This window comes from Coturnix japonica, chromosome 38 (genome assembly GCF_054131305.1).
Source record: "Coturnix japonica strain WE chromosome 38, WE-NBRP24, whole genome shotgun sequence".
Classification (NCBI taxonomy): Eukaryota; Metazoa; Chordata; class Aves; order Galliformes; family Phasianidae; genus Coturnix; species Coturnix japonica.
Genome location: NC_140700.1, coordinates 1,291,853 through 1,360,373, shown reverse-complemented (window position 1 = coordinate 1,360,373; position 68,521 = coordinate 1,291,853). Strand labels below are relative to the sequence as shown.

General features: G+C 54.0%; 3 protein-coding genes across 3 annotated transcripts; 1 reads left to right on the top strand and 2 right to left on the bottom strand.

Annotated features, from left to right (window-relative positions):
• The first annotated feature begins 1,815 nt into the window (after positions 1-1,815).
• On the top strand, positions 1,816-11,767 carry ARL8A (ARF like GTPase 8A). The gene is made up of 7 exons (XM_015884817.3): positions 1,816-2,092; positions 6,720-6,800; positions 7,586-7,659; positions 8,382-8,475; positions 9,574-9,641; positions 10,244-10,314; positions 10,440-11,767. Exons 1-7 carry the CDS (start codon positions 1,970-1,972, stop codon positions 10,487-10,489), a joined length of 561 nt encoding a protein of 186 aa, XP_015740303.2. The 5' UTR covers positions 1,816-1,969; the 3' UTR covers positions 10,490-11,767.
• A 1,563-nt stretch (positions 11,768-13,330) lies between these two features.
• GPR37L1 (G protein-coupled receptor 37 like 1) lies at positions 13,331-17,457 on the bottom strand. The gene is made up of 2 exons (XM_015884811.3): positions 16,672-17,457; positions 13,331-14,576 (listed from the first exon to the last, which is right to left on the bottom strand). The coding sequence occupies exons 1-2, from the start codon at positions 17,344-17,346 to the stop codon at positions 13,764-13,766; spliced, it is 1,488 nt and encodes a 495-aa protein (XP_015740297.2). The 5' UTR covers positions 17,347-17,457; the 3' UTR covers positions 13,331-13,763.
• A 20,211-nt stretch (positions 17,458-37,668) lies between these two features.
• On the bottom strand, positions 37,669-41,590 carry ELF3 (E74 like ETS transcription factor 3). Its single transcript, XM_015884818.3, has 9 exons — positions 41,502-41,590; positions 40,761-40,929; positions 40,241-40,462; positions 39,982-40,068; positions 39,775-39,894; positions 39,520-39,609; positions 39,030-39,146; positions 38,692-38,887; positions 37,669-38,602 (listed from the first exon to the last, which is right to left on the bottom strand). The coding sequence occupies exons 2-9, from the start codon at positions 40,921-40,923 to the stop codon at positions 38,482-38,484; spliced, it is 1,116 nt and encodes a 371-aa protein (XP_015740304.1). The 5' UTR covers positions 40,924-40,929; positions 41,502-41,590; the 3' UTR covers positions 37,669-38,481.
• Between the last annotated feature and the right edge of the window lie 26,931 nt (positions 41,591-68,521).

The following is a 68,521-nucleotide window of genomic DNA, read 5'->3' as shown; positions in this document are numbered from 1 at the left end:
ACTATCTGGGTATCTCTCAGTCCTCCCTGTATTTATTCCCCGTGCACTCCTCGGGGCCATGCTGAGCTATTGCTGTGTTATTGCGAAATGCCATCCCATGGCTCCTGCAATGTCAGGGGCAAAGTGAAGTGTTCCATCTGGTCTGGCTACATCAGGGTATGTCCTGGGAAACTGTGGCATGCCCAGCATGCAAAGGAAAGGAATCATTCCAAAATCTCACACAGAAAAGGTGTCATGTTCCCCTGTGTCCTGGGCTGATATCAATTCCCTGAGCTTGGGCCAACAAGTTTCCCATCAGCATCTGTGTGGACTCCAAGCAGTCCACGGCCATGGCCCGGGAAGGAGAAATGCTAAGGCACACTGACACTCCAAGGGAGCTCACAGAGGCCCTGCGGTCTCCCTGACAGGTCCAGCAGTGGTGACACCCATAGAGGATGAAATGCACCAAGCATCACCTGCTCAGCACCCCAGGGACGGGTTGACCTGGTGGCTGGGAGCACTGGGGATGCTGAGGGGTATGGGAGTGGTACCTGTCCCTGCTGCTCCTTGGTTACCGAGTTAAAGAGTGGGATGGGGAACACAGAGAATAAGCCATCCATTACCATCCATTACCCCATATTATGGCTGGCCAGTGCAAAAAAAAGGTCATTTTTGCTCACTTTTTCACATCTGCTCTGTTGTGGGGCTGGACTCGCCCAGGTACCCCCTTGGCTGTGTTTGGTCTGAATACTGCATTGCTGGAGTCCCTCTGGCAGGGACTGCAGTACAGCACGTGCTATCAGGAGGCAATCTCTGCAATCTAACAGCTTGAGCGCTGCAGGCGTTTTGGGTGGGAAGCCCCAAACTGGTGTAGGGACATTCCCTGGGCTGAAATCTGTTCCTAAAACATCTTCAGGCAGAAATTGCACATAAGAACTGTGAGACGTTGAATTTTTCACTGCTTCGAGGAAGAGCTACATGGGAGTAACAACACAAAGCAATGAGATCGCTGCTTCTTTAAGGCCCCCCTTTGAAAGCGTGGGAATCCTCAGCAGCATGCAGCATCTCTGGAAACAAAATGGTTTCTGTCTCTGCAAAACAAGGCAGCTTCCCCGCAGCTCACAGCACATGATGGAAAACCACTTCCCACCCTGCACTGTCACAGGCTCCGAGATACCCACAGCAGATCCAATGGCAGCTCAGCTGTTCTCTCCTGTTCATGCCCAGTTCTGGGGCAGCCCTGCAGCACACACAGCTACAGCTTCGTCCTGTGGGTGCCCGGCTCTCCCAGCTCAGTTGGTGTTTGCAATCCCATGGACTCACAGCATGGTTTGAGTGGAAGAGGCCCTTAAAGGCCATGTGGTCCCACTCCCTGCCATGCACAGGGACACCCACAGCCCCAGCAGCGCTCACAGCCCTGCCCTGCCCTCGGGGGGCTGCAGGGATGGGGCAGCACCGCCTCTCTGTGCAGCTCCTCACTCTTCCCTTAGATCCAATTTGGACCTCCCCTCTCTTAGTTTGAAATCACCTCCCCTCGTCCTGTCACACAGACCCCGCTATGTACTGTCTCCTTGCAGCCCCTTCAGATCGCTCCTCCCAGCAGGCTGTGAAATATCCCTCCATAAAGGCGCTTTGAGCGTCGTCCCGTGGGTTCATCGCTGCGGTGACACCGAGCGGAGCCCCGCGGTCACACAGGGTCGGAAGGATCCCCACGCGTGACCGTGTCCAGGCCCAGGCCGCGCCGTGCAGGCCGCGCTTTGTGTCCTCCCGTCCGGCAGGGGGCGCTGTGAGCAGCGTTGAGCGGCGCGGGCCCCACCCGGCGCGGCGCGGTGCGGCAGGAGGCGCGCGGACAATACCGGGGCGGCGGCGCGGCCCGGCGGTGCTCGGGGTTCGGCTCGGCCCGGCCCGGTTCCACCCGCTTCTGCCCGGCTGTGCTCGGGGCTCGTCTCGTCTCCGCACGGTACGGCCCGGCGGGGCTCGTTGCGGCAGCATGTTGGCCCTTTTCAACAAGCTGCTGGACTGGTTCCGGGCGCTGTTCTGGAAGGAGGAGATGGAGCTGACCCTGGTGGGGCTGCAGTACTCGGGCAAGACCACGTTCGTCAACGTCATCGCGGTGAGCACCGGCCGCATCCCCCCCCCCCGGGCCTGCCCCCAACCCCCGGAGCACCGGGACGGCCCCGGCCCGGCCCTGAGCGCCCTCCTGGGTCTGTCCCGGCCCGGCCCCGCGATGCCCGTTTGTGGCGCGTTTCCCGTCCGTGAGCCCAGCACTGCCTTTGCTTTGCCGCGGGCCTACGAGGAGCTCCGCACCCAAACCGCGGCCCTGGCGCCCACTCGGGGGCTGCAGCCGGTGGGCACATCCCCGCCCCGCCCGTCGATCGCGGCCCTGCAGCCCGAACCCGGCTGTGCTCGCAGGGCGGCTCCACGAAGCCCCCTTTCACGCCCCACATTTGGGCCGTATGCGGGTTCTTCCCGCTGTCTCCAACGCGATGCGGTGCAACGGGAGCCGCCCACGGGTGCATCCCAAAGGGACGGGGTTGGGCTGTCGGGAATCTCAGGGTTTCATTGAGGTCTCTCTGGCTGTCCCAGTTCCCGGCTGTGGCCCCGTTGCATGCGCTGTCCTCGCTCCTCGGCTCTGAAGCAAAGCGAGTTATTTCTGCTTGCTCAGAAGCTGCTGTGCTGTCAAAGGTGGTTTTGCAGCTGATTTGAAAGCTTCAGTGCACTGCAGCTGTGCTCTGTGGGTGGGTTTCCTTTGGTAGTGGGCATGGCAGGAATGGAAACCATCCTTCCCAAAAGCAGCCGTCCCACAGAACTGATGGCACAGCGCTGCACCTCTCTGCTCTGAGCCCCAAGATGCAGCTCTGGGTGTTCCCAAGCTCAGCACTGGCAGCTGCCGCATGTGCTCAGCACAGCCTGGTGCTCCCAGCAGCCCTGCATGAACATCAGCTGACAGGGAGCTCTGTGCCTGCAGGGCTGTAAGATTGCAGGCCTTCCAGAGCCCACATTGTCCCTGCTGTTCAGTGGTCTGCTTTGCAGTCTCATGTCGGGGTGGGACACAGCAGTGCCAGGTGTGGGCTGGTCCTGCTGCTGCCTCTCTGTTAGTAGCAACCAGAGGCTGCATTAAGAAAAATCCAGTAGAAAATAATGTCTTTCCTCTTGAAATGGAGCTTTACTCCAAACCTGCTGGGCTGTTTTGTCTCTGTGTGGCTAGAAATAGCTGGGGATGCCCCTCACCCTCTTGCTTTTCCAAAAGCCCTGTCCCCGTGTGTCCCTCCTACCCCAGCCATGTCTGGATGGCTTCTGTGGTTCCCAGTTCTGGATGTAAATAGCTCACACGTGGCAGTTCTGCAGCAGTGCAAGACTCAAAGACTCGTCCCATTGAACCACTATGGCTGGTGTAGGGAACTGGGATGTCTGGTTATTCCAGCAGCTCTTGTGGGAGGTTCCAATGCTTGGGCTGAAGCTGGCTGTGTGTTCTGCTGGTGTTAAGCAGTTGGTGTTGGGGTGTGCAGCACCTTTGGCTTTAGTTATTGAGCAAGTGGGCCTCCTGCCTGCGAAGTTATTTGGACAGTTCGCATTGGTTTTGGCAGACACACACTGCAAACAAACAGTGATCTTTGAGGTAACGTCCTGTAAATCCAGGGACAACTGGAAAGGAAACTCAAGATGCCAAAAAAATCCCAGCCCAACAGGATCCGCGTGAGGAGCGTTTGGACCATCTCGTCTGCCTTTAAAGGTGTTGGAACAGAAGTGTTAGAAGGGAGAGGTAGCTGTGATTCAGGCTTTTGGATGAAAGAAAAAACAACAGAGCTCTTGAAGAGTGATTTCAGCACAGCTGCAGAGATTTTCCAAGGAGGCTGTGGGTCCAGATGACATTCCACAGTCTGAAGTTCTGTGCCGGATGCTGGAGCTGCTCATGGAGGCTTTGCATCTTCCAGTATTTGTAGCTGCTGTTCTTCACCTGGCTGCTAAAATGGTAGTCAGGTGCCTGGAAGATGGGCTGGCTGCCTGCAGAGCTGCAGCCCTGCTGCTACCGTGCCAGGGGAGGGCTTTGCTGCAGGTGGCCACAGTTGGCCAAAGGCAAAGGGAACTCTTCCTATGTTGTCTGACTGATGTTTCTTTCCCAGATGTCCTTGAGTTCCCCCACAGCATAACCTAAGCTCTGAATGCAGCAAAGAGCTGCGTTGTAATTATTATCTTTGAATGAAAGAAGCACAAACTTAAAAGGAAGCCTCAGTGAGAATGTAGACATTAGTGGGTGCAAAGCTAAAAGGCAGCATGGGATTCAAGCAGCTCAACTTGGCAGTCTGTGGTCCAAACCCTCCCAGAGCCTCAGAGATAGATTTGGCTTTCAGGAACTCAGTGGGGCTTTGTTTCTCCACATGGCTCTTGTAGCATCTCCTGCTCTATGCCATGGTCTGCCTTGACCGAGAGGTGTCTGGGTGTCTCAGTGCCTGTCAGCTCTTTAGTTCGCACCCTTTCCTCCCGTGGCATATACTTGGGGCAGGGGGTTTGGCTTGGTTTCCTTGAGTGCTTTGCAGAGATTGAGAGAGGATCTGATACCCCAGGGCCTGCGGACACGGCAGGGCTGGGTGAGGTGCAAGCCCCAAACTTGGGGTCTGATGCCTGCTCGGCCTGGTTGTGGATGCTTGTTCCTTACGAGGAATGGACAACAAAGTGCTGGGATTCAGTCCTGGGCACGCTTGGAGCCCATCCACCCTCTGCTGAGTTCCCCATTTTTCTTGTTCTTATTTTTTTTCTCAATGCAAAAACTAGCACGGGCCTCATTTCCTCTAAAACCAGTGGATGTGTCAACATTGGCCTTAGCTCTGGGCTTCATTAAGCCTGCTTTGTAATTATTACCATTATGCAGATTTTCTGCACTGACCGACTCTACTTCTCAGTAGCTGCAGCTTCCAGCAGGTGGAAGAATTGGTTTCTATTGGCTTAAATATTTCCTCCCTTCTCATATTTACAGCCTCAGAGGAAGGAAGAGTTTCGATTAGATTCAGTTTTACCTCCCAGACCACACGACACACCCCAGAATTTCATGGTAAGGGATGGTACAAGCCTGGAGCTGCTCCTCCTGCTCCTCTGTGCTGTTCAGCACTGCAGCAACCATCAGCAGAGTTCTGTTCCTCTCACTTCTGCAGGTCAAGTGAGCCAGCACTGTGCTTATGGTGGCATCCCAGGGGATAAATCGTGCCCTGGTGAATGGGGTCTGGCATGGTTAGGGCTGTGGTGTGATGCTAAAGAAGCAAAAACAACCCAAAGATTTTCTAAGAAACTTTGTTTTCTGGAAAGAAACTGAGCTTCAGTGTTACCATGCTCTTTATCTTCAGTATTTTTTATGTATATATGGCTTTAGCTGCATTGCAGGGAATAGGATGAGTCTGTCCAGTAGAGCACCATCGCAGCTGATACCTGTGGGGTCAGGGCAGAGTGGGCCATGCTGACATTACTTGGGCTCTTGGAGTAGCTGGTGCCAGCCCTGGGGCAGCCCACAGATGTGTCCCCTGGGCCTTGGAGCTGAGAACTGCATTGTTGGGTAACCCTGCAGCCTGTTTGGTGTTCCTACCATGTGGAAAGCCTGGGATACTGAGCTCCTAAGTGAAGGAGGCAGCTCGGGATGGTGGGCTGTGAGCAGCTGGTGTGGTTTACACAGAGCAGGTCGTGTCTGTGGCAGTGCTGTGCCGTGGGGAATGTCATCAAGTGAGGGACAGTGCCTGACCTGGCAGGTGATGGTGTGGCTGCAGGAGACAGGGCTGGGACTGAGCTGGAGGTTCTGCTCATCCCCACGGGAGCCAGGATCCCAGGAACCCAGTGGGGAGCTGGTGGGGCTGGGAAGAAGCATCACTTGTCTTCACATGGGACCCCAAAGCAGTGTGGCTGTGTAGGATTCTGAAGACATCCTGGTGATGTCACATGCCCCAGTCTGGGCTTATTGGATGGGGGAGTGGGTTTGAGTGCTGGAGCAGTTCTGCAGCCCTCCTTTCCACCCTCCTCCTTCCCTATTGCTGGTCTCCAGGGTGCTTTCTGAGTGCACTTTGGCTCAGAGACCTCATGGCTGCTGTTCTTTGCTGTCAGAATGCAAAAGGGAAATGAAAAACGGAAGCAGAATGTGTTGCAGAACTGTTGGAAGTGGTTAGGAAAATCCTGCTAAATTCTGCGTATCAGAAAATGGCATCAACTGCCTTCTCTTCATGTGGTTTCAGGTCTCGGGCTGCTGGATTTTGTCTTGTCTTTCAATGGGTTTTATGAATGGCCTTTCATTGCTGTCCTGAAGTCACCTTGGAGGGCCTGGGGGCTGGAGCTGATTGGAGAAGAGCATGATTAGCTCACCAGGGAGTCACATCCCTGGGGCTGAGGTGGACTATGAAGGCCCAGCACCATCCCACCCCTCTAGCATGGCGAGGTGTATCTCCCTGCAGCAGAGGGATGGTTTCTGTTCACTGCCCTGACAGCACTAACCCACTTTTGTGGTGGCAGTGGGATGCTGCAGATCTGCAGCAATTTTGTGCTTCAGACCAGCACGTGGCTGAGCTCTGATGCCTGTGTTGTGAGTAAGGCACTTCAGCAGCCAAGGGGCAGCTCGTGGGGACAAGGGGATGGGAGATGCAGCCCCCACAGAGGATTTGGGGTTGTTTCTAGCCAGACTTTCTGCCCCTGCGGTGCTGCTGTGCTTCCTGGGGCAGGCTGGTGGGTTTCTGAGCCTCCTAACGCTGTTTGGCTTGTCCTTGCAGTCAGGCCAGTTCAATGAAGACATGATCCCAACAGTGGGCTTCAATATGAGGAAGATCACCAAAGGGAACGTTACCATAAAGGTAAGGTACAGAAGATATCTTCAGTGCAGGCTCTTGGGGTGAAGGGTGACATTTGGGCTTTCCTGTTAGAGGTTGAAGAATCCCAACAGTGCCAGCTGCTTGTTCCTAAGTTCTGCTATGATCTATCCTTTAGGTTTGCATGGTACCCTCCAGAGGAGATTGTGAGTGGGGATAAAGGAGATATGGACCTTTGCAGAAAGAGCCAGGCCAGGCTGCAAAGCTGGAGCTTGCTGGTCAGGATTTGTAGACATGATCACCTCTCTGAGAGTGGAAGGGTTGGGGGGGGAAGGACACAACTTTCAGATGTGGTCTCTGCCTTGAGAGCAAAGAGGGAAGAGGTTATTGTCCCCCCTGGATCTTCTAGATCCCCAGACTGTACTAGGAGGTGACTGTGGGCTGGTCATCTCCTACTGCAGCTCAGCTGGAAATGCTTCAGTGTTTCTGAGAGCAGGCCTACTGCTTTTAAGTGTCAAATGCATCAGTTCCCCCAGGCTTCTGGCATGGTGGGCATGGGGAAGAGGCCTCAGGCTCTGGCCAGGGCAGCTCTCTATGTGAACAGAGGCTTGTCAGAGCCTCTCTGAGTTGCAGGAGGCACTGACCCAGGACTGATGCTCTCCAGTTGCTTGCCAGGGTTTCTTCTTTCTTTATAGTCTGGAAGCCTCATCCTTGAGTTTGAGATCAGGCACTGGTAGGCACAGAGGAGGGGATGGGGCTGTATTTGGTGCATGCTGTGGGGCAGCCAGTGATGAGGAGGGCTGTGCTAATTCCTCTTCTTCCTGTCACAGCTCTGGGACATTGGTGGCCAGCCACGCTTTCGCAGCATGTGGGAACGGTACTGCCGTGGAGTGAGTGCCATTGTGTGAGTATCCATCAGTGGGTGTGACAAGATACAGCTTGGCCAGCTATGGGGACCATCCCTTCATCCTCTCACCCTACCTGAGGGTACTGAGCAGGGCTAAGCAGCTCCACTATCGGGACTGGCACAGTGCAGGGCATTGCAGTCTCAGTGCTTCCATGGGCTTTGGGTAGAGGGCAGCAAATGGACCTTGAGTGGCTCCAGAATAACAGCCCTGTAGAACCTTCCTTTCCACTCAGCATCCCTCAGCCCATCTGTATGCCTTGGATCTTGCCTTTCCTTGCTCCCTTGGTTTCTCTGCTGCCCAGTCATCAGAGGGGCTGAGCAAAGGTCAGTAGGATCTTGCCCGTTTTCAAGAGGATAATGGGAAGGATAATGACCAGCATTGTATTCCCAGGTCCATGTTTATGCTGCTGAGTGAACCTAGTGCTTAGAGGAGTCTGTGCAACACTTGCTGCTGACTGTCAGCAGTCTGTGAGTGTCCTTGCATGTCCCCTACTTGCAAGTATTGCAGGAAGCTTACTCCCAGAGTCCAAGACGGAGACAAGTCTGGCAAGGCATTCATGGGAAGCAGACTGCATACTCCTAAGAACAAATGTTTATCTGAGAGCTGAGGTTGGAGCTGTTCAAACCCAGTCTGAAAATCAGATTTTTGTGGTCTTCACCAGCTGATCAGTTCTCACTGCTTGCCACATGAGTGTGCTCAGGGAGTCCTTCCCTTTCAGGTACATGGTGGATGCTGCTGACCAGGAGAAGATCGAGGCCTCGAAGAATGAACTTCATAACCTGCTTGACAAGCCGCAGCTCCAGGGTATCCCGGTGAGTTGCTGCCTGGGTAGGATACCCTCACCCACTGCCACACACAGCATCCCCACTGCGCTCCTGCTGAAACTGGGAAAATGATGCTTTCTATCACAGTGCTGGGCTGAGCAGCACTTCCAGCACTAGGAGGGAAGCTTAGAAGAGACCAAGAGAAACCCTTATGTGCGAGATTGTCCGCCTGCATGAATCTGCACCTTTTTTATGAGGGGAGACCTTAAGGTTTCATCACCCAGTAGCACAGCTGCTTGACTGTGACATTTGCAGGAGATGAGCTGTCAGCAGTAGGACACCCGGTTGGGTGATGATGCTGCCCAGAATTGGCATCCTTGGAAAGGAGCTAATCCAGGACCTTGCACCACGTCCCAAGCATTCATGGCCAACTAATTTAAGCTTCTGACATAACACACTGCATTTGCAGCACTTCAGAGAGCTCTTTTTTAAGAACAAGGCTACTCCAAATGTAAATTGGAGGATGCTGTGTAGCCATGCTGCTTCAGAGGCCCTGATTTACAGCAGCCTCAGTGCTGCCTTGTCAGATGACAGTCGTGTGGCTTGCTCGGAGCAATGAGGAAGTCCTGCTTGGGGTTTGTTTCCTTTGCATAGTCCTAAGATGTCTTTGTGGATGTGAAAAGCTGTGAAGTAAGAGATCAGTGGGTACTGCAAACAGCCATTGCTTTTTCTGGGGGGGAGGGGGAGAGGTGCTGGCTGCCTGCAGGGAGCAAGGCTCTGCAGGGTGTTTGTATCCTGATAATGTCAACTTTAGCCCATCCGGCTTCACGTGGGATTTATGCTCAAAGGTAAATGGCTCCTGGAGGAGTGTCCTGCATACCTCAAGGGAAAGTGGTGCATTTCAGAAAGGATAGACTGTGGGTCTACTTCTCAGTGGGACAAGAAAGTATGCAGGAGATGTTGGGTACAAGCCAGTTAACACCATTAATGGAGGTGCTCTGCCTTCTCGTTGCCCGCTGAAAGGATTTATTCTGTTGAAGTAGCCTGGACTTCTTCCCAAACAGATCTTGGTTCTGGGTGCCAGGCACAGTACCCTGCCCACTCTGGTGCCCAGGAGCTTCACATGTCCCCTCTTCCCTTCTACAGGTCCTAGTCCTGGGGAACAAGCGAGATCTCCCTGGTGCCTTGGATGAGAAGGAGCTCATTGAGAAGATGTAAGTGTGGGTGGCCCAGGGCTGGGACAGGGGCTGCCTGCAGCAGCACAACCAGCAGGCAGGCTGCAGGAGCTGGGACAGCAGCTGGGCTCCGTGTGCCACTGGGGGGCGTGGGGGCCCGGCACGCCATGCTCAGTGCTCTGCAGTGGCACAGGCTGTCACCATCCCAGGGAGCTCAGCTCTGGGCATCTCCGCACAGCCACTCAGAGATCTCCCTTGTCTTGTGTGCATCCTGTGCAGTTCCCAAGTCCTTTGTGCCCCATCTCCCAGCTGTGCTGTGTAACTGAATTTCAGGATGTTCTGAGCAAAGCTGTGAGATTTCATGGTCAGGGTCTCCTTGAGGCTGGCCTCCTTCTACCTGTCATGCAGCCCCTGTGCTAGCCTGGCTGTCAGACAGCAGGAGCAATGCACCGGTGTCTTCACTCAGTCTTCCTTGGAGTCCCCAAGATACTGGGGACTTCGCCCTTACAGGGGGTAACCCCCTTCTCAGAGCCTGAGTTCAGAGGGACTCTGAAAGGCTGCCCTGAGGCATCACACATTGCTGCAGAGAATGCAGCCTGTGGAGTCTGAAGCACTCAACCAGAGCTCTTCCTCTCCTGCAGGAACCTCTCTGCCATCCAGGACCGAGAGATTTGTTGCTATTCCATCTCCTGCAAAGAAAAGGACAACATTGGTGAGTGCCAGTGGCTCAGGGTGCCAGTGGGTGGGGAGCAGGGCTTGTTGCAGCACACGTTCCCCCAGTACAGGAGTGGGGGGACAGCTGAAGGGAGAGGCTGTAAACTCCCTTTGCCTTTGCAGACATCACCCTACAGTGGCTTATTCAGCACTCGAAGTCCAGGAGAAGCTGAGATCCCTTGGACTGCAGCTCAGATCGGGAAGATGCCATTGTACAAGCCCATACCCCCTTCCTTCTCCTGCTCTGTCCCTCCAGCTCTCTCTCTCTAGATGGGTATTTTTAGGGGACCCCAGACTCCACTCGCATTGAGGTGGAGCCCATGTTTTTATTGTAAAGAAAATGTCCTACTCTGCCCTCCTTTCCTCTCTCTGTCTCTTCTTCCCATTTTGGCACTGTTCTGTTGTTGTCTGTGTATACAGTATATATATATATGTATATATATTTTAATTTTTTAATTTAAGCACTAGCGCTGTTACTAAACTGGGCCCCATGAGCTGCCTGAGGTCAGCACTGGGAGGAGGATGAGGCACATGGCAGACAGCAGCCCCCAGGATGGAGCTGGATAGAGCTGCAGGCGGGTCCTCTGGAAGTCCTCATCCCTTCCTGGGGTGAGGAGGAGGTGCAGCACCCTGGGGCTGTGGGGATCATGCCTGTGCAGTCCTTCCCCAGGCTTCAGTCCCCACAGGCAGGGTTAGTGGGGGCAATGCCATCTCCCCCTCCACCCCAAGGCTCTTCACCCCACCATAAGGATGAGGATTGGTCATGACCCACTACCATCAGTCTGCCCACATTGCCCTCAGCTGCCTCCACCTCTCCTCGCTGCCCTGAGCACCTCACCCCCTGTACATACCCCTGGGTGCCCCAGGGCCTGCCCAGTCCTGCACAGCAGCCCTGGCTTTGCTGCTTTGCTGGGTGGCACTGCTGGCTCCTTGCCTGCACATGGGGAGGGGAGAGGAGACCTCAAAGAGCCAGGCTGTCTTTGTCCCTTTGTGCTGAGTTATTGAGTCTGTGCTGGTTCAGCCTTGGGGTTGCTTAGTGGGGTGGGATATTCCTGGGTAAGGGGGGCATGCTGGAAGCAGCAGGGAGGTTGGGGCCAGGTCTGCCATAGTGGGAAGGCACTGGCCTGTCCTCAGCTCCAGTGGGGCTGTTAGGAATGGCCGGGGGTTGGGGGGCTTTTGGCCCTTGTGTGGCTCCTGGGGGTGGTGAGGCCGGGGGGCTTCTCTTCTGTTCTCATTTTTGCAGAGTTGCACAAAGAGAGGTTTCCTTTTTCTTTCTTTTTTTGTTCTTATTTAATGAATTGTAAAGTGGTGTCATCCCTCTCTGCCCCATTTTTTTTTTTTTTAAGAGATATTTTGGTGCAAATTTGACCTCTGTTGGGAAATGATTCTTGTAACTGTACAATTTTTTTTTTTTGCCTCCTAATAATAATAAATTAACAATTTTGCGTTGCTGGGTGCAGTTGCGCTCCTTGCTTCCTCCCCACCTCAGGGCTGTTGCCTGTGCCTTGGGGACAGTGCCCAGCTTCCTGTCCCAGTGCTCACCTTGCAGTACCTGACAGCTCTGTGTGGTTTACTGTCCCCATGATGGCACTCAGGACCTGCTGGAACCAATCTGATGGCTCCCAGTGCATTGTTTATTCATGCAGATGGGCTCCAAGCTGCGGCCGTGGCTGTTTCTGGACCCTCCTCTCACCCACCCTGTGTCCTGGGACACCTCATGGGATAGCAGTGCTGGATTGGGAGCAGTTGTGTTGGATCTCTGCCCTCCTGCCCATATTAGTTCTTCCCCGTGGGCTGTGGCTGGTGGTGGCAGGGTGCCCCATACCACGTGCCTTTTAGGGGCTGTCCCATTGCACCTGGAATTACGCTTTGTGTGTTCACCACCCTGCCTGCTTACCTGGGCATATGGGGGCTGAGACTGGGGTGCAACGTGCACCATGCATTGCCCACAGCTCACAGCCCTACGGGTCCCCACCTTCCCTGCCCCCAGCCTGGCTCCCTCCTCCCCGCACACCCGCAGCAACAAGCCAGCCTTTGTTCGCCTTTGGCCGGGGCTCAGGACAGAGCGGCACTGAGCGAGCGCATGAGAGCAGCCGCCTCGCCCTTCCTCCCACCACTGCAGGGGCCCCAGCTCTGGGGGTCCATGCCTTAGCCAGGACCCTGCTTGTCCCCGAGGCAGCCGGGCATCTGTGCCCCAGTGCACACCCTGGGCGGTGAGGTGCCCCCAAACCCCCACAACCCCCAACATCATCAGCACAATGCAGGGAGGGCTGGCGGAGGGAAAGGAAAAACACAGTTTTGTGCTACTGGGAAGAAAACTGGGGCTTTTGTTTCCCTGGCAACAGAGCTGAGAAAGCAAAGCTCGGTGGGTGCTGCTGCACAAAGCCCACAGTGAGCCCCTCGCATTCACCCGCCCGTAGCAACCGTCTCCCTCTCCCCGGCATCCCATGGGCTGGGGTGGCTGCCAGCCACACACACAGGGAGCTTTCACAGCTCAGCTCTGGGGGCAGCATGGGGAGGGGGGGGGGGGCCGGCACGGCCAGCCTGCCCTTACTGCTCCCAGCAGCCTGCCTGGGGTAGGAGTCCTGGTGAGAGGTGGATGTTGGGTTTGGAACATGCACTGGTTTAAGATTGGCACCTCGGGTGGGTTTTGTGCCACTGATAGGCCAAGTGGACAAAGCACCCGGGGCTGTTTGGATGAGATGTGGGATCTTGGTTCTGCACAGTGCTTTGCAGGCTGTGGGGCACCACTTCCCAGTGCCAAGCTTTCCTGGGGCCAACTCAAGCCCCACAAAGCAGTTGGAGGAGCTCAGCTGAGGCTGCCTTGGCACTCAGTGCACCCTGGAGGCATCACCCATCACCCTCAGGTGCTGCCTGACCCCCAAGTGCATTCTCACCCCACTGAGCTGCCCACACCCACCCAGAGCTCTCGAGTCTAAGGGAAGAGCATGGGGCCACACAACACACTGTGCTCTGACTCCCCATTGCTCTGCATGTCTATGTGCACGACGTGCTCTAGTTTACTGGTTTATTGAACTTTACAGGGCACTGCTGGGATCTGGTCTCTGGGACCTTCTCCTACTGGAGGGGGCTGGCAGGAGGGGACGGGACAGGACGAGGGCAGTTTGTGTTTGCTAAGTCCTCTGCAAACCCTCCTTAATAGCAGATGGAACCTTTCCTGCACAACTCCATCAGCAGAGCAGCAACCCTCTGAGCCTGACCAGGCACGGAGGGAGGTGACGTCCTTTGGGCAGAGGCAAGAAGGCCACTGGTGTAGCCATGGGGACTGGACACTCGTTACCCAACACGGGGTTTGAAGCCCACGGTGCAGCACCTGAGCTGTCTCTCCTGCTTGCTCCACGTCCAGGCATGGGGCACTAATGGCAAAAACAATGCTCGGTCTTGGGAGGAGGTGGTGAAATGCTCTCTACGGCTCCTGGCTGGCTCTTAGCAGGGCGTGCCGAGGGCCAGGAGGGGTGGAGGAGACTCTCGGGGCTTGTCAAAGAAGATGGAGGAGGACATCTCTGTCTTGAGCTTGCTGTCGGCGCTGCCCTCGCTGGAGGTGGCATCGGGACCGCAGCCCTCACAGCAGCAGCAGCAGCAGTCCATGAAGGCCTGGCCTAATGGTCTGCAGAGGCACAGGAGCAGGACGGGCGTCACCGAGCACTTGAAGAACAGAAAGAACTGGTTGATGAGGTTGAGCAGGTCCAAGGTCTGCTTGGACATGTCAGGGGACATGTAGGCCACCACGATGTTGCAGACGTTCTCGGGGGTGGTGCAGAGCCCATAGATGATGGTCAGCCCGATGATGGTGCAGTTCAAGTGGCTCTCACACTGGCTGTGTTTGGTCCCACGGCACTCGGCCTTCTTCTCGGTGCCACGGATCCTGCGGGTCACCAGCTGGCAGCTGACGGTGAAGAGGATGGGCAGGCAGAAGTAGCAGCCAAAGTACCACCACATCCGAGCGTTCTGGTAGGTGAGCACCAGCGAGTAGACGGACTCGGGCAGGTTGGATGAAGGCTTCATGGTGCAATACTCGGTCACCACGCCGGACACGGGTGATGTGTCCTGAGCCAGCTGCCAGAGCAGGACCTCCGGCACTGACAGCGTCATGGAGCCCACCCAGATGACAGCCAGCTTGGCAATGATGGACTGGCACTGCTCAATGGGCCGGGCGCTGGCCTGTGGGCTGGTGGCCGCGTGGAACCTGTCGATGCCCAGGGCACAGAGGCTGAAGGTGGTGACTCCTAGGGATGATACCTGGTGAAGGGGAAGCAGAACAGGTGGGACTTCCAGTGGGAGCCTCAGATGCGTTGGTTTCACAGTGGTGCTGGAAGCCCCCAGCTACCCAACAGCCCCAGGCCCTTCCTCCAAGGTTTGACAGAGTTCATATCCCAGGTTTGGAGCCACTTTCCTGTGACTTCTGGAGGGGCACTGGGTAAGCATCCCTTGACCCACATGTCCCTACACAGCTCCCTGTTCTGCACAAAGCTTTGCTGGATGCCAGTCTGTCCAGCCAGAGTTGGAACAGCAGGATTGTCCCTCAGGCTCTTCTTCTATTCTGGATGTTTACGGAGAGGAAAAGCACAGACTACTGCTCCCATCAGAGCCTTCCTATGGCCCTGGCTGCCCAGGCTGGCTTGTCCCTGCCCTGCTCTGCAGATCTGTTGTTTGCTTCCCAGGCAGCCCAATAGAGCTGAAGACACAGTTGTCACAAACCAGCTCAGGGCAATTTCCGCTGCACTGAGGAAAAACATCCCTGTTTGCCAAAGGGAAGAGGCCAAAGGAAGCAAAGGGAGGGCTGCCCAGGCGCTGAGGGTCACAATCAACATTCAACCCTGCAGCCCCTGGCCAGGAGCACGGCAGTCACATGCTGCTGCCCCAAAGCCCTATGGCTGTTCCTGGCCTCACGAAGCCACTACACGTCCTCCTGTGCCGAAGGACATTCCTAGCACTTGGGAAACCTCCTGATGCGTGTGCAGCATGCAGCAACCTGCCAGTGGGTTTTGCAAGAAACAGACCTGGCACCTCTGACCCAGAACAGCTCCAGCATCCCTGCTGAGCCCTTTGCAGTGGCTCTGAGTTGACCTTGTTAGTGCTGCAAGGCACAGCAGCTCGTGCCAAACACCCAGCACCACCGCTCAGTTTCACCACAGCATCTCCCCTGACACGGCATCACAGCCCCCAGCACAGCATTGCCATCCCATGCCCAGCCCCACCACCCAGCAATGTCCCAGCACCTCTGCTCAGCAGCAGCTGCGCCACTATCTCTCCTTTACCCTAAGGCTGCCTCCAGGCTCCTGGTCCTTGGGAACTGTGCTGTGACCACACAGGGACATCCCCAGGGGATGCCATGCACATCCTTAAGCAGCCCCAGGATCTCAGCATCTTTGGGGGATCCTGAGGCACCCCAGTGCTGCTGGCTCACTGATCCTGAAGGTGCCACCTTCATGGGGTGCAGCAACCTGGACTGCCCAGATTCAGGTCACAGCAGCACCTCCCCAAGAAGGGTTCTGCTTTGGGGGCAGTTCTCTTCCCTCTCCATTCTCACCTGGCACTGAACCTGTCTCAGAAGATGGCCATCTGTATTCCTGCCCTTATCTGAGTACTCCTGTTGCCTGGTCATGCTATGGGATGCTTGGGGTAGAGGACAGGAATGGGACAAAGCCTTCATTAAGTAAGTCTGGGATGGTAGACCTCCAGAAATGAGCAACTCCTGCTTTGCTGAGCAAAAGAGACATTACTGGGATGGTGGAAGCCCATCATCTCATTGTGCTGGGCTGCAACCTACAGGTGCTGGCTACAGTCAGGGCACACTTAGGGCTGTGCCTGGCACCAACCAGACCTGTACCCAAAGTAGCATCACTGGGTGCCCTGTGCAGGTGTGTGTATCCAGAGCATGAGCAATCATTCCTTCTGCACTAATACCCAGCCTGGCTGCCCCCAGGAGCATGCAGAGCCCACCTCCAGAAGATCTGGGGTGATTCTGGGGGGGGGAGGGAGGGGGAGAGTGTGATGGGATGTGTCATCAAGAGGTCCTGGAGCTCAGGGACGTGGCTTAGCATGGACTTGGTAGCATTAGGTTCATGGTCAGACTTGCTCTTAAAGGTTTTATTCCAATGTGAATGACTCTACGGCTCTATCCTATTATTCTACACCTCAGGGTCATTTTATTTTTCACCCATAAGGAATGAGCAGAGATCTCAGGTCCCCAACCCCAACCCCAACCCTGCCCCAGACCTGCTTAGCAGTCAACATGAGAAATGTCCCCCCGTGGTGGGGTCCTCTGGGCACATGGTGCCAGGCCCTGGGCAGTGATGGAACCCCCAAAGAAGGGGGCAGAGCAGCCCCTTACCTCCATGAAGGGCACGATGCGGCACGAGATGTCCCCCAGCAGCCGCTTCTTGGTGATCTCATTGAAGATGACCACAGGAAGGCAGAAGAAGAGGATGAGGAAGTCCCAGAAAGCCAGGCTGGCCAGGATGGAGTTCCAGGCGCTCTTCATGTAGTAGTTGTGCCACACGATGCACATCACCGAGAGGTTCCCGATGATGCCCACCGCGAAGACGATGAGAGACAGGAACATGACGGCGTAGGCGCTGTAGGAGTTCTCTGTCACCGGGTACAGCGGGTTCTGGATTTGCAGCCGTTTGTCAGACACTGTGGTCAGGTTGGTGGCAGGTTCAGCCCCCCCATCCGTGGGGATCCCCCGCTGCTGCTCGGAGGGGTCGGTGCTGGATGGCACCATGGCCCTGGTGGGGTGCAGGCTGGCGGCATTGATGGGCCTTGGGAACTCCACCCTCACCCCCGGCACGTACTGCTGCACAGACTTGGAGTCCTCCACCGTGCCCCGGCGCGGCCGTGCCTTCAGTTCTGCGTTATCCTGTGCAGCCACGGGCAGCATCCCACCTCCACCCGCGCCCTGGTTTGGGTGCACGCCGCCTTCTGAGCGCTGCCCGGCTGTGCCTGGCATCGCCGCGGCCCCCGGCAACGCCAGCAGCAGGAGTACGAGCGATGGGGGCGAAGGCATGATGTCCTCCGCACCCTCTGCGGGAAGCGTCTGACAGAGCAGCCCCGGGGCTGCGGGGAACGAGGAGGGGCCGGGGGGAGCTCCGCTCGGTCCGGCTGCGACCGCTGCTGTGGGCGCTGCGGAGCGCTCCGGGCAGGATAAAGGAGCGGCAGAGCCGGGCCCTCTGCTGGTCACCCACCGCTGCCAAGAGCTGAGAGCCACAGCCCTGGATGCGCATCCCCCCTCTGCCCTCCGGCGTCCCCCAGCATCTCCCCACGGGGCCCTGAGCTGCCTGAGCTTGTAGGAGGCAACCAGACCAAGGGAAGCGTTGGGATTTTCCAGGGCCCATCCAACCGTTCTATGAGTCTGTGATTCTGGTCTTACAGCCCAATGATTCCATGGCTCTGTGGCTCTATGATGGTATTATATGATTCTGTGAACCCAGATGGAGACGCTCGTGGCTTGGCACCTCGGTCAGGCTGCAGTGCTCCCCCCCAGCAGGGGTCTGTGGAGGACCGAGGGTCCCTGACCTCCTGCATTCATCTCTCTCCATTCCTATCACCTCTGCTGTCACAGAACAAGGTGTTCTGTAAATTAAACTTTATCCTATGCACTCCTTTGTAAGCAAGCAAAGCCAAACAAACAAGAGCTCGATCCCTTTGGTAGTGGCTAACCTAACACATGAATCCATTCACTCATCACTTTACTTCACCAGGTTTCTAATCCACAAGTTCTCCCCTGTGGTTCGTAGCCCGTAACTCACACCAACCCCAACTCCTGCCCTGTGCCAGCAGTGGGAGCACTCCTCCTTCCTCCACCTCCTGCTCCTCCCTCGTGCAGGTGGCCCTGCAGTCACATGGGGAAGCAGCTGTCGAATCTGCTCCAAAAGCTTCTGGAGAGAGCTGACCTATTTCTGCCTTCCAGCTTTGGAGAGTCGGTCTGTGCCATCTCCATGAGTCAATGGGCTCTGAAGAAGACTCCGTGCAATGGATGGGCTGCAGGAGGCAAAGAGATGCGGGGGATTCTCATCCTTGGATACTTCTGAAAGGGGAAGCAGCATTCCAGCTCCTGCAGGAGCACACTGGGAATGCCTGAGGGCTGTCCTGGGAGCAATGGCTACACAGATTTCTGGCCAGCATACAAAAAGGGGAATGGTTCAGCTGGAGCTCAGCAGTGATTGAGTGACCAGGTGAGGCTGCTGAGTGCTCCAGGTGCTGCTCCAAGGACACCAGCAGCCAGGTGGAACATCAGGGGTGCGATGCCAGGCACAGCCAAGCAGATCTAAAATGAGTCAGACGTTCTCATTAATGCAAAGCCCAAAAAGGTGAGCTCTGACAGAGGAAAACCAGAGCTGGTTTGCACGGTGCCCAGAGTTGGTGATGTAGAGCTGGGGTACGGACCCGAACGCTGCCAGCATTTGGATTACGTCGGATAACCAAAGGATGGGTGGCGGTGACACCTCCTCCCCAGCGACCCCCAGCGCTAAGCCCACCGCCCTGCGGGGTGTGGGGGCAGATGGGGCAGCGCTCCTTGCGTGACAGGGACGGAGGCTTCGCAGTGCCCGCAGCCGCTCGGAGGAGGGAGCCCTTGGCCGCTCCCGCCGGGTGCTGCAGCCTCAGCCCGGCGTTGTTCTGCAGGGAGCGGTGCTATTTTTAGTTTCATTTCATTGCACAACAGCGGGTGCGGCGTGGAACCGCCTGCAGACAGCAGCGGAGTTCACTGGGGCAAGGTGACACTGCGGCACGTCAGTGACCTCCGGCTCTGCTGCCCGGGGAACCGCTGCCCGCAGCCCTCCCTGGACTCAGCAGCTCCCGGCGGCCCCGAACCGCGGGGCCCAAAGGCTCTTTGGGAACCGCACGTTTTCCCTCTCCAGCCCACATTCGCAGACGGACTGAGGCTGTTTCTCGGGAGATGAGCGTGCCGGGCTCTGGGAGCATCTCCTGGGAGCGCAGCATCAGTCGGGGCTTCCAAATGGCACCAGGAGAGGTTTCTGCCCAAATCCTCCCTTCCTGATATCTCATCCAACCCTCAGCGCCTCTGCACACAGATCACACCCTGTCTGACACGTCCCCACCTCAGGCCCATGGGGACGGTAACACAATGAGCCCAGAGCAAAAAGTGAGAAGAGTTTCTGAGCACCACAGTAAAGGTCCTCCCCATCTTCTGGGGCTCCTGAAAGCTGCTGCTTTGTAATGAGAGGTCTTTGTTGCAGCCAAAGGGAGAGATGAAGCTGCTCAGCAATGCTTCACCTCCTACCCACTATGTTCCAATAGGGGCTGCCTGGATGGGTCCCTGGCGATGCTGTGGTTTATATGGCATCATTACGGTCTGATTTTTATGTAGATGAGACTTATGAGTCCCTGCCCAATGCCAGGAGAAGAGCAGGCTGTTGTTGGCAGCACTCAGCCCTGCCTCCATCTCCCTGGGAGCAGAGCAGGGGTTCAGACACACCTGTTTGCCCAGCGCCCTGCCGGCGATCCACCCACTTCTTCAGAAAGCAGGGAGAGGGCAGGGAAAGGACACAGCAAACAGGTAGAGCTGTGGCACCATTCCCAGCCGCAGCGGCCTTAAAGCATGGCCCAACTGCTCAGCTCTGTGTGGCAGTGGGGAAACTGGAAGGGTGGGGGACATCCCTGAGCAGCTGCAGGATGTTGGTTGCAGGGCCTCCCCGTTTCCATCAGCTCTTCTGTTTGCAGCTCGGTGTTCAGGGAAGGCTCTGAAAGCCCAAGTGAGTTCAGCTTAGGGCAAAGGCAATATTTGCCAGCACAGTAAAAGGAGCGATGTCCTGGAAGCAGCTCAGGGCTGTTTGGAGGGGCGCCGAGCTCAGCCCCTTTGTCTGAACCCATTTGGCACTTGGCTCACAAATTCCCTTTGAACGCTGGAGATCTTGTGAATGCAATTGGGAACAAAACCAATGAGCTCCTCAAAGGAAACAGGCCGCTTTCAAACCCTCTACCTTCTTTCTCTGGCAAATACAGCACCTGGCGTGACACTGCAAGGGGGATTTGGAGCAGCACAGAGCTGCAATGTGGGAGACAATTGCAGCAACCCCTTGGGGACGTCCCTGGGGAGGGCACTGTGCCACAGGGGTTTTGTCACCCTATTTACTGATGAAAGGGGGCTTCACTGCCTGAGTTGTTCCCAGCCACTTCTGCAGCCCAAATCCAGTGGGGAGCAGAGCACTCAGCAGGGCTGCAGGGGGACTTTGGTGATGGGGCACAGTAGGTGGCAGTGATGATTGGAGCTGGTGAACCTCTCCAACCTGCGTGATTGTGTGAAATTGTTCTATGGTTCAGTGATTCTTTGATCTCTGCTTACTGGGAACACCACAGCTTGCTGTCTAAGTGCTGTGGGCCTGGCAGGGGTCCGGCAGCACACACCCTATGGGGCACAGAGGAGGATGAGGAGCTGCACCCGAAGCTCTGGTGCACCCAGAGGATATGGCTCAATGGGTGATGTGACCTTGCAGCAGCTGCCACAGGTTCCCATGCTGCAGATGTGCCACCCAAAGACCCCCATCAAGACCAAGGAGATCAAGACCCAGCCTTGATCTCCTGAGCTGATCGCCCCACTTCCCTTCTAACCTTCAGTGGCCGCTGACACCCTGACCTGGTGCTGCCCCTTCTATACACATGTTGGCCATCCTCACTGACAGCCACCACCATGCACTGCAGGGATGGTGTCACCAATGTCATCACTACACGGCCCTCCCTGCCCCGGGGTCCTTTCCCTGGGGGTTCCTGTCCTTTCTGGGGCACACTATGCAGTCCACGATGGGTGTAGATCCCACTCCAGCTGCCCCCAGCCCTGCTGAGCCCCCAGTGGTGAGGTTTGTCCCCATCCAGCTGGTGGGGAGCAGAGCCCTGTGGTGTCACTTTGCAGCTGCTGCGGTTGCCCCACCCTGGGTGGGGACAAAGGTCACCCTGCAGAAAGTTCGGCTGCTTGCTGATGGAAAAATGGGGGAAATTCCCTGCTTGGCATGAATGCAAATGAGGGCTGGGGCTGGAGACCCTGTGCCCAAGAAGCCCTCTGTCCTCACAGGGTCACAGTAAGACCCCAAGTGCTGCGGGTGTCCCTTTGGAGCTGCTCACATTCTCACTGCTATTGCCAAAACTGGGGGAGGCTGCACCCAGGAGAAGAGCCACCACCTGTGCTGTGCCATGCAGGAGTGGCAGCTATGACCAAGCACTGTGCCAGCAGGGTGGACATCACTCTGCTACAGTCACAAAGTGCTATGGGAGGAGCTGCTCAGCACTGACCCACACAGCCACCATCCACACGGAGTGGGGTTTCTCCATGCTGCAATAAGGCAGCATCACGCAAGGTGTTCTCCCTGAGATCCAGGTCAATGCCTCCAGCCCCACACTGAAGCCGGCAGCTCTGAGTCACTGTGTGGCACAGCCCCATCCCCGGTATCTGCCAGGTGTGGCAGCTCAGCAGGTGACGTGAGCCCACGGGCAGTGATGTGGCTGTAATTGCAGCGTGGAGCTGATAGTGTGGCCGTGTTCCCTCCCTGCACTCGTGACTCGAGGTGGGGGATAACGTTGTGACATCATTCTGCTGCTCACACCTCGCTCAGGGTCTAACAGCCCGGCTGAGAGCTGTTCCACATCTGCCAGGACTCGGGTCATTGCCTCCTGGAGGAGCCAGACTCTCTCTCTCTCCCTGCCGGGTCCTGTAGAAATGAAAGCACTTCGGTGGGAGCAAACCTGGGACTGCTAGCAGGCAGCAAAGGCACTCCTGTCCACTCTGTGTTCCTGCAGCTCCTTGCAGTTCATTTTGGAGGGTCTCCAAGCACAACCAGCTGGAAAAGCACCCAAACGTGCAGCACCCAGCAGCGCATCCTTCCATAGACCTTCCATAGGATGGCTGGGTTGGATGGGCATCCCTCTTTGGAGGAGCACCGCAGGGTGCAGCACCTTCTGACAGCACAGCGGCCTCAACTCAGCTCCATCCCCGTGGATGGAGGAGCTGCGCCACCGCCACAGAGTCCTCCCTCAGTGCCAGGCAGGTATAGGTGGTGCCTGCAGAGCTGTGCATCACCGCGCAGGAATGCAGCCCGGATGGAAGGACAAGGACCTGTTGAGCGCCCCACTGATGCTGCCCCCCCCGACCCCCCCTCCCCCGCCCAGGGCCGGGCAGACTCGGCGGAGCGCATCTCTGTGCCGCCAGGTATGCGCTGCAGGCAGACAGCGCTGCCTCCGGGGAGACGTTTCATCGCTCTCCTGGTTGTCATAGCATCCTTGTGGATGCTCCGTCCCTCAGCCTTACGGGTGCGGGAATTGAAATCAAAATTCGATTCAGGACCGGGGAGGAGGAGATGCTCTGAGCTGGGGGCAGGTTGTGCACCCAAGTGCGTCCCAGTGCCAGCAGCAGCCGCCCCATCGTCACCCACCGTCCCGTCACACCGTCACTGTCACACTGTCACACTGTCACCTGCAGTGTCATCACCCGTCCCTGCCCATCCGAAACTTCAGACGGGGAAAGTCACACGAGTGGGAAAACAGCAGCAGAGGATCTGCCCTGCATCACCTGCAAGGCTGACCTTGGATGTGCCTCATGGCTCCCTCCGCTCCCTCCACTCCCCCCTTCCTTCCCCCCCGGCGATGTGGGTGCAAATCCTACATCCTACAACAGCCAAAACCCGCCCAGCCCCGCTGCAGGGCAGCCCCGGCAACGCACCGCCACGGGACGGGGCTGAGGTGCCCGTGGGGCTGCAGCTCAGTGAACCTGCAGCGGTAGGAGCAGTCGTGCCCACGGCAGCACACGCCCCACGGGCAGATATTCCTGGCATGGGGTGGGTGCAGACGTTTCTCTTTCATCCAAGCCCTGCCCTGCCCCAAACCGCGGTGCTGGGGTGAGGGTGCGGGCACCGCCGTGGCAGTGCAGGCAGCCGAGCCCTGCAGCCTGAGAGTGTGCCAATGGCAGCGCCCAGCCTTGGCACAACACCTTGCACTCTACACCGTCTCCAACAGCAGCATTGCACAGCCACCCACTGCAGCTCTGCCAGGCTGGGAATGCCAATCTGTGCCTGCAGTGTGAGCTGCTGCCAGCCCGAGCCGCGCCTGGTAACCACACGGGGAGGCAGTAAATATCCTGGGGACAATGCAGTGACACAGGTCCCTTCTCAGCCATTGGTGATAGGAGCTGACACGAGATGGAGAGCTGCCAGCAGGGAGCCCGGAGGGATGTGGGCACAGTTTGCTCAACCAGGAGCTGTGATTTAAGGTTACCTGCTGGAAAATGGGCATCTGGGCAGAGCCCTCACAGTCACACACAAGCAGCAATCTTGCAAACGGTGGCATTGCTCTGCAGTGCCCTGCTGTGCCCGCTGCAGCAAGGATCAGTGTGGCCATGCCAACATTGCCTGATGGCACTCAGACCTCTTTCCTGGGGTCCTCACATGCTCCTGCCCATGGGTGGCCTTGGTCTCTGCAGGAGCGCTAATGGACAATTCTCACTCATCCCTGGCAGTGCTGCAATCACAAACCTGCATTCAGCCACTGTGGGACAGGGGGCACCACCAGGCACTGCCCATTCCAGCTCACTGCAGGGTGAAATGTTGGAGCTTTCTGCCTCTGACCAGCATTTCCCATCTCAGACTCCGTAAGATGTAGAAACAAACAAAAATAGGGCTCGGATCTGTTGCCATTGGCTTTCCTCCAGGGAACATTTTCTAAACTATGCCTTTTAATCCAAAATACTCCATCAGAAGGGACTTGCCCATGGTTTTCTGCTCCCTGGGACACTTAGTGCTGCAGGAGGTGGGGGGTGGCTGGGACACAGCTCAGCAAAGGGCATCAGGAAAGCAGGGGAATTTCTGCCACCCTCCCTGCAATGATACACACCACCATGTGCCACCACCTCCATTGGGGCTGTGTTATGATGATTTTGGCTGCTCTGGGAGCACGCTGCCTGACCTCAGCATGGGCATCACTTACAGGAGTAGAGCAGTGTGGGGTGGGGAGCCTGGAGAGCAGGTTTGGGGCTGAGGCCGCCCTTCCTGCACAGCACAGGCTGCCTGCATCCTGGTAAACACATTGCGAAAGGCTGGGGTTGGTGCAGTCAGGTCACAGCTGAGTCACTGACCGCGTGCTCCACGCTGCTCCATCCACCATCCCTGCTTGGCCAGGTGCCTCCTGCTCTGTGCAGTGGCACTTATGTGGTCCCTCGGCTCAGAGAGCAGACACAGCAAGGACATCCTCTGCATCCACAATGCTCAGAGCCACAGAGGGGAGAGCAGGGTCAGCTCTTGGCGCTTGGCTCATTCCCATAAGCCCCAAAGCCATGTTCTCATCCACCAAACTGATTTGCTTGTGGGGGGATGCCTCGCATGCTGCACAGTGTGTGGCCATGCTGTGCACACACTGCCATGTGTCACCCCGGCTGCTTTCACCCATCACTTTCCCCAGTGCAAGGCTGCCCTAGGACAGCACAGCTGTGATAAAGATGGGCCATGCAGCCTGGGATGGAACAAGGCACCTGCCAGCTTAGGAACCTGCTGCAGGCTGCGTGCTCTCTGCTGGAAGATACCTGGGAGCAAGCTTCCTGCAGCAGCCACAAGATCTCAATCTGCTCTCAGCACCAGGCTGTGGTTTCCTTCAGCTCCTCTCTCTTCAGGATCTGGCAACACAGGAACTGCAACAACCTGGAGAGAAGGAAACAGAGAAGGTTCCAGACTGTGTTCCAGGTGTGCTGAGCATCCTGCCCAGCCTGCTCTGCCGATGTTCCATACCATACCCCCATAACCCAGAACCAGATACAGGGCAAAACTCTGATGCCAGTTGCATCTCCAGCTCAAGCCAACTCAGCCTGCCCTCAGGGAGCAGTGCCAGCTTCACCACCTGGGCCCTCACCGTGAGTCACTTGCAAAATAACAGCCAGCCAGAGGCTGCCAGTGACATGGAGCTGTGCCCAAGCTGGAGCAGCCACCACCTGGCAGAGCCTTGTGGGTTGCAGGGCCAGCAGGAGCCCACTGCCAGCACAAGCCTTGGTCAGCACTGACTCCTGGGATCTACCTCTGAAGGAAACAGACAAAAATCTCCTAGTTCCCCAAGCTGCAGAGACTCCAATTCTACCAAACAGCCTACAGCACAACATGCACCTGTACCTAAAGCTCACCCTTAGTGCCCTCCCAAGGCAACTGCATATCCTCATGCCATGCCTCAGCTTTGCAATGCCCTTTTTCTTTCTCTGTATCATTTGTGCTTCAAAACAGCACTATTTGTGCAATGAGTGCATCCTCCAGCACCTACACCAGCTGCAGTGATGATGGTATTGCTTGGGCTGTCCTCTGTCCGTGCACACAAAGCCCCAGCTGAGCCTTGGGGCTATGGAGGCACCCCAACGGTGTGTGAAGCATGATCTGGTAAGATGGAAGAGGGAGGAGAACTCATGGGCTCCTTACATGCAAAACCCATGCAGAAGGATCTGCAGCTCCTGTACACTGATCCATCCCTGCATCCATCCCTGCAGAGAGCACTCAGCACCAGGAGAGGCTGCTAGCATCTGTGAGAAGCATTGCATCCAATGCACTCAGAGTAGTGCAAAGTATAGGAGTGAGCAGCAGATGGGCAGTGGGATTTGCACGGTGTGAGTTACCCTCTGAGTTGCTGATTGAGCAGAGCAGCTCTAAGGGAGCAAGGATGCAATGCATTGGTGGCAAAGCACAGGTTTTGGCACTGCATGCTCTTGGCTCCTTGTCCATATCAGTGCCAGGAGGTTTCAGTGCGAGGCTGGGGACAGGCAGGCACTGCTGCAAGAGATCAAGAAAGGGTTAGCCCTGCTGGTGATGCCTGCCTGCAGGTATGTGAGTTATGTGCCAGCGCAAGCACACCAGCTCGGCAGGGGAGAGACGCGCCTTGGTGCTGCCCGAGTTGCCTGGAGACTGCTCTGCAGGAGGATGGAAGGAGAAGGGAGCAGCATGCAGGGCTGGCATGGAGCTGGGTGCACCTCGGACCTCCCTGCTGGCTTGGGGGGGGGGTTGTGCTGGCAGCTGGTCCCAGTGTGTGCTCTGCTCCAGGGGCATTTCCCTGGCAAATGAGGCCGTGCCCTGCTCCACCACCCCACAGTTGGATTTGCTTTGCAAAACAAGAAGGTGACTTCCAACACAAAGAGAGGGCAGCAAACGTGCCAGAAATGTCCCATTGGGATGCTGCAGGCTCTGTCTGTTTTATCTGCAGGGCCATCACCATGGCCATGGTCTCCACAGCAGCTGCTGCCATGGGAGCTGTGTTCTGCATACCCTGCCCCACTGCCAGCCTGGGCTCCATGGCTATGAGGCAGTTGATGAGTGACACCATTGGGGTGTGACATTGTTGGGGTGGAGCTGTTAGAGACAGTGACCATTGCTCCTGTTGTTTAATGCCTCCAGCACATGAGATATATGGCTCTGGCACAGTGTGTGGGAATGATGGGCTGGTATCTGCGGGGAAAGCAAGAAGGGATGGAGGTGGACTCTCAGCTGGGGGAGGCTGTGGGGCTGGAAGAGGCACCAAGAGGGAACAAAGCTGAGCAGTGAGGCTTGGGGTGATGTAGGTGGGACTGCTGGGTGAGCTCCACAGAAGGGAGGTGCTGGCACTGCTACACACAGAAGCTGTGGGGATCCCATCTCTGCACATGCCCAAGGCTATGGATGAGGGTCATCCTCCTGGAAAATGTTGGATCTGTTGGATCCTTTGCTCTGTTCACCCTCTGGTTTGGCTTAAACCAGTTCACAACTGACACTGCCCCACAGAAGGGAAATTTATTTGCCTGCCCCTAAAAGCCTCCTATTTCCCACTAGGTACATGGTGAGGATGCTGAGCTTGCTGTGATGGTGAGGCTCAGTCTCACCCCTCCCTGTCCCCCAGCTCCCTCCATCCATCACTGCGCAGGGACGGAGCCCGACCCCGCTGTGGGCTCCCCGTGTGCCGCCCTTTTATGGTGCACAGCAGCATAAAGAACTCATTGTTCTCGCATGGAAATGATCATCCGCCCAGCCTGGAAACACAGAGCAGCTCTGTCAGCACCGCTCTAGGGTTTCAAAGGCCGAGATCAAAGGGCCCCCCGGGCTCTGACTGCCAGCCCTTCAGACACCTGTCATAAAGGCACCTCCTGATCGTTCCCATTTCGCCCGTGGGAGTCGCCGGGGCCGTGGGGCTGAGCGCTGGGATGAGCGCGGAGAAAGGGCTGTTGTTGGGGACGGGCATCCTGCAGGGATGTCCCCACGGCGCTGCAGCGGGGCTCACTCCGCATCCCAGCGCTGTGCCCTCTGCAGAAAGCTCACATCACTCCCGGCATCTGCTTCCCCCACACACAACTTATCTCCCGGACTTCAGACCCGGCCGTCCCTATCTGCAGACACACCTCGTGCGGGCGGCTATCAGCCCAGCAGCGCCGTATTCCTCCGTCTGCGCGGAGTTGGCAGAGGCGGCCCCGCAAATGCCAGCGCTGTTGTGCAACCCGACCGCCACGGCACCTGGCACGGCTGGGAGCGTGGGGAGGGCTGGGGGGTAGTGGGGGGGAGAAGAGATGTGGGGGGTATTTGGGGCTCCCTCTCAAAAGGGTTTCCAAAGCACATGAAGCGCAGACTTGCAGCCTGAAGCGTATTTGGGGTGAGTGCAGTGTGTTCTCAGCAGGTTGGGCTCGGTGCTGTCAGGAGGAGAATTGGGATGCCAGGCCATGGGGAAAGTAGTTCAGCTGCTCAGCAAGTTGTGCTGTTAATTAAAGTATAACAAGATGGTTTATAGAGGCCCTGAGGTTCCTATGGTTGGGGGACTGCCAGGTCCTGAGTGAGAGTGGGGCAGCCCTGACTGTGGGCTGCATGTCCCAGAAGGCGCCATGTCTCCTGCTGGACCATGGCCTGTCTGTCCCCAGGCAGCACTGGAGTGATGCTACAGCCCATCATTTCCCTTGTCTTCACCAGGGCAGCTAAAGGGACCTGTGTGTTCTAGGAGTCACAGGGTCTCACTCCCTGTCTCTCCAACTGCAGATGTGACACCAGCACAGGATTCAAGATCTCCATGTCCCAACCCCTTGAAGTCCATGTTCAGATCTCAGCTCACTCATCCTGGGCCTGCTGGAGCTCTGGGATCCCCCAAAACTCCTTTCATCACCCACTGTGGGGCTGCACCGGCCTCTGTTTGCCCTTATTTCTGCCCCTCCCGGCCCAGCCGTGTTTGCCTTCTCATGGCAGCCAGCACAGAGCAAACAGAGCGTGGGGACAGATGAGCAGCTGGCAGGGAGCTCCCCATGCTGCCCCTGGCGCAGGCTTTGCAATAAAAACCTAGATCCAGTTTGAGCCGGGAGGCTGCAGGGTGGGGAAGGATGGCACAGCGGGGCTGCTGTGGGGAGCAGGGAGGCTCAGCAGCTTCACCTGTAGATGCCATCGTCCCCATATCACTGTGATGACAGCAAGGCAGAATTTCTGCATGGTGGGTGCCGGGAGGGTAGGTGTATCCTGGAGCTGTAGCAATCTTTAAGCTGATTTCTCCAAGTCTGTAAGGATTCGTGTAAAGATAATGGCAGATCAAAGCCTGCTGGTGACAAAGCCAATGCACTCCAGTCTCAGTGCGGGGTACATTGGAGGCAATAAAGTTGGACTGGTTGGTGCTGGCGGGCTGTTTTCACTCAGCAGGAATGGGATGGTTGATGTGCTCACCAGTGTCAGTTGTGAACTGGTTTAAGCCAAACTGGAGGGTTAACAGAGTGAAAGATCCAACAGATCCAACCTTTTCCAGGAGGATGACCCACATCCAAAGCCTTGGGCATGTGCAGAGATGGGATCCCCACAGCTTCTGTGTGTAGCAGTGCCAGCACCTCACCGCCCTCTGGGTAAAGAATCTCCCCCTAACATCTGACCTCAATCTCTCCTCTTGTAGGTTAAGAAGGTGGGTGGCATGCTGCCAATCAGGCCAAGCAATCTTATGTTCTGACTGGGGCAGACCCTTTACCATTACACAGCAAGAAAATACACAGTAGTAATACTGCAGATGCTCTTTTATAAAATAACCTTAAAACTACGGAATTTGTGTCCTTAAAGCTATAGAATTTAACACCAGATCCAATTACAATAATTTGGGCTTTAAAGGTTGAGTCAAGGGCATGCTGGGCCCCGGAGTGCACACCTTACTATCAAACAGGTTGTTAGCATTCACCTCCATAAATAAATAAACACCAGGAGCCCAGCACTCCTGCTGCCAGAACTACAAAGGGACCACTCAGCAGCCAGGATCCTCCCATGCTGCTGCTGGCCTTGGCCATGGGTTGCTCCTTGGGGCATGAGATCCTGTGGGGCAGAGCCCTCCATTCCTGGGTATGAAGGCACAGCAGGTCTTGGGGTCAGTGGGAAACCTTCACTGCTGCAGCCAAGCCCTCTCCATGGGAAATTCAATAGCAGAGTGAGGAGGTGGCCAACCCAAGGTCACACCATGAGTCAGTGGCACTGGGCTGGGGTCAAAACTGCAAACACATTGGCACGTGTTGTGGCTTCAGCTGCGGGGCTTGGCAAGGGAAGGAGATGGGGGTTTTGCCAGTGCTGTCAGGCCCATTGCCACTATTCATGTGCTCCTAAAGGCAGGGCAGAAGGGATAGGATAGGATAGGATAGGATAGGATAGGATAGGATAGGATAGGATAGGATAGGATAGGATAGGATAGGATAGGATAGGATGGGATGGGATGGGATGGGATGGGATGGGATGGGATGGGATGGGATGGGATGGGATGGGATAGAATAGGATAGAATAGAATAGAATAGAATAGAATAGAATAGAATAGAATAGAATAGAATAGAATAGAATAGAATAGAATAGAATAGAATGGCATAGTGTAGCGTAGCATTAGTGTAGTGTAGAGTAGGATGGGTTGGAATAGGATAAGGTAGGATAGGATAGGATGGGGTAGGATGGGATGGAGTAGAATAGTTTGTGTGAAAGGGATGAACAAAGATCAAGTCCAACTAACTGAGCACTTGTAAGAACTAAAGCATATTACTTTGTAATAGGCTCCCAGCTCCCCATCCCGCCATGCTGGGGCCTCTCTCCTGGGGTGACCTGGATGCAGGCAGCATGGCACTGCCAGAACCCACACCTGCATTTGTACAGTTCATGACCCCGTGGCTGTTTGCAAAATGAATGTCTGGGTGGTGCCGCTCCCCGGGCTGACATGACGTCCTCACTCAGCTCTGTGCTCTGGGTCCCTGCCCACAGGTACACACACACACACACACATGCAGACACACTGCTCCAATTGCACAGCAGTGGGGTGGTGCAGGGGGTCCCTCCATCCTGCAGGACATGAAGCAGTGCAGTCAGGCTGTGCATGCTGGGGGGGGAAGTGCTGGCAGGGTGTATTTGCAGCAATACCCAACACTCCATGCTCTGCTCTGGTTACGTGTGGGTGCTCTGAGAGCTGTTTGCGTGGGACAGCTCTTTCTGAGGTGCTGCTGGGGAAGGTGCCAGGTTCAGCCCTGGGCTCACACAGGCAGAGAGAGATCTTTCACTGATGGACGAAGGTCACAGAAGACTTTTTTTATATAGCCATATTTCAGCTGGAAAATAGAAAGTTTCCAACCGTTAGGGCAGGATGCTGCAAGTTTCTCAGGCTGGAGCTAGGAGCAGATGAAGCACTAAGGCAATGATTGACCTGTCTGCAAGAAGGGGACCTGGGGGTCTCTGCAGCCCTTGGAGCAGGAGACCCTGCTGGCCCCAGCAGCTGGGCTGGGGATGTGGCCAAGGGCAGAATCATCAGAGCAAGCCCTTGGCTCATGTCAGACCCCAGAGCATCCTCACCCCCCAGAGCACTTCCCACTCCCACCCTGCTGATGCTCTGGGTGAAGGTGGGAGGCCAAATCTTCACTGCAGAGCCCACTTGGCACCAACTTTCCCACCCTGACCCCTCCAAGGCAATCCTGTGGGTCAGCTTCAAGTCTTTCTCCCACACCTGAATCACCAGCTCAAGGGACATAGATCATAGAACCATCAAACCTTTAAGGCTGGAAAAGACCCCTGAGATCCCCACCCCAACCCCACCCCACAGTGCCCACTGATACACCATCCCTCAGTGCCACACCCCCATGGTTCTGAGCACAGTGAGCCCCCCATCCCTGGGCAGCCTGTGCCAATGTATATCCAACCTGAATGTGGAGGATGCTGTTAAATGGGAATGCCCCCTCCTATTTCCCTTCTATTTTTCCTTTTCGGCTTGCTGGAACCCACCAGCAGGTTCCCAGACCAGGAGGCTGATGGTGAGGGTTTCACCCCGGGCATTTCCCACACCGTGGGGGTGTTTTTGTGCTGCAGGGCCCCAAAGAGGGGATGTCTGTCGTTCCCCTCCAGATCTGTCCCCAGATCTGACCTCAGTGTGACCCCTCCTGACCCCAACCTGCTTTTTCCACCTGTGATGACAATTCCACCCCTGCTCAGCCTCCCAGACACACCTTGTGGGTGGGGGCAGCATCCCTCTCCCCCTAACCTGCACCCCATGGCTTTAATGCCATGGGGTCCCAGGCTTCTGAGCCTCCCCCCCCCCCCTTGGGCTGCCCATGGGGGTTCACATCCTACCTGAGCACCCCCTGCCCTGCTTTGTGCCCCAATCCCTCCAGCTCAGCAGCACTTGCCATGGGCCATGCAGACCTTGAATAACCTGTTCCCACTCCTCCTGCCTTGTGACAAAGCAGCTGCCATGCAACAGGGAGGGGAACCACAGCAAAATGAGCTCAGCGTCACCCCGGGGACAGCCAGGACAGTTCTGGGGACACAGAGTAGCAGCCCCTTCCCTGTCCCCTTCCCCACTGAGCTGTCTGTGCTGGGTGCCTCTTTCCTTGGGTTACAGTGGGTGTTTGAGGACAGATGATTGAGCTGGAGCTTCTGCTCTTGGATTCCTGCTGTTATTGAAGGGCAAGCAGTTGCCCCCCACTCCTACTGGCCAGCCCTGCAGCTGGATGTCAGCAAGGTGCTGCATGGTCAGCAACATGTCTTGTTTTGCTGTTCCCTTGACTGTCCCCACTGCCCAAGTGCAGCCATTTGCTTTGAAGCCCAGCCTGCCTGTGAGCCCTATGGGAAAGCTGCTCACTGCCTGCATCCAAGTGAGCTCCATCACCCTGCTGTCTGAGCCCCCATGTCCTGCAGAACCCACACACGCACATGCTGGTGGTCAGGCTGTGCAGTGTGTGCATGCTTGCAGCCTGCTCATGTTTGCAGCTCGCTCTGTGCATGCACCCATGTGTGTGCAACACACTGCATGTACCTCTGTGTAACTAAGACTGCAGACATCTCCTGAGCATCTGTGTTGATCATTCAGCAGCACAACACACTGTGCATGCAGCTCTGTATAGGCACCTATAGCTGCATGCACAGCTGTGTGCATGGATCGGGGTAACACCTGCACCCTGGGCAGTGATGTGCAGCCCCCGGGGGCAGTGGGTGCTCAGCTCCCCATTCCCAGGGCGGTGAGCAGTGCCTGGCAGCACAGGGCAGGGCACAGCACAGCGGGTGCCAGCAGCCTGCCCCCACCCTGCTCTACCTGTCAGGCAGGTGGGGCTGGCTGCCTGCCACTGCCTGCCACCGTCACTGCTGGGAAGGGAGGATATGAGAGAGGGACAGGTCTCAGTGCCTGAAGGTAAAGGCATAGGGCACAGAGCGACCCTTGGGCTCTCCGCTCCCTGGGGTTGAGGCAGCTTCAGGGAATTGAGGATTGTTTGGGAAGGGCTTCCAGCCTTGGGGACTATGCAGAGCTGTGGGGCTGTGCACAAGGAATGTGCTCCAGGAGCACATCTCCTCCTCTGGTCAATAAGGGAACCCAAAGCTGAGTCACATCCTAGGACCCCCACATTGGGAATGACTCTCCCTCCCAGCCCTGGGCCTGGAGCAGGGTCCAGGAATGCTGGGACACACAACAGTTCTGGCAGCTGGTGAAGATCCAACAGCCACTCACCATGCTGTGCCCACAAAGCACGCTCTGAAACCTGGCTCCTTTTAGAAAGGCCTGGAGCAATGAGATCCTCTTGTTGGACCCACCCTTTGCCTGAAAACAGGCTCAGGTCTGGACTTGCTCACAGTCCTGAAGGCAAAAACTAGAGGAGCATCCACACTGTGGATGGCCTAGGGGTTCCATGGGAGCTGCCACCAGACTGACATAGGGATGAGTGATAAGGCACTGGGATGTGCTGCCTGGGGAGGGGAGTAGGGGTCCACTGTCCCTGTAGGAGTTCAGAACCATGAAGATGCTGCACTGAGGGATGTGGTCATGGGGCACAGTGGGGTTGGGGATCTCAGAGGTCTCTTCCATCCTTAATGGTTGGAACCTTCATTCTATGGATCTGCATGTGAGAAAAGCCTTTCCAATGGGATCTGCTCAAAGTGGAGGGCTATCACCAAAGGTTTTGTGATGGGATGCCCAGGACAGATCCCCCCCTATAGCTCATCTCCCCTGGGGATCTTCATCCCCGCAGACCACCCCAGCTCTGGAGACCAATGGAGCTCTGCCACCTCCGCCCCATCAGACCTTTACCCTGAGGCTCTGGAGGAGAGCACAGCTGACGCATGAGCATGTCTAGGGCTCAGTGGGGTGTGCCTGCTGCTCAGGGCACCGCCAGCCCCTGTACATATACAGCTGGAAATTTCTGATGTTCGTGGCCAGCCATGGGATGCATCACTCAGACCGGCGGCCCTGGGGCACACCTACATGCTCTGGGGCTGTACTTTTCCAGCAGCTTTGGAAGTGGAAAGTCCTATCCCACACGGGATGGCAGGACAGAAATTGCATGGCACACCTCCCATCTGTGCTCCCCAACCCTTTCAGCCACAGCAGGATGACACTACCTTCCATCATGGTTGTCCATCCATTCCCGTGGGTCCCTTCCAACTTGGGATTTCTACGGTTCTGATTGTCCCCATCCCCCTCCCTGCCCCATGGCAACCTTGGCAGGACTCAGGGCTTTAAGGCCCACACATTATCAAAGTGTGGCAGACATCTGGGGTTGCTTTAGGCACCAAAGCCAACCTGCCCCTCACATGGGGCCCTCAGGTCCTGCTCCCTTATTCCTGGACTTTCCAGTGACTTCGTTTGCAAGCTGGTGCAGTGCCAGGCTCCACAGAGTGTTTGGTGGATAACAAAGGGTAGAGCTGGCCAGGAAACAAGAATGCAATGAATATTTCTTTTTGTTTCACAGTGAGACAGACCTTGGGTTTTTGATGGAAGTGGTGGAGCGAAGGAAAGGGAGACAAGAAGACCAACCAGTGCCATATTTTGGGGATGCCAGAGCCCATCCATCCTCACCTGGGCAACATGAAATGTGCCATTTTCTGCAGGAGGGGAAATCTCTGGGCAGGGAATGTGAGATGGGAAGGATTCAGTCCCACATCTGATCCTGAGTATCGTGGACACATGGTCAGCTGGAACCCCACATGTATAGGGCAGAGCCTCAGCCCTGGGTGCGCAGCAAACAGTGTGGGGCTGAAGAACCAACCCCATGGGTGGATGAGATGGGAGGGAAAGGTGAGGGAGGACTGGTGGGGACTCACGGTGTGCCCCAGTGGTCCCAGTGCCCTGCAGTGCCCCCCACGCACTTGGCTGCTGGCAGCCTGCTGCCTCTGGTTCCAGGCAGCCACTGCTTCCCCGTTCCTACAGCAGGAACAGCCACCCTCTTGTTTAACAACCAAACAGCCCAGAGTTGAACAGAGGAGTTACCATCAGCTCTGCAGGGTGAGCCAGACACCCCCAGGGCAGCTGCTGCTGGCAGCAATTAGAAAATGAACCCCTGAGCTGCCAGGTAGGGGGAGTGTGGTCTGGGACCCCAGGGGCAGCCCCACAGGTGCCCACTCAGCCCTAAAACTGGCAGAGATCTCCCACAAACCCCCAGCACTACGTCCTACCTGCTGCTATAGAGCTCACATCCCCCAGCTGTCAGCTCTTTCCTCCCCATTACTCTCCTTTTGTATAACTATTCCACACCCGTATGTGTCCCCTTTCTATCCCCTGAAGCTGATAACCTCAAGGCCCTTTAAAGGACTGTGCTGCAGTCAGCACCAGACCACTTTCCTGCCTTGTGCAGCAGGGAAGGGCTTTCCCAAACAACACTCCTGCACCCAAACTTGTACCCAACTGCAGGGAGTTCTGTCCCCCAAGCACATCAAACCCCAGTGCTATCTGGTGCTCACTGCTTTCTGCTCAGCTCAGGGTATAATAAAATCATGAAGGCTGGAAAAGACCAGTAAGATAATCCAGTCCAACCATCAACCCATCCCTACCATGTTCACACATGCAGATGGATGCCCCATCAGGGAGACCTTTCCCTGGGTTTATTTGTGCCAGCTGAGCTGGTAGCCTGACCCACTGCTGGAAAGGCACCCAAAGCAATGGAGCAGCCCAAATGGTGCAGCACTGACCATGTTCTTGGCAAAACATGGGAGCTCTGCAGCCTGGTTCTTTCCATGTCAAACCACACTCAGCTACAGCTTGTCCTAGAACCCAGCAGGTTTTAGCCTGGGTTGCATGAAGTAAGCCTGGGGCTGGTCAGGGACCAGGGTGAAATGCAGCAGGGAGAGTGCTTCTTATCAGTGCTGCAATAAATGTCTCACAGGTTGGTTCCCAAGGCTTTTCATCCTCAGATGTTCCCAGCAGGACCAAACCTCGTTAGCTTTACACACCTTTTCCTTTCTGCAGGCTTGTTCCCAGAATCCAAAGGGCTGATGCCCACCTGGACAAAGTGCCCCAGGGAGAAGGGCCCCACAGAATGAGATCTGGCCAGGATCAGCCACCCTCATGTTCCCAGCTGGAATCAGGATTCCCCCCATCCCAGCGGGTGTTCTCAGAGGACAGAACCCCATTTTAATGCATAACTCTGAAGGCTGATGAAGGCATTTCTGCAGGAGCTGAGCGCCGTGTTTCCACCTGGGACCACCTCGTGTGAACAGTTCTGGTGCACAAGGTGGAAAATGCTCTTTCTGTTCACCACCGCTTGCCACAGCCGTGGGATCCAGGCACCTCCTGCGAGATTAGGGGAAAAAAAAAAAAAAACACAAAAAAAACCCCACACAAATAAATCATCTCCTTTTCATGCCAGAGGCTCTGCTGGGTTGGCACAGCACGGGTGTGGAGGTCACGGTGGAGGTTTCCATGAGTGTGTGTTTGTGTGCACATGTGGGAGTGACCTCACCCCCCCCACCCCCACCCCCTTTCCACCCCCGGACACACAAAAAGGGGGTGCAGGACTGTGTACCCCATCCCATAAGCATTAAGCTCTGCTCCACTCCTCACTGCCCGCAATAGCACAGGGCCATGGGGAGGACGGACCCGAGTGGGGTGGCACTGGGGACACGATGAGGTGAGGCAGACGGGGTTCCTGCTGCTGCCGGGGCTGGTTAAACATTGTCCCGAGCTCGTTAGGTAACACAAACCGCAGAGGGAAAGAAATGAAACTGTTTGAGCAAACAGGGCGCGTTTGGCAAGGCAGCGGACTGCGTGACAAGGCGCTGCGCTCTGCCTGCCAACCTGCTGGGGTTATCTATGGAGGGAGAACAAACACCTCACCCACAGCCCTGTGCTCCCCACCAGGGATGGCAGCTGCAGCTCAGCTCCTATCTCCTCCCTTTCCCAGTGCCACCGCCATGGTCCCGTGCTGAATGCGGTGTTAGTGTGGGCATCCCGAGCATCTCGCTGCCTCCCGGCACTGCCTGAGGTGAGGATGGGCCCCAGGCAGCCAGGAGAACCCGTTCCCTGAGTAGGTTGTGCAAGGAGCTCTGCAGAGCGCTAATGGCTGCAGCTCAGCTCACATCCACACTGGGATCTCTCCTCACCACCACCAAGGTCCCATCTCAGTGTGTGCAGCCCAGAGGGATATAAGGGTGGCCTTTCCTTCTTGTCTGTTGTTTTGTCATCTCCAAGGTTTTGTCTGACTGCAAATTCCCTCCTGTGATCTTCTACTGAGTAGGCTCAGCAGCTCAGCACAGGTGTGGGGTGCCTGGGGCTACAGCCATTGGGAGCCTGGGAGGGACAACAGCCACTTGCAGCGGGGCCTGTGGTTCTCCCATCCCTAAATCCATCCTTGCTGTAAGGCACAGCCCCACCTGCAAGCTGTGGCTTCACAATGGGGCAGCTCCAGCTCCTGCAGCCAGCACAGCACAGGGCAGCCGGCACAGATGCTGTGTTCGACACCTTACACACGTCGCCTTGCTTATGGTCACAACTTTGCAAGTGTCCTAAGGGTAATCCCTAACTGTGCCATGCCTCTGGCAGCAAGGGAGGCAACAACAGTCAGCCCCCTGCTAAAATGGATTTCTGAGCCTTTGCCAGTCTCCCCAGGGGCATCTCAGAGTCCAGTCCCAACTTTGCCTTCAACAAAAGCAGCCACAATAAGACAGGGTTACAAAACCCCAACTAGACAACAGTTTATTCTTCTGACATTCCCAGCTCAAAAGGAGGGATCTGTGGGTGCCTGGTGGGTTGGCATCCACCTCCCAGGGCCAACACAGTGCCAGCCTGTGCCCCCTGACATCACTTCAGTCCAGCTGAGCATCGCCTCCTGTGAGCAATGCAGGACATGCATGTGCCCCGCAGTGCACACCATCACGCGAGAACTCCTTACACATGAAAAAATATATCTGTATATTCGTTTTCTCTTACATAAATTAGAAGCTACTCTTTGGGAAAAAGTCTGTTCCTGGGGAGACAGGCTGGAAACGCAGCCAAGCCCTGGTGAACTGAGTCCTCAGTTGCTCTTTGGGCTCTCCGGGATGGGGTGAAGCTCTGCACTGTTCTCATCTTCTCATGGCAGACAGAGGGGCTTCACCCATCACACGTGGAGCAGGTGGCTGGGACAAGTCACAGGTGGGTGCCAGCAGGAACCTGCTGTGCCATCACATCGGTGCCCAATGCCACTCATGCTTCTCTTCCCCATTGCTCTTGTCCAGGCTTTCAAACAGACAAAGTCCCACAGTCACTGCCTCTCCAGTTGGAAGTAACAAATCCAGCAAGAGAAATAATGGTTCACAATAACCTACTGGAGCCAAAATATTAGCTTTAAACGCCTTGGTGCTGGCGGACACCAGCACACACGAGTGGGCCCATGCAAGGCTCAGAGTGCCATGTGCTGCCTGGAGCATCTGCAGGCAAAAAAAACAGTCCATCTGCACGCAAAAAAACTCCTGCCGAGGAGCCAGGGGCTGATCCGGGTCTCCTACAGCTCCTTGTTCCTGTTGAGCACCTCCTCCTCCTTCCATCCACTGGAGTTCTTTCCAAACTTGTAGACCAAGCGGCGCCCATCAACCCTCTCCAAGATCTCCCGTTTGTAGTAGTACCTACAGGGGACAGAGGGGACTCAGGATGCAGCCCTCACATTGATGTGTGGGCAGTCCTCCTCCCTGCAGGGGACATGGGGGGCACTCACCTCATCGCTCGGCTCAGCTTCTCATAGGTCATGCTGCTGTTCTTCTTCTTCTGCCCCCAGAGCTGAGCCACCGCCTCGGAGCGCAGGAACTTGAAGACCCCCTCACGTCGGTCCTCCCACTTCATCAGCCCCTCGTTCAGCTCGGGGTGGATCAGGATGTCACGGATGAACTCCCACAGATGAGTTCCTCGTGGGGCTGAGATCAGAGTGAGCCTTTAGGGGAGGGTGTCCTCCTGCCATGGGCACGGCCAGCAGGCACCGTGCTGCCCCTCACGTCTCACCAAGGAGACAGCAGGGTGAGGGCTAAGGTAAGGGTTAGGGCTTGGGTTAGCACGTACAGTGCTTACTCTTCCGACCCTCCAGGCACTCTCTGCTGTCCTTGCTAAGTTTTCGGGGCCGTCCCCGTTTCCGCTTGCCATGTTTGCCATCCCCTTTCTTGCTGCCTGCAAAGCCATCTGTGTGCAGCAAGGGGACATGTTAATCACCTGAGGATTGCAACCCCCTCACCCTGGGCTCAGAGACACCTTCCAGAGGGAGAGCTGGCTGGAGGCAGCAGGACCAGGGGCTGCACTCTCTTTTTAAGCCCGCTCTATTAAGCAGTGTCTTCCCATTCCATCCAGCATCGTCCTTCCTTCCCACCAAAATCCCCATTGCCCCAGCTCTGTTCCACCATCACCATGCACCACCACACTTTCAGCGGGGAGAAATGGGCCCAGGACACAAAGAAAACCCATCCCAGAGGGACAGGCAGATGCCCCTAAATCACTGCCTGGCTCTGAGTCTCCAGAAGATGGGAAGCAGCCATGCTCAGCTCCCCTATCAACTCACCCTCAGGAAAGAGCTTTGCTTCCATGGGATCGAGGTCAAGGTCACTTCCACCGGAGTCCTGGGAGTTGGGGCTGTGGGACATCACAGGTCCTGGGGGGGCAGAGGGACAGAGCTCAGATTGTGGCTCTGCAGCTTCCCTCTGGCTCTGCCCCCTCCTCCCGGCATCAGCCAGGAATGAAGCCACACTTGGTGCTCTCTCAGCTCTGTGTGAGTTCTCAGCCAGGTAAAATTCCACGACACTATGAAAGCACTGACCTGAGAGGTCAGAGCTGCCTGGGGACATGGCGCCGGGCAAGCAGGTGAAGTCTGTGGCGAGGAAAGGGTTTGTGGGCTTCAGGTCCTCCAGGGAGTCCTTAGCACAGGGATTGCCAAGCTCTGGAGAGGGCAGAGAAGTGAAGAAGTGGGTGAGCCCTTCCTGCACCACTTGTGGCACTGGGGAAAAGCCTGTGGCCCTCCTCATACCCAGGTGGCTGCTGTCCAGGAAGTTCTCTTGGGAATTCGCATCCTCTTTCTCCAGCAGCTCAATGATCCAGCTCAGCTCATCAGAGGCTGCAGGGTTTTGGGGAACCAGGATTAGTGATGCTTGTTCAGCATGGTGGGGAACAGAGCCCAACCCAGTCTGGGCCTTTCTCTGTGCCCCCACTCTGCACTGGCATGGGGGTCCTGGCCTCACCATGTGAGCTGCCAAACCTGGGGACTGAGAGGACATGGGGACACTCACTGATCTCATGCAGGCGGTCATACAGCTCATCCCCCAGCGGCCCAAAGATGAGGCGCATCTGGTCCCTGGTGCAGTGGCAGAGCGCATGCCCATCCATGTTGCAGCAGGAGAAGTCAATGGAGCTGGCATCGTACTTGTTCTTTTCCACATGGTAGCTGATCCACTCCAGCACCTGCACCTTGGTCCAGAAGTATGGGAGCTCACTGAACCACTCTGGCTTGTCTGTAAGGGATAGAGAATGGGACTTAGTGCAGGGCTGGGCACCTGGGCCGGTCCCACAGGCATTGTGCAGGGCACAGTGTGTTATATGGGGCTGGAATCACACCTTGCAGCAGCTGAGGTACCGTCCAGACAAAGTACCCCTGGGGAAACTGAGGCACGACACAAGCCTTGACCTGCCTCAGTGGGACCGTGTCCTTGCAATGCTCTTCCAGTACTGCTTTGTTTGTGCTCTGCATGCTGGGCACCCCATCTGCATACCACCACCATTGCACCCCTCCACCACTGTGCCCCATCCCACCTGTGCCCTCTGCCAGGGGTTGGCTGGAGGAGAGGCTCAGCCCCATGCCGCTGTCCTCCCCAGGGCATCCCAGCACGTCCGGGGGCAGCTGCACCTCCTCGGGTTGGTACATGGCGCTGATGTAGTTGGAGAAGATGTTGCTGATCTCACAAGATGCCGCCATCAAGCTCTGCGACAAGAGGTGACAGTGAGCCCTGGCACCAGGGACCCAAACATGCAGCACCCGCTGTAACCCCACAATCTCTGTGCCTCCATCAAGCACTGCTGCTGCTGAGCCCCCCACCCAGTGCTGCACTGACTGCCACCAGGGCTGAGCTGGAGCAGGATGAGGACATGGCATCCTCCTCATCAAAGCCCCTTCCCCAGCTCCTATGCCCGCTCACACCATTGGGACGGCAAGCAGGTGGCCCCACTTGTTGGTCACACAATCCCTCCATGGGGACGGGTGTTGTAGGAACATCAAACGCTCCCCAGCCCCACAGATGCCCCACAAGCAGGGCCATCCTCCAAGTTGGTACAAGAAGCAAATCCCATCAGCTGTCAAGCTGCAAGACCGTGGTGGAAGAGCTGCATCCTTCTGGTCGCCTGAAGCCCACCACCTCGCTGCTCCCCAAAAGGCAACAATGGGAAAGACAGTGTACAGCCAGAAAGCACCAAGCACGTCCCCAGCGCACACAGAGGGAGTAAAGCATCTGCCGGGGCCGGGGGACATCCCCACCAGGGAGGAAAAATCTTGGGTACCTTCTGCGATGGCAATCCCTGGGCAGCAGCTAATCCAGAGAGCAGCGAGCGAGCCCTGCCCGCTGCCACGCACGGCTGCGCCGATGGGCAGATCCTGCCCTGCCTTCTCCTCTTTTATAGCACGCGTGGCGTAATGCGATCTGGAGGCCGGAGGGGAATTCCAGCCCTGAAACGTTCATGCTCCCCGATCCAGGTGATTTGCATAATGTGAACCACCAGCCCCAGCCCAGCGCTGCCTTGCCGGGAAATCTGGGTTGGCCTGTTTAATCATTGTCAGAGCCTCGGATGGCAGTGCCCGGAGTTTCACCCACACAGGCTCTGCTCTCGGCCGCTGTTTGCAGTTGTTTGCTCACAGCAGTGGGTTCACCTCCATCCCGCTGCCTAGAAACGTGCCCAGGAGGGACAGACCAATCCCACCTGGGGGCAACGCACCCCCCATCACAGTGCAGCATCTCCTTCACTGACGGAGGGTAGCAGCTGCCTGTAGGGCGTTCAGATGTGGCCATGCCCTGTGCTGGTCACTCACTGGTGACCACGCGTGGCAGATCTGGAAGTGGGTTGTTTGCATGGGAATAGAGCCCAGGGCTGGTGGCCAAGCATCGCTGCTCTTCATGTTGTCATGGGTCACTTTTTGCCCTGGAGGGTGGCTGGGATGGGCAGTGGAGCTGTGCCAGCCCACTTGTTGTTTCACAAGTACGTGTGCACTGGCACACATACAGGGCAGGACCGAGGGATGCATGTGGGGAATTACCTCATGTAAGTCTCAGGCAGGCATATTTGGGACCCAGGCTGGATGTGCTCCTGCTGGGTTTAGCCCTGTGCTAGCAGTGGGGATCTGTGCCCTGGGATGTGCCCAAGCCTCCAGCCTGGCACCCACCTGCCTGGTGCTGCCCCTGGCACGTGTGGTGCTGGGATGAGGGGGGACCCCAGCGGGTTCTCCCTGCTGCTCCCTTCAAACCAGTATGCGAGGTCTGATGGTGACAGAATGGGGTAAACATGAGAGCCCTGCTCCAGCCCAGCAAGGGCAGGTGGCTGTGTGCCCATCCCTCGTGTCACGTCACCCTGCCCTGCTGTGCCATGTCGTGGCTGCGGGCAGCAGGGCCAGCATGCGACCCAAAAGGCACTGAGCCACACGAGCTGAGCACCTGCCCCAGCTTCATTCCTGCAGGCACAGTCACGAGTGCTGGGCGCTGCCAGTCCCTTTTGTTTCCCAGGCACAGCATTCTGCTGCCTGGCAGCTGCCCCAGCATCATGGCCAGGTGGCACCGTTGGAATGCTGAGCTGCAGTACTGCTGGGCACAGAGCAACCTGTCCTAAGCCGACCTGCACCAATTCCCAGCTGCAAACGTTCTGAACTCCACTTTGGCTCTTTCCTCTATTCCTCCTGGCCTCGAGCTTTCCTGGTCACGGCTCGGAGGGGGGGGGGGTGGGGGGTGGGGGGAAGAAAGGAGTTGGGAGGGAGGGAGGAACCTCACAACATCCCGCAAACGGCCCCGGTGCCAACACCGCCCACCGCCCGCCGTCCCCGCACCGCAGCCCGCGCTGCCACCTGGCGGCTGTCCCCGCAGCGCTGCCGGGGGTTCCAGCAGCCGGGCCGCCCCCAGGATGGGACAAATGCGGGGGCAATTAAATTGGATGGAGGAGCCGGAAGGGACCGAGCGGGTCCTGAGCACTTCAGGGCTGCCCTGAAGTTAAGCACCACATTCGGGGCATTGTCCAAACGCCACTCGGTCAGTGACGGGCTCGGGGCATCCACCACCCCCCAGAAGGCCCCGTGACAGCGTTGGACCACCCCCACGGCAAAGACGCGTTTCCCAGCCCTCCCCCGCTTCCTTCATCAGTTACGGGCAGCTCTGTGCCATTCCCCTGCTTAGGAAGCCACAACGAGCAACGGGACGGATTCTCAGCCCCATCTCCTGCAGCTCGGACGAGCCGGGGATCCTCAGCCTCTCCTACAGGATGTACCTCATAGCCCTTACCAGCTTTGTCGTCTCCTTGGGATGCTTTCAAGGACCATTTTGTAGGGTGGAGTGCCCCAAAATGCACTTTGCTCCCTGAGCTGGCTCGTTGAGCCCAGGCAGATGCTCAGGTACATCCCAGAGCCAGGGGACATCCCTGCAGTCCCTGAGGACCCTGTTCCCATGTGCTCACTTCCTCACAGCTCCCACGGCACAGAAGGACAGGATGCACATCAGGACGGGCGGCTCCCAGCTCTGTTCTTCCCCATAACAGTCAGCACTGCTTTGTCTCTTCCTTTCAGTAACGCTTTATTTGTGAAGACAAAGAGGTGAGGAACAAACACATCCATCGGGAAACAATCCAAACCAACGTACATCATGGGAGCAAAATAAGTTACACTATTTACAGGAACACATCGAGGTATCAAATATTTGTACACACCTTGACAAACCCAGAGCGCAGTGCTGGGCTGCACCACCCAGCAGAGAAAAAAAGCCTTCACCAACAGGAGTTGGGCTCTGTACAACAGCTCTGAGCAAGAAAAGGCACCTGCTGCTGTGCAGGATGGGCTGATGGAGCAGGCAGTGCAGCACTGCAGAGCAGGGAGCAGAGTGCAGGGTGGTGGTGGGATGCAGAGCAGTGAGCAGCTAAAGGGGCAGAGCTGCTCCACTGGGAATGGGGACAAAGGCCCGGGGTGGCAGGAAGGTGAAGGGCAACGCTTTGCTGGAAAGGCCTGGGGGGGGAGTGGGACTGTGCTGGGATCCCTCACAGTTGGGGTGGGAGCAGCACGGGGAGAGAGGGGCAGCTGGTGGGAGCCCTGGGGAGGGTGATGCTGCCTGCAGGATGGAGCAAAGCAGGAGTGAGCATGCTGCAAGGCAAGGGGACAAGTGACAGGTGCTCTGTGGGATCGTACCTGGAGCCCATCCAGTGTGGGATGGGAGGGCACCCCTGGGAGCAGACTGCCCAGGCAGGGAGCCCAAAGCAGCTGTGCTTTTGGAGGCGCTGGGGAGGAACAACGCATCCTTGTGCTTCTCGCAGCTGGCCAGGCTGGGGACAGCCCTACAGCCTTGTCTTTTGTGCCGGGAGAGCTGCAGCTCCCTGGGGGGGCTCACAGTGGTTGGTTTGGGGGCCCAAACATTTGGGCTTCTGGGTCAGCTCCAGCCCTTGTGTGCAAAGCTCAGCTTCAGGCAGTGCGGTGCCCTTAGCAGAGCATGAAGCTGGCTCCTGTGTGCTGGGAGGAGGAGATCCAGGAGCAAGAGGCAGAAGCCAGGAAGAAGAAGTCCCCCAGCTCTCAGCAAAGGAAGGAGCTCCCTCCCTGGACAGCAGTTATTATCTCCATGCTTGGCACAACCAAAGGCACCGAGGGAGAAGCAAAATTAGGGGCAGAGAGGCTCAGAGACCACAAGAAAGCAGTGCAAGTCCTGAGCCCTAAAGGAGCACCCAGCACAGTGCAAAAGGACGGAGCCCATCTGCAGCCCAGCCCTGAACCTTCACCCTCTGTGGCCAAAGCCCTCAGCCCCAGCCCGGGGCCTGCAGGCACTGTGCTCTGGGGCATGGAACAGATGGCAAAACAGGCAAGTGCAGCCCCAGGGCCTCCTGCTGCCTGCCCACAGGCAGAGGCAGGGCAGCAAGGGAAGGATCTGAAGAAGCAGAGGCCAAGAAACCACGCTCACTGGACTGCAGCTGAGCTGGGACTTTGTGCTTTAGCATTCGGGGCACCTGCCCCCCAACCTGACAGCATGGCTCAGAGCTGCCCCCCCACAGCCCCCTGTGATGGGGAGCAGGGCAGAGCTCTGTGCCAGCTTCCTGGGGCTGTCCTCGTCATGTTCAGTGCCTGGGACAGGATCTAGATTGAACTGCATTTTGGGGACAACAACTCTTAACAGCATTACGAGATTCAGTTTATCTCAGATTGCCTCGACCTCAGGCAGAAGCTGTTACAGCACCAGAAACCCTTGAGCTCCCCAGCCCACCCCCAAAATGAAATCAATGACAACAGCACCCAGCTTGAACAGTGAGGTAGCTACACCAAATCAACACACACCCTCCATCCCCCCAGATCAACACCCCCCCACTCTTCCACATGGGAGATACCGACCCACACAGGTACTGAGACACCAGTACCTATGGTACACCCAGCTACAGCCACACGAACACAGACATACACATCCCAATGGAAAAGAACAGGCTGAGAGGGCAGCGCTGCCCCCACCTCCCAGTGCTGTGCGTCACAGGGCAATCATGGGGCCTGTGATCCATCCTGCCCAGCCCCACAGCACAGGGCTCAGCTGTGACCCAGGAGCAGCCACCATCCTGTCCATGGCAGGGTGACCCTGCGCATGCAATCGTGCCCTCCACCAGGCCATGGAAACTGCATTTTCTTCTTCCCCTCCCCCCCATTCCCAGAATGATAAAAGACAGACTCCATCAAGTAAATAGAGATGCTCCTGTTTCAAGGTGTGCAGAAATTCCCACCCTGCAGTGGTTTGAACGAGGGCTTGTGACACAAAACAAACGAGGTTGCAGAAAGCAGAAGGAAATTGGTCTGTGCTTTCCCATCCGCCCTTACAACTTTCCCAACCACCTTTACATGTCAACAGAGCATTCTACAAACACTCTTCAACTGTCCATGCAGGCACATATCCAATCAGAGCCGTGAGTCCCTTCTTCTCCTTCCAGAGGTGTCCTTGGTTCTCATGCTGTTGATCTGGCTCCACAGCTGCTGCTCTGAACAGCTTTTCCTGTATTCCCACGTTCCCCTACGAGCCCAGAGTGGGGCAGGGCACGATGGAGCAGGGGATGCTCCAAGGGACCACAGGAGAGGTAGAAGAAAGCTCCAGTGTGAGACCAGGGCCTCGTCGGCCCCCTGAGCAGAGAAATGTGAGCAGGGCAGCTGGAGAGGCTGCGTCCTCATTGACACTCCTGGACTGAGCCTTCAGCCTTCTGGAGCCCAGGAGGGCTCCAGCCATGCACCATCGTTCTCTGTAGGATTGTCCTTCAGGCGTGCAGCCGTGGGGGGAGTTGCGCAGGATCAGGGTCCAACCTGTCCGCACTCCGCTCCTGGCACAACCATCTCCATCCTCACCCATCTGCAGCCCTTCCCCACCCCACTGCAGAGCAAAGTGGGTACCCAGGGAAGAGCAGAGGGTCAGCAGAATTTGCAGTTGGGATTCAGAGATCTCTGCAGGGAAGCTCAGGGTGAGCCAGGTCAGATGTGCAGCGCTGGCTGCTGCAGAAACAAAAGAGAGTGATGGCATGAGCCAAGAGCTTTGCATGCCTCAGAATGGCACCGCCAGCAAAAGCAGCGCCCACCCCCAGCCCATGGTGGGCTGCTGACTCCCCCCCCACCATCCGTGCAAGTGTGAGGGCAGAACACAGCTGCCAGAGATGTGGGCAAGATTTGGTGTGAGAAGATGCAGAAAAAGCCACATGCAGAACAGGGAAAACCAGAAATGTGAGCAAGGGGGAGAAAAGAAGTCTCAGAGGGGTGCTTTGCCCAGCAGCCACAGGAGAGTACCTTGACATAGTGATCTTTGGAGCCCGTCACCACCAGGTCATGGTTGCTTGCTGTCTGGCTTACTGTGAGACACATCACGGGCCCAGTGTGGCCACTCAGCTTCCCAACGGGCTACAGCCTACAACCAGTGACAAGGGTCAGTCAGCCCCTTCCCAACAGCACAGCTCCTCCAGGGCCCTCCCCCAGCACAAAGCCCACTGCCCTCAAGCACTCCTGACATAGAAAGGTCCCCAAACACGGGCATCACCATCAGGGGTACCCTGCTTCACAGTGATGCTGAGGGATGAAGGCAGCTCTGGGGCACACCGACAGCCATCTGCAGAGCCCAGGCTGCAGTGAGGGCTCAGGGTCAGTGGCACAGCCTGGGGAAGCTGCTGCTCATCTCCTATTTCTTCCCTCTTCTCACAGATGGAAGCCACGCCTCAAGTAGTCCCATTGCTGCTCATCAACCCTCAGGTCCAAAACAGGGACTTGAAAAGGCATATGAAAGGCTTTTGTAAGCCCTCATTTGAGGCAGCTTCCACAGCTACAAAGGTTTTCCCTTTCCTAAGGGGAGTCTTTTCAGATGGACACCGTCCACACAGAATCAGTCAGTTGTCCTGCCTGCCTCTGTGCTGCCCCTCACCTGCTCAGCTCCCAGATGCGGACGGAGTTCCCAGTGGCAGCATAGAGGGTGGTACCAGTGGGGTTGAGAGCAATCTGGTTGATCTGGTGCTCCCCCTGCACACTGGTCACAGGGCGGGTGGTTGTCCCAGCACATGCATCCCCAGAGATCACCTGGCCAGAAGACCTAGAGGAGGGAAGATGGGAGGAGAAAGGATGATCAGAGACCAGCTCAGAGCCTGCTGAGCCCAAAGAAGCTGTTGGCTCTCAGCTGGTCCCACACTGGGAATGGTCCTGCAGCTGTCTGGCCACCATGGGACCAGCAAAACCTCCACCTTCCAGAGCAGTGTTTTCCTTTGAGCTTTTGCTGCAGAGGGTCCCCACAGATTCCACTCCAAGATCTCCCTAAGCCTCCCTGTTTCCTACAGCTGTAGGCACTGATCCTAAAAGAGCTGGGCTCTGTTTCCAGCCTGTGGGACCCCAGGAGTTCCTCACACCATCTTCTGCAAAGCCAGAGCTGCCCACAGTCCCCCGCAGACACTCTTCCCACTACATACGTCAGGGTGCAGATGCAGCACACTAAGTCCCGGATGTTCCACACTTTGATGTACGACGTGGACACGGTGAACACCAACTCCGTGTGGCTGCAGTACTTGATGGAAACGACATTATTTGGGTGACCATTGAGGGAAAGGCACAGCACTGTAAGGTCCTACAGGCATGGGAAAGCACGAGCTGCCTCACCCCCAAGCATCTTCCACTTCCTGGTAGGGCAATGGGCCCCTCCATCTGAACTCAGGCATATCTGAGCAATCATCTTCATGGAAAACCTTGGCATCTCCCACTATTAGCCCCTGCCTAACGGCTCTGCCCAGGTGACACAGACTGTGAGACGTGATGCTCACGGTCTCTGCTCTGAGCCAGGAAACTCAGCTCATTGGACCTCAGCTCAGTTGAGGACAAACTGCGCTTTCTCCATCCTGAAGCTCTGCCAGGAACGTTTCATTAGACCTATTTCATGGCAGTTCCTTCAAGCTGCCAGCCAGCCTGTGGTTGGCAAAGTTTGGAAATGGAGCTGTACTCCTTTTAAAACCAAAAGGATGACAGGGGGCAGCACTGGCATTTGCACCCAGCACCCTGTCCCCGATGCTGGCTCAGAGGATCCATCCTCACCAAACCTTCTTCCAAGGGACGCCCTGCAGGCACCTCATCCCTCCGGCCACAGCATCTGCCAATCACTTCCACATCAGAGTGTTCAGAACACTGAGGTCCAGCAGCCCCACTGCTGCAGTCCTGAGCTATGTGGACACCAGCAGCTCTTTCCTGCTGGCATTCCAAGCGCCGCCTGGGGCTCTGAGCTATGCTAAATCTTTTCCTATGAGTAGGCAAAACAAGGCAGGAGGCTGGAGAAGGGCAGGCCCAGGGCTGCATGAGGTCTGCATTAGTCAGGAGGGTGAAGGTAAGCTCATTAATTCGGGTTTAGAAGTCACACGCGTGCGATCTCCTTCTCAATTAGCAGCTTTGCTCACACATTCAGCAGCTCTCCTCTGACCCCTAGTGTTGCTACTGGTCTCGAAGTGACACCGAGACCAAAGGGAAATCCCGGCTCCCCAGGGTGAGATGCGATCAGAGCAAACAGCTCAAGGTGACAAAGCACACACGCGTCTGGCGCCGTGTATCCAGTGGTTGCTGAGAGCAGAGCACCCATCAGCACCAGAGGTGCTCCTAAAGGGCAATGAGAAGGTTGTCCTTGCACTGGGACAAACTCAGGAGCACATTCACCCCGAGGCTGAGCTCTGCACAGCAGTGACTTGGCTTCTGGGGCAGAGAGCTCTGCTCACACAGGACCCAGCACTGCAGAGATACAGCCAAGAGTGGGGAACGCCGGCACGTATTTCCCTGGAAGATGCTTGCAAGAAAAACACACTGACAGTGCCCAGTGTTGCTCACCCCAGCATTACAGTCCTGCTGGAGAGCCAGGGATGGGACAGGACATGCTGACAAGAGATGGCACAGAGTGTGTGATGAGGACCTCGATCTGCTTATTACGTGGATAATGCGGAGAGGTCTGGCTGACGGAGCTTCTCACTGTGTGACTTGGTCAGCATTAGAGAAAGCCAGAAAGGAGCTCTGTGAGCTTTTGCAGGGGACGAAGAGGCGCAGAAGCTGCTACCCGCCCTTGGTGCTCTTAGAAAGTTAACTGAATCGGCCAAGGAGGAGCGGGAGTTATGGCTAACCTGTTTCCTGCAGGGGTGAACCCCAGAGGTTTGAGACCAAATGAGGTTTGGCAGATGAATGTCACAGACTTCCCAGAGTTTGGGTGTTTCCGTCACTTGCATTTCACAACTGACACATGCAGTGGTTTTCTCTGGGCTGTGGCACAATCTGGACAGACCGCCATGCATTACATAAAAGCGTTGTGCATGGCCATCGCTGTCATGGGTGCACCTCATGAGTTAAAGACTGACAATGACCCAGGATATAAAAGTGCATGTTTTGGACGCTGGTGCACAGCTTGGGGCATTAAGCATATCTTCAGCATTCCCGGCAGCAGCACCGGCCAGGCTATTATGGAGTGTGCACATCAGACCTTGAAGGGGCGTCTTTGTGCACTTAAAGAGAGGGGAGGGCTGGAGGGGCCTGAGCTGTGCCCACACGCTCTCCTCCTGCGTGAGAGAATCGGATGGGAGACCATCAGCTGACCGAATGGACACCAATAGGTCAGGTCCTGATCAGACCTGATGCAGGGCCATGGCTCCCAGACCCTACTCCTCGTCATGGGCAGGGGATACACCTGTGTCGGGACCCCAAGTGGGCCCTGCTGGCTGCCGGCACGTTGGGTTAAGCCGGCACCAAATGACGAGCCATCCTGTGCACCGTGAGGATCCGAACATCTCAGCACCAGTTTTGGTCAATGTCTCCTTGGTTAATGTCTCCAGTGCAGCCAGTGATTTGACGTCAGCACTGGGCAGCGGCTGCTGATAATGGCACATGAGACAGCGTTGCTCCCAATGTGCCTGAAGGTCCGAACTGGGAATCCAGCCTTCATGCCGGACTGATAGTTCGTGAGCGGGGGAGACCTTGTTCCTGGATAATCCCCCAGTGGTGGACATTCAGAACGATTCTGCACAGCCAATATGTTTTTGTCTTCTTATTTGGTTATGGAGTGTGACATTATAATGCACACTGGACAGAACTGGAATGCCACGAAGATTCTGTACAATAGTGTTACACTGAACTTGGAAAAGTTGTAACTCCATTGTGTACTGTGCTGTTATCTTGAACTTGAGTGCACTGTTCTCTACAAGTTGACTAACTGTTGCCATACAGCATTTCACAATTGTTAGGCAGATTGCTGTTGTGTGCTTTCAGGATTGTAGGCACTACAGCTGCATCACTTTGGTATGTTATTATGACAGCTTAATTGTTTTTCGCATATGTTTAATGTTTGATTCATTTGCGGAACAGCCTTAAATGTGCGAATCACCTTTGGAGTAACAGGGAGTACGCGGGGGAACCTTTACAGGGGCTGCAGATGATAAAGAGGGGGGAGATGTTGGGTATTGGGCAGGTGGTGCCTGCGTGCACCAGGGCTGGAGTCAGGGAGGTCACAAGTATCTGATGGGGCGGTTCTAGAACCCTTCCAATTGTGAGAACAGAAGTGCTGAGCTGTGTGCGTGTTCCACGGTGCAGAGTCCAGTGGCAGTTGGTGCCCGGTGTCTGTGCTGAGCAGCATTGAGGTCTTTAGGATCGTAGGAATCTGCCAGAGAGGAATCTGTTGTGAAGGTACTAAAGGTAAAAAGGCAGCATTTCTATCAGTATTATAGGAGGGAAGGAAACTTTGTCCTTAACTGCTGTTTTTGTTCCCTTTGTCATGCAGTCAGTCCAGCAACTAACTTGAGAACCCGACTTCTCTTTAGTTTAGATTTGGGAAAATTTCCTGAAAAAGAAAAATATTTTTTGGAAAATTCACTAGTGTTTGTATGAGTAAAAGGTTCCAGCCTTTCCTTACTGACTGTAGGAAATGCTTAGCACAGAAAAGTGCAGCACTTTAATGAAAGAGTTCCAAATCACTTGAATTTGATCTTCTGTCTGTCCTGGTTGTAGGTTTTACTGCATTTGATACCTTAAAAAAGAAAAAACCAACAAAACAAACCTAAAATACCAAAATATTTGATTTTTACATCAGAAAAGAAAAAAAACCGACCCAAACCCTTGTTGTGGCTGAGCAGAACGTGCTGCAGCTCCATGCAGTGCTGAGTTACAGTGTACAGGCAAATGTATGTGGATTTGTGTATCGATACGCACTGGCATGCTTTTGCTGTACAAGTAACAAAGACAGGGGAAGGTTTTAGTGTTTTCTTCATAGGTGAAGAAACCTTGAAGACCAGAAATTCCAACTTACAGAATTTGACATTGGCAAAGTGAGGAGGAAAATTCTTCCTACCCCGTTATTCTCAATTGACGGATTCAGTGTTGGTTCAGCCTACAGGAGAAGTGAACTGCAAGGCTTGGAAGATCGCTGTCTTTGCTGAGGTTGTCCAGGTGGGTGAGCTTGAAGACCTGCAGCGGTCAGACAAATGTGTTGGGGTTACTCACTGCTGTCACTCGTGGTGTTGAAGGAGGGGCTCCATTGGAGGGCTTGCAGCCGTGCAGCCCAGGGACTCCGTGCTGAGTCAGGGTGATGTTACTAGAGTTTGACCAGTGTTGAGGAGGGCAATGTTTTGAAACAACTGCTCTAGAAAGACTGATTGAATGAAGAGAACAAAGCTGGGAAGATGATAGATAGGAGCACAGCTCAACTTTATGTGCTTCTGATATTTCAGTTTTTTCTTGCATGCTCAGCTTCTTTTTGCTCCTGTGGCCTTTGCCTTGCAGGTTGTTTTCCTGAATTTAAGCTTTTACTGGGTGAATGTTGTGTAGGGGGGGATTTCTTTGTTCACCCAGTAGCCAGTTGGATGGGCAACTGGAGACTCAGCATTTATCTGTGTGGGTTTTCAGCCTTGCCTGCCATCTTTGTGCAGTGGTTGTAAGGTTAGGATCAAAGTTTTAAATTGATCCTTTTCTTCCTGTAGCTACTCTGCTGAGTCCACCAGAGTCTGCAGGTGACGATCCGAGGGCAGCTCAGATAACAGTGCAGCAGAGCAAGCTTTCCGTGCAGTCCGATCCCTTTCCACAGTCATTGGAAGTGATGGAAGTGGAAAGCTCAGAGAATGTCCCAAGCCCGACACATCCTCCCGTTGTCATCAATTCTGCACATGATGACAAAGGTGATGGTGAGTGTGGTTGATTTCCTGGTTCTCTACTAGTTACTCTATTCACTTAGGCTGCTTCTATGGGTTTACCAGGTAAGTATAGCTGTTTAAATAAAGAACCCATCTGTAGTCACTTCAGTTTGTACTTAAGAATATTAACTGTGGGCTGAAGTGTCATTGTATGAGCTACATAAATGTGGGAATTCTGATTGAATTCCTACCGTAACTGAAGAGACTGATTTTTTCTTCCCTTGTACAGACCAGCTTTCTAAGGAGGGAGAAGGAATAAAAACACCTGTCCAGCAACCAGCTAAAGAAAACCATCATGGATTGCGGATCATTTCCATCAGGAAATCTAATGCTGATAGAAAACAAGGTATTCCAGGATTAATCAGAAGCACTTGCCAATTAACTCCAAAGCAATTTATTGTACAAACACAACAGAACATAGGGTTACTGAATGGATTCGGCTATTTCCATGATCTTGTTCCTACCTCGTAACTTCATGTGCCTTTCAGATTAGGAAGGTAAACTCCTTTGTTTAGAGCATTAGAGCACGACGAGGCCACAGCATGGAGTTTAAGTGCCTGTATGTGCATCTTTTCAACCAGTGGTGAAAGCCACATTTGCTGATAGAGGAATCTAATGTCATGTGGATGGGATAAAGTAAGGGATAAAGCCTACTTTTAATATCCAGAAAGATGAAAGGAGGGCAGCAGACAGACATCAGGTCCATGGTGCTCTTAGCTGTGGGGAGAGCTGACAGGGTTTGTTCTGCATGCTTCTGAGCAGGAGGCAGTTTGCAGAGCTGTGGTCCTCAGCGTGTGCCTCTGTCCTTCAGTCTCATTCACTGCTCTGTGTTCCCAGATGACAGTCTGAATTTTGGAATAAAAACACTTGAAGAAATCAGACTGAAGAAACAAAAGGATAAAAGCAAACAACAAAATGGTGAGTTCATATGCCCTACTTTGTTATCCTTCTGATAATACTCAGATAGCTGGCACTGTGTTGGGGAATAGAGCCGTGCAGTGGTTGTTGCACATTGGACAGTAGTGAGTAACAAATGCGCTTTGGTCTTTGTGACGGTTCTGTCAGGTTTGTTTTTGTTGTTGGCAGTGGCTTTTCTTTTTCTTGTTGTAAACACTGTCTGTTTGTTCACTTGGATCAGAAGGGCCTTCAGGAGCTCCTGCTCATCTGCTCCAATCTCAAACTGTTCCTGTGCCGAAGAAGGAGAATGTGCGGACACTGGTCAGAACTGTGACGCTGTCTGCAAAGCAGGGTAATGATGAGTACCTTTGTTTCCATTTGGTGGCTCCTAAGTGGAATGGATAAATTACAACTGGGACTTACCCTGAGTGCATTACAGTTGCAATATTATTTTCTGTCAGGGCTGTCAAAGTGGTGTCTTTGTTTTGGGTGGGAAATGGGCTCACAGGTCAGTAATTCTGTTGGTTTCTGTCAAATAAGCACTTTGTTTTTCTTTGTTTTAGGGGAGGTGCCTGTGATTCGACTGAATATTGCTGATAAACCTGGAAAACAGGAATCCTCTGTAGGTAAGGGCTGCTTGTGAGCTGCTGTTTGGCTGCCTCCACGTAAATGGGAGGGCACTGCTGAAGCAGGAGGGAGGAAAGTGTGTCGTGGGTCTGTGATGACTCCAAGTGGCACACAAGTGTAGCAGCTGAAAGGTGAATTTGAGAACATACACTTGGAGAAACCAAAGTTTGTGGTTGACTTGTAAAAATCTTTCTCCAAAGGAATTATCTTAGGAATGTTGTTGTTTTCTCTCTGTAGCTGATGTCAGTGGCCTTCCGCTGAAACGCAGCCTCACAGAAAGGCTGGGGAAGAAGATCAAGATTGACAGAGCACCAAGGAGAGGTAAATGGTCATTGGTGTTTGCTGCACAGATTCTCTAGGCTTTCTGCTTGTTCTTTCTCAGGAGCGTTGTTGTTGGGAACATATATATTCTGTAATATTATGACAAATCTGGAAACTTATGCTCTCGTTGGACTCTCATTTAATCATTACGCTTCTCCTTTCTTGATGATGGCAGAGAACGGTGCCAAGCCAGCAGGGGAGATCCATGTCAAGACTCTGGAAGAGATCCGTCTTGAAAGAGCGAATCAGCGAGGAGAAACCCCAGCTGCCCCCCAGGCAGAAGGGTGCTGTAAGGTGGAGGATCCCAGCTCCGGGGTGAGGCCTTCCCCTGCAGTTCACATTAAAACCTACTCGGAAGCCCTGGCTGAAAGGAAACACAAAGGACTGGAGGGAGAGAAGCAAAAAGTAGAAGAGCTTCTTACTGAGAAGAGAGCTGAGGGTAAATGCAAGAACAAGAGAATTTTCCCTCCACCTGGGCCGGGTAACGTGAAACTGGAAGAGCCACGGCGTAAAATCAAGAGATTGGAAGAAATTCATATTAAAACCTTGGAAGAAATCAAGCAGGAGAAAGCCCTGCGGATGCAGCAGGTCGCAAAGCCAGCAGGTAAGGAGGTGCTTCACTGTCTGCTCTGCCGAAGTGCTTCCCCTGTCAAGCAAATGGAGTTTGCTTAGAATTGCCTGGGCTGTTTCTTACAACATGCAAAGGCAGGAAGTGCCAGGATGTCCATCCATGTGTTTTTCCATTGAATCCGTGGTGTCTGCCTGCTTCATTCTGGAAAATTCATTCACTGTGAGGTTTTGTAGTTCAGTTTCTCTTGTACATTTTTTTTTCTGCCATATTTTTGGTGTGGCATGTTCTGTGTGTTGATGCCAAGGTTGCCTTCATCTTTGGCGTGTGTTGCTTAGTTCGATATGTAAATGTATTTGAAAAGCATGGATTGACTCCTCAACATGGGGGCCAACCTCTGTCAGAAAGGTCAGGGGGGTGAGTTATTCATTGGGGAGGTGAAAGGCTTTGTGATGAGACAGCATGTGAAGGAGGGAACAGCTTGGATACTGTATGGACTGCGTGATGCCGCCTCTGTCTGTGCTTTGTTATTGAATGTGAGGAAATAAGCACATGGAGGAAACACTGGCACTCAGGTTTCTTTCTATGCTTGCCGTTGACCAAGTGATTTTCTTTTTCTTTGTTTCAAAGCACCTGGAAGAGAAGAGAAAAAGACTGTGGGATGGAGCAGGGCTGCTCCCAAAGCTGTCTCTGCACCCTCAGAGGTGAGTCCCTTCTGTAGATGGACACATTGACACAATTTCTTCACATGTTCTCATGTCTCACTGCTCACCATGTGCCACCATCATGAGTGCATTCCTACCTTCCTGCCTTTGGTGAAGAGCTGCAGCCATGTTTCACAATCCTGATACTTTCAATGGCTTTCCCAGTCAGCTTTGCACTCCTCAAACTCAGAATTGATCTGATTGTATCTGGCAGTGAGGCAGTAACCCTGCTGGCACCAGGTACAACTTGTGAGGTTAACGTGGGGGGCACTGGATACAAAAAGGCCACAACGGCTTCGTGTTCAGGGAAATCAGACTGTGGGTGGATGTTGTGTAGGGGAACAGGAATGACTTTCTGTTGCTCAGATAGAATGTGGTAGGTAACAACTCCAGTACTGCGCTGATTTAAACGAGCTTGCTTTGTTAATTGCACACATTTGAAACAGTGTTTTCACAGCAAAGCGTGGATCTTGTTATATGCAGGCATTTATGAAAGGGTCAGTGACCCAAGTGACAGGAATGTACTGTTCCAGGTGCAGCCGTTTTTGCAATATCTCCAATCTGATTTCCTTCATACACTCCCCCTGGTGTTTGTTCTGATTTTGCACTTACTTTATTTCTTTTTAGCCCTGGGATCAGAGTACACCAGATTCTAGAGCTCAAGCAAAGAGCCTTGAGGGGGCAATAAAGGAGAAGCTGCAGCTAAGACAACCAAAGAAGCTGAAGAAGGAAGTGGCTGCTGTGCCGGCTGCTGCTGAAGAAACAGTCAAAGGTAAAAGTGCAGAGCTTAGCAGTCCTGAATCCACCCTTCATGGTCAGCTTATCAGCTTGCAAAGGCCTAAGTGAAATCTCAGCACGGTGGGCAACAGCATTGCCAGGGAAACCATCAGCCCAACCTCAGGAGCAGAGAACTATGAATGAGTGTTGAGTGTGAGGTGGTCCTCGGAAGTAAAGGGACCTGAGTGCTCATGGTGGGTGCGTGCCTTTGCTTAGTGCTAGAAAGGGAAATGCTTATTTTCTTAGTTCACTTGTGTTCCTTCCAGCCAGACTTCAGCTTGAGAACGAGGGACAGACAGTGGCACTGAGCTGCAGACTTACCTGTGTGATAAACCCCTGGATGTATTTTGTGGGTCTGTTGTGGCTTGCACAGCATCTGGTTGCACACTCTTGTCTGTAGCTCCTGCTTTTTCCTTTCTCTAGAGGGACCATGTATTGCTTTCTCCTGCTGTATGGCTGTTTCCCTTGTCTGGGTTATAATATGGTGTAGCTGTGCAGTTTCTTTGTTCCTTTGGTCGGACTGTTGGTATGCAGCACTTACTGTGGAAGATATTGCTGAGATTTGTGGAAAGAGCACTGTAATTTTGCTGGCCAGATGTATTTAACTGTGGAGAAGAGCTGTGGGAATGACAGGAAAACCTGGACTCCTCTCAAGGCACAATTGTACCAGCTCTCTCTTCTTCCTGTAGCCAAGGGCGACGTGTGTGAGAAGCCTTGGGATGGCAAAGCCAGCAGCCCCATAAAGAGAGCAAGGAAGAGGAAGGCTGCTGAGATCTCTCCCTCTGCTGTGGCAGCTGTGAATCGTCAGAGAAGCACTGAAGAAGAGGAGCCTCCAGCTAAAAAAGCTAAAATAGCAGCTTTGGTAAGGAGGGGAGGAAGCATGAGTGCTGCCCTGGTCAGGCTTACTGTTAAGGTCCTTCAGGAGCCCCTTGGCCCCCATGTTGGGTTAAGGCTCAGCAGTGCTGAAGGAGAAGCGCTGCAGAGGAAGGATCTCCTGAGCAATCATTGACTTTGTCTTCCTTCTTTCCAGACTGCTGCTCCAGCCCTGCCGGAGGTCAGCCTGCTCACCAAGGCTGTAGAAGAAGATGACCTCGAAAAGTTCATTTCGGAATTCTTAGAGGAAATGGAAGGACAATATGACTTGGAGCTGGAGAAGGACGTGGATGAACTCCATCTTGAACTTTCTGAGATGATTGATAGTATATCTGAGTAGTCTTATAGTATATATATATATAAAAAAATAAATATTTTAAAAGGCTTCACAATGAGTCTTAAAGCACAGCTGAACTGGTAAAAGATTGGCAGACTGCATTCCATTGTCCTGAGTTTTCCTGCTGGTCAGAGTTGAGGTCCTGTGCATCCATTCCCTGATCCTGGTTGGCTCCTTTCAGCAGCAAAAGGACAAAGCAGTTCTGTGACAGCCCAGAAGGACGTCCATCTGTGTGCTGCAGTGCCTGGCAATTGGTCTCCTGATCCAGTGACGCTCTGAAGGCTTCAACCTCAAGCTCCTTCCTTCCTCCTCCCTTGGCCATGCTCAGCGTTGGGTGCAGCTGGAAGCTTCTTTGGGGCTCACATTTCTTGGGTAGTCCCTATGTCTAGCTTGGAGTTCTGCCAGCTCTTGAGTTTTGTTGGTGTATGCTTTTGTTTTTGACTTGAATCCTTTAAGGCAACTTAATGACAGTGTGGGGGTTGGAGGGAGCAGAATTATTCTGGTGTTTTGGACCAAATGTGTCACTAAGGATGGGGGTGCTCCCTGCCTTCCAGTTATCAGCAGTGATGCAGCAGCAGTGTGAGAAGCGGGAGCTGCACGCTGTAGCTGCGTTATTCCCCCCTTTCCCTTTTTCTGGACTTAATAAGCCTCCCTGTTTTTAAGTGGATAATGCAAAGAGCTCTGGCTGACGGAGCCCTTGGTGCTCTTAGAAAGTTAACTGAATCGGCCAAGGAGGAGCGGGAGATAGGCTAACCTGTTTCCTGCAGGGGTGAACCCCAGAGGTTTGAGACCAAATGAGGTTTGGCTGCTGGATGTCACAGACTTCCCAGAGTTTGGGTGTTTCCGTCACTTGCATGTCACAACTGACACATGCAGTGGTTTTCTCTGGGCTGTGGCACAATCTGGACAGACCGCCATGCATTACATAAAAGCGTTGTGCATGGCCATCGCTGTCATGGGTGCACCTCATGAGTTAAAGACTGACAATGACCCAGCATATAGAAATGCATGTTTTGGACGCTGGTGCACAGCTTGGGGCATTAAGCATATCTTCAGCATTCCCGGCAGCGGCACCTGCCAGGCTATTATGGAGTGTGCACATCAGACCTTGAAGGGGCGTCTTTGTGCACTTAAAGAAAGGAGAGGGCTGGAGGGGCCTGAGCTGTGCCCACACGCTCTCCTCCTGCGTGAGAGAATCGGATGGGAGACCATCAGCTGACCGAATGGACATCAATAGGTCAGGTCCTGATCAGACCTGACGCAGGGCCATGGCTCCCAGACCCTATGCCACTCCTCGTCATGGGCAGGAGACACGTCTGTGTCGGGACCCCAAGTGGGCCCTGCTGGCTGCCGGCACGTTGGGTTAAGCCGGCACCAAACGACGAGCCATCCTGTGCACCGTGAGGATCCGAACATCTCAGCACCGGTTCTGGTCAACAACTCCTTGGTTAATGTCTCCAGTGCAGCCAGTGATTTGACGTCAGCACTGGGCAGCGGCTGCTGGTAACGGCACATGAGACTGCGTTGCTCCCAATGTGCCTGAAGGTCCGAACTGGGAATCCAGCCTTCATGCCGGACTGATAGTTCGTGAGCGGGGGAGTCCTTGTTCCTGGATAATCCCCATTCAGAATGATTCTGTACAGCCAATATGTTTTTGTCTTTTTATTTGGTTATGGAGTGTGACATTATAATGCACACTGGACAGAACTGGAATGCCACGAAGATTCTGTACAATAGTGTTACACTGAACTTGGAAAAGTTGTAACTCCATTGTGTACTGTGCTGTTATCTTGAACTTGAGTGCACTGTTCTCTACAAGTTGACTAAGTGTTGCCATACAGCATTTCACAATTGTTAGGCAGATTGCTGTTGTGTGCTTTCAAGTTTGTAGTCACTGCAGCTGCATCTCTTTGGTATGTTATTATGACAGCTTAATTGTTTTTCGCATATGTTTCATGTTTGATTCATTTGCGGAATAGCCTTAAATGTGCGAATCACCTTTGGAGTAACAGGGAGTACGCGGGGGAACCTTTACAGGGGCTGCAGATGATAAAGAGGGGGGAGATGTTGGGTATTGGGCAGGTGGTGCCTGCGTGCACCAGGGCTGGAGTCAGGGAGGTCACAAGTATCTGATGGGGCGGTTCTAGATTCTAGAACCCTTCCAATTGTGAGAACAGAAGTGCTGAGCTGTGTGCGTGTTCCACGGTGCAGAGTCCAGTGGCAGTTGGTGCCCGGTGTCTGTGCTGAGCAGCATTGAGGTCTTTAGGATCGTAGGAATCTGCCAGAGAGGAATCTGTTGTGAAGGTACTAAAGGTAAAAAGGGAGCATTTCTATCAGTATTATAGGAGGGAAGGAAACTTTGTCCTTAACTGCTGTTTTTGTTCCCTTTGTCATGCAGTCAGTCCAGCAACTAACTTGAGAACCCGACTTCTCCTCTCTTTAGTTTAGATTTGGGAAAATTCCCTGAAAAAAAAAATTATTTTTTGGAAAATTCACTAGTGTTTGTGTGAGTAAAAGGTTCCAGCCTTTCCTTACTGACTGTAGGAAATGCTTAGCACAGAAAAGTGCAGCACTTTAATGATAGAGTTCCGAATCACTTGAATTTGATCTTCTGTCTGTCCTGGTTGTAGGTTTTACTGCATTTGATACCTTAAAAAAAAAAAACAACCAACAAAACAAACCTAAAATACCAAAATATTTGAGTTTCACATCAGAAAAGAAAAAAAACCGACCCAAACCCTTGTTGTGGCTGAGCAGAACGTGCTGCAGCTCCATGCAGTGCTGAGTTACAGTATTCAGGCACATGCGTGTGGATTTGTGTATCGATACGCACTGGCATGCTTTTGCTGTACAGGTAACAAAGACAGGGGAAGGTTTTAGTGTTTTCTTCATAGGTGAAGAAACCTTGAAGACCAGAAATTCCAACTTACAGAATTTGACATTGGCAAAGTGAGGAGGAAAATTCTTCCTACCCCGTTATTCTCAATTGACGGATTCAGTGTTGGTTCAGCCTACAGGAGAAGTGAACTGCAAGGCTTGGAAGATCGCTGTCTTTGCTGAGGTTGTCCAGGTGGGTGAGCTTGAAGACCTGCAGCGGTCAGACAAATGTGTTGGGGTTACTCACTGCTGTCACTCGTGGTGTTGAAGGAGGGGCTCCATTGGAGGGCTTGCAGCCGTGCAGCCCAGGGACTCCGTGCTGAGTCAGGGTGATGTTACTAGAGTTTGACCAGTGTTGAGGAGGGCAATGTTTTGAAACAACTGCTCCTGAGAGACTGATTGAATGAAGAGAAGAAAGCTGGGAAGATGATAGATAGGAGCACAGCTCAACTTTATGTGCTTCTGATATTTCAGTTTTTTCTTGCATGCACAGCTTCTTTTTACTCCTGTGGCCTTTGCCTTGCAGGTTGTTTTCCTGAATTTAAGCTTTTACTGGGTGAATGTTGTGTAGGGGGGGATTTCTTTGTTCGCCCAGTAGCCAGTTGGATGGGCAACTGGAGACTCAGCATTTATCTGTGTGGGTTTTCAGCCTTGCCTGCCATCTTTGTGCAGTGGTTGTAAGGTTAGGATCAAAGTTTTAAATTGATCCTTTTCTTCCTGTAGCTACTCTGCTGAGTCCACCAGAGTCTGCAGGTGACGATCCGAGGACAGCTGAGATAACAGTGCAGCAGAGCAAGCTTTCTGTGCACTCCAATCCCTTTCCACAGTCATTGGAAGTGATGGAAGTGGACAACTCAGAGAATGTCCCAAGCCCGACACATCCTCCCGTTGTCATCAATTCTGCACATGATGACAAAGGTGATGGTGAGTGTGGTTGATTTCCTGGTTCTCTAGTAGTTAATCTATTCACATAGGCTGCTTCTATGGGTTTACCAGGTAAGTGTAGCTGTTTAAATAAAGAACCCATCTGTAGTCACTTCCATTTGTACTTAAGAATATTAACTGTGGGCTGAAGTGTCATTGTATGAGCTACATAAATGTGAGAAATCTGATTGAATTCCTACCGCGTAACTGAAGAGACTGATTTTTTCTTTCCTTGTACAGACCAGCTTTCTAAGACGGGAGAAGAAATAAAAACACCTGTCCAGCAACCAGCTAAAGAGAACCATCATGGATCGCGGATCATTTCCATCAGGAAATCTAATGCTGATACAAAACAAGGTATCCCAGGATTAATCAGAAGCACTTGCCAATTAACTCCAAAGCAATTTATTGTACAAACACAACAGAACATAGGGTTGCTGAATGGACTCGGCTATTTCCATGATCTTGTTCCTACCTCGTAAATTCATGTGCCTTTCAGATTAGGAAGGTAAACTCCTTTGTTTAGAGCATTAGAGCACGACGAGGCCACAGCACGGAGTTTAAGTGCCTGTATGTGCATCTTTTCAACCAGTGGTGAAAGCCACATTTGCTGATAGAGGAATCTAATGTCGTGTGGATGGGATAAAGTAAGGGATAAAGCCTACTTTTAATATCCAGAAGGATGAAAGGAGGGCAGCAGACAGACATCAGGTCCATGGTGCTCTTAGCTGTGGGGAGAGCTGACAGGGTTTGTTCTGCATGCTTCTGAGCAGGAGGCAGTTTGCAGAGCTGTGGTCCTCAGCGTGTGCCTCTGTCCTTCAGTCTCATTCACTGCTCTGTGTTCCCAGATGACAGTCTGAATTTTGGAATAAAAACACTTGAAGAAATCAGACTGAAGAAACAAAAGGATAAAAGCAAACAACAAAATGGTGAGTTCATATGCCCTACTTTGTTATCCTTCTGATAATACTCAGATAGCTGGCACTGTGTTGGGGAATAGAGCTGTGCAGTGGTTGTTGCACATTGGACAGTAGTGAGTAACAAATGCGCTTTGGTCTTTGTGACGGTTCTGTCAGGTTTGTTTTTGTTGTTGGCAGTGGCTTTTCTTTTTCTTGTTGTAAACACTGTCTGTTTGTTCACTTGGATCAGAAGGGCCTTCAGGAGCTCCTGCTCATCTGCTCCAATCTCAAACTGTTCCTGTGCCGAAGAAGGAGAATGTGCGGACACTGGTCAGAACTGTGACGCTGTCTGCAAAGCAGGGTAATGATGAGTACCTTTGTTTCCATTTGGTGGCTCCTAAGTGGAATGGATAAAGTACAATCGGGACTTACCCTGAGTGCATTACAGTTGCAATATTATTTTCTGTCAGGGCTGTCAAAGTGGTGTCTTTGTTTTGGGTGGGAAATGGGCTCACAAGACAGTAATTCTGTTGGTTTCTATCAAATAAGCACTTTGTTTTTCTTTGTTTTAGGGGAGGTGCCTGTGATTCGATTGAATATTGCTGATAATCCTGGAAAACAGGAATCCTCTGTAGGTAAGGGCTGCTTGTGAGCTGCTGTTTGGCTGCCTCCACGTAAATGGGAGAGCACTGCTGAAGCAGGAGGGAGGAAAGTGTGTCGTGGGTCTGTGATGACTCCAAGTGGCACACAAGTGTAGCAGCTGGAAGGTGAATTTGAGAACATACACTTGGAGAAACCAAAGTTTGTGGTTGACTTGTAAAAATCTTTCTCCAAAGGAATTATCTTAGGAATGTTGTTGTTTTCTCTCTGTAGCTGATGTCAGTGGCCTTCCGCTGAAACGCAGCCTCGCAGAAAGGCTGGGGAAGAACATCAAGATTGACAGAGCACCAAGGAGAGGTAAATGGTCATTGGTGTTTGCTGCACAGATTCTCTAGGCTTTCTGCTTGTTCTTTCTCAGGAGCGTTGTTGTTGGGAACACATATATTCTGTAATATTATGACAAATCTGGAAACTTAAGCTCTCGTTGGACTCTCATTTAATCATTACGCTTCTCCTTTCTTGATGATGGCAGAGAACGGTGCCAAGCCAGCAGGGGAGATCCATGTCAAGACTCTGGAAGAGATCCGTCTTGAAAGAGCGAATCAGCGAGGAGAAACCCCAGCTGCCCCCCAGGCAGAAGGGTGCTGTAAGGTGGAGGATCCCAGCTCCGGGGTGAGGCCTTCCCCTGCAGTTCACATCAAAACCTACTCGGAAGCCCTGGCTGAAAGGAAACACAAAGGACTGGAGGGAGAGAAGCAAAAAGTAGAAGAGCTTCTTACTGAGAAGAGAGCTGAGGGTAAATGCAAGAACAAGAGAATTTTCCTTCCACCTGGGCCGGGTAACGTGAAACTGGAAGAGCCACGGCGTAAAATCAAGAGATTGGAAGAAATTCATATTAAAACCTTGGAAGAAATCAAGCAGGAGAAAGCCCTGCGGATGCAGCAGGTCGCAAAGCCAGCAGGTAACGAGGTGCTTCACTGTCTTCTCTGCCGAAGTGCTTCCCCTGTCAAGCAAATGGAGTTTGCTTAGAATTGCCTGGGCTGTTTCTTACAACATGCAAAGGCAGGAAGTGCCAGGATGTCCATCCATGTGTTTTTCCATTGAATCCATGGTGTCTGCCTGCTTCATTCTGGAAAATTCATTCACTGTGAGGTTTTGTAATTCAGTTTCTCTTGTACATTTTTTTTTTCTGCCATGTTTTTGGTGTGGCATGTTCTGTGTGTTGATGCCAAGGTTGCCTTCATCTTTGGTGTGTGTTGCTTAGTTCGATATGTAAATGTATTTGAAAAGCATGGATTGATTCCTCAGCATGGGGGCCAACCTCTGTCAGAAAGGTCAGGGGGGTGAGTTATTCATTGGGGAAGTGAAAGGCTTTGTGATGAGACAGCATGTGAAGGAGGGAAGAGCTTGGATACTGTATGGACTGCGTGATGCCGCCTCTGTCTGTGCTTAGTTATTGAATGTGAGGAAATAAGCACATGGAGGAAACACTGGCACTCAGGTTTCTTTCTATGCTTGCTGTTGACCAAGTGATTTTCTTTTTCCTTGTTTTAAAGCACCTGGAAGAGAAGAGAAAAAGACTGTGGAATGGAACAGGGCTGCTCCCAAAGCTGTCTCTGCACCCGCAGAGGTGAGTCCCTTCTGTAGATGGACACATTGACACAATTTCTTCACATGTTCTCATGTCTCACTGCTCACCATGTGCCACCATCGTGAGTGCATTCCTACCTTCCTGCCTTTGGTGAAGAGCTGCAGCCATGTTTCACAATCCTGATACTTTCAATGGCTTTCCCAGTCAGCTTTGCACTCCTCAAACTCAGAATTGATCTGATTGTATCTGGCAGTGAGGCAGTAACCCTGCTGGCACCAGGTACAACTTGTGAGGTTAACGTGGGGGGCACTGGATACAAAAAGGCCATGACGGCTTCGTGTTCAATGAAATCAGACTGTGGGTGGATGTTGTGTAGGGGAACAGGAATGACTTTCTGTTGCTCAGATAGAATGTGGTAGGTAACAACTCCAGTACTGCGCTGATTTAAACGAGCTTGCTTTGTTAATTGCACACATTTGAAACAGTGTTTTCACAGCAAAGCGTGGATCTTGTTATATGCAGGCATTTATGAAAGGGTCAGTGACCCAAGTGACAGGAATGTTCTGTTCCAGGTGCAGCCGTTTTTGCAATATCTCCAATCTGATTTCCTTCATACACTCCCCCTGGTGTTTGTTCTGATTTTGCACTTACTTTATTTCTTTTTAGCCCTGGGATCAGAGTACACCAGATTCTAGAGCTCAAGCAAAGAGCCTTGAGGGGGCAATAAAGGAGAAGCTGCAGCTGAGACAACCAAAGAAGCTGAAGAAGGAAGTGGCTGCTGTGCCGGCTGCTGCTGAAGAAACAGTCAAAGGTAAAAGTGCAGAGCTTAGCAGTCCTGAATCCACCCTTCATGGTCAGCTTATCAGCTTGCAAAGGCCTAAGTGAAATCTCAGCACGGTGGGCAACAGCATTGCCAGGGAAACCATCAGCCCAACCTCAGGAGCAGAGAACTATGAATGAGTGTTGAGTGTGAGGTGGTCCTCGGAAGTAAAGGGACCTGAGTGCTCATGGTGGGTGCATGCCTTTGCTTAGTGCTAGAAAGGGAAATGCTTATTTTCTTAGTTCACTTGTGTTCCTTCCAGCCAGACTTCAGCTTGAGAACGAGGGACAGACAGTGGCACTGAGCTGCAGACTTACCTGTGTGATAAACCCCTGGATGTTTGTGGGTCTGTTGTGGCTTGCACAGCATCTGGTTGCACACTCTTGTCTGTAGCTCCTGCTTTTTCCTTTCTCTAGAGGGACCATGTATTGCTTTCTCCTGCTGTATGGCTGTTTCCCTTGTCTGGGTTATAATATGGTGTAGCTGTGCAGTTTCTTTGTTCCTTTGGTCGGACTGTTGGTATGCAGCACTTACTGTGGAAGATATTGCTGAGATTTGTGGAAAGAGCACTGTAATTTTGCTGGCCAGATGTATTTAACTGTGGAGAAGAGCTGTGGGAATGACAGGACAACCTGGACTCCTCTCAAGGCACAATTGTACCAGCTCTCTCTTCTTCCTGTAGCCAAGGGCAACGTGTGTGAGAAGCCTTGGGATGGCAAAGCCAGCAGCCCCACGAAGCGAGCAAGGAAGAGGAAGGCTGCTGAGATCTCTCCCTCTGCTGTGGCAGCTGTGAATCCTCAGAGAAGCACCGAAGAAGAGGAGCCTCCAGCTAAAAAAGCTAAAATAGCAGCTTTGGTAAGGAGGGGAGGAAGCATGAGTGCTGCCCTGGTCAGGCTTACTGTTAAGGTTCTTCAGGAGCCCCTTGGCCCCCATGTTGGGTTAAGGCTCAGCAGTGCTGAAGGAGAAGCGCTGCAGAGGAAGGATCTCCTGAGCAATCATTGACTTTGTCTTCCTTCTTCTTAGACTGCTGGTCCAGCCCTGCCTGAGGTCAGCCTGCTCACCAAGGCTGTAGAAGAAGATGACTTTGAAAAGTTCATCTCAGAAATCTTAGCAGGGGAACTGGAAGCCAAGTGCAACGTGTGTGAGAAGCCTTGGGATGGCAAAGCCAGCAGCCCCATAAAGAGAGCAAGGAAGCGGAAGGCTGCTGAGATCTCTCCTTCTGCTGTGGCACCTGTGAATCCTCTGAGTAGCACTGATGAAGAGGAGCCTCCAGCTAAAAAAGCTAAAATAGCAGCTTTGGTAAGGAGGGGAGGAAGCGTCAGTGGTGTCCTGGTCAGGCTTACTGTTAACGTCCTTCAGGAGCCCCTTGGCCCCATGTTGGGTTAAGGCTCAGCAGTGCTGAAGGAGAAGCGCTGCAGAGGAAGGATCTCCTGAGCAATCACTGACTTTGTCTTCCTTCTTTCCAGACTGCTGCTCCAGCCCTGCCGGAGGTCAGCCTGCAAACCAAGGCTGTAGAAGAAGATGACCTCGAAAAGTTCATCTCCGAATTCTTAGAGGAAATGGAAGGGCAATATGACTTGGAGCTGGAGAAGGACGTGGATGAACTCCATCTTGAACTTTCTGAGATGATTGATAGTATATCTGAGTAGTCTTATAGTATATATATATATAAAAAAATAAATATTTTAAAAGTCTTCACAATGAGTCTTAAAGCACAGCTGAACTGGTAAAAGATTGGCAGACTGCATTCCATTGTCCTGAGTTTTCCTGCTGGTCAGACTTGAGGTCCTGTGCAACCATTCCCTGCTCCTGGTTGGCTCCTTTCAGCAGCAAGAGGACAAAGCAGTTCTGTGACAGCCCAGAAGGACGTCCATCTGTGTGCTGCAGTGCCTGGCAATTGATCTCCTGATTTAGTGACGCTCTGAAGGCTTCAACCTCAAGCTCCTTCCTTCCTCCTCCCTTGGCCATGCTCAGCGTTGGGTGCAGCTGGAAGCTTCTTCGGTGCTCCCATTTTTTGGGCAGTCCCTATGTCTAGCTTGGAGTTCTGCCAGCTCTTGGGTTTTGTTGGTGTATGCTTTTGTTTTTGACTTGAATCCTTTAAGGCAACTTAATGACAAGGTGGGGGTGGGAGGGAGCAGAATTATTCTGGTGTTTTGGACCAAATGTGCCACTAAGGATGGGGGTGCTCCCTGCCTTCCAGTTATCAGCAGTGATGCAGCAGCAGTGTGAGAAGCGGGAGCTGCACGCCACAGCTGCGTTATTCCCCCCTTTCCCTTTTTCTGGACTTAATAAGCCTCCCTGTTTATTAAGTGGATAATGCAGAGAGGTCTGGCTGATGAAGCTTCTCACTGTGTGAGTCGGTCAGCATTAGAGAAAGCCAGCATGGAGCTCTGTGAGCTTGTGCAGGGGACGAAGAGGCGCAGAAGCTGCTACCCGCCCTTGGTGCTTTTAGAAAGTTAACTGAATCGGCCAAGGAGGAGCAGGAGTTATGGCTAACCTGTTTCCTGCAGGGGTGAACCCCAGAGGTTTGAGACCAAATGAGGTTTGGCAGCTGGATGTCACAGACTTCCCAGAGTTTGGGTGTTTCCGTCACTTGCATGTCACAACTGACACATGCAGTGGTTTTCTCTGGGCTGTGGCACAATCTGGACAGACCGCCATGCATTACATAAAAGCGTTGTGCATGGCCATCGCTGTCATGGGTGCACCTCATGAGTTAAAGACTGACAATGGCCCAGTATATAGAAGTGCATGTTTTGGACGCTGGTGCACAGCTTGGGGCATTAAGCATATCTTCAGCATTCCCGGCAGCAGCACCTGCCAGGCTATTATGGAGTGTGC

Excerpts from the sequence above, each read along its gene's own strand:
- ARL8A (XM_015884817.3), top strand. The coding sequence starts at position 1,970 with ATGTTGGCCCTTTTCAACAAGCTGCTGGACTGGTTCCGGGCGCTGTTC. Across the intron at positions 7,660-8,381 it reads CGTGGAGTGAGTGCCATTGT|GTACATGGTGGATGCTGCTG; the intron begins GTGAGTATCCAT and ends CTTCCCTTTCAG. Across the intron at positions 8,476-9,573 it reads CGCAGCTCCAGGGTATCCCG|GTCCTAGTCCTGGGGAACAA; the intron begins GTGAGTTGCTGC and ends TCCCTTCTACAG.
- GPR37L1 (XM_015884811.3), bottom strand. The coding sequence starts at position 17,346 with ATGCCTTCGCCCCCATCGCTCGTACTCCTGCTGCTGGCGTTGCCGGGG. Across the intron at positions 14,577-16,671 it reads GCATCGTGCCCTTCATGGAG|GTATCATCCCTAGGAGTCAC; the intron begins GTAAGGGGCTGC and ends CCCCTTCACCAG.
- ELF3 (XM_015884818.3), bottom strand. The coding sequence starts at position 40,923 with ATGGCGGCATCTTGTGAGATCAGCAACATCTTCTCCAACTACATCAGC. Across the intron at positions 40,463-40,760 it reads ACCCCTGGCAGAGGGCACAG|ACAAGCCAGAGTGGTTCAGT; the intron begins GTGGGATGGGGC and ends TATCCCTTACAG. Across the intron at positions 39,610-39,774 it reads AGGCAGCTCTGACCTCTCAG|GACCTGTGATGTCCCACAGC; the intron begins GTCAGTGCTTTC and ends CTGCCCCCCCAG.